Genomic DNA, 72089 nt, shown 5'->3' with positions numbered 1-72089 from the left:
GGAGGCTATTGCAGGGTCTAGCAAGCTAATAACATAGCAGGGGATAAGAAAAACTTAATTAAACATAACTTGCAATAAAGAAAGCCTAAATAGGGCTCTCTTTACAGGAAGTGTTTATGGAAGGCTGTGCAAGTAACATACAGGGAGGTGTGACTAGAGTTCATAAACAAAGGGATTTAACTCCTAAATGGCAGAGGATTGAGCAATGAGGCTGCAGGGGCATGTTCTATTCACCAAAACTGCTTCATTAAGCTAAAGTTGTTCAGGGGACTATAGTGTCCCTTTAACTATTTAAAGTTCCCCCCACCCGAATTTGATCTCATCCAATCCTTTCCCATAGGTAAGACTTGGGAAGCTGTAGCGCATGCATTGAAAAGCCCTGCACCAATCAGCAGGTCTTCATAGAGATGAATTGAATGAATGTATCTCTATGGGGAATGTTCAATGTCTCCATGCAGAGTGTAAAGAGTTAAAAAAAAAAAAAAAAAAAGTGTATATAAGTATATAAAAATAAATACCTTTTTTTTTTTTTTTTTTTTAAATGGTAGCACTCCCTGTCCTGGAATTCCTGTTTGATAAACTTAAAAGGCAGGCAATTACTCAGTGCACCTGCATTGGATAGACATTTGGGCAGGTTAGAGGAGGACTTAATTGAAAAAAAATAACCTACAAATGGTGCAGATGGAATGAACACCATAATAGACTGAAAGCTAAATTGCACTCACAAATGTAGAATGGAATAGGCAGAACATATATAAACCAGGATAGGACTTTTCTATTTTTCCAACTTCTGTGCTTGTTAGGGAAAAAAAGAGAAACGCACACCATGCACAACTGAATAACACCAAGGACAAAATGTCTTCCAATGGATTGAACAGTCTTTAGACACTATTGAGGTAATATGTGCGCTCATCTTGGCTTTAAGGTGTCAGTCTGCCCACCCTACATAATGTATCTAATGACACCTGTGGGTAATAAGAGATTACATATTCTCTTACATGTGGTGCTACAAAAGCAATCTTATAAGATGCTATGTTTGATGGGTGCATGTTGTGAATCTTTGTTCCAGAAGTTTGTTACCTTATATCTTGTTTGCTTTTTTACCTTAAAAAAAAATAATTTGTTTATTAATGAGTTATTTTCTGAAGGCATTAAAACCTGCAAAACAACTTTTTACTCACCTGGATACCCCCCTCTGATGTCACTTTTGACGTGCACAATCCAATCACAGGCTTCTCACAAGCCTGTGACTGGACCATTGCACCAACTCTGGATGTCGAGGGGTTTCTTTTTTGAAAGGGACACTAGTCACCAGAACTACTACAGCTTAATGTAGTTGTTCTGGTGAGTATAATAAAGCAAAAAGAAGAAATATACTAGTAATCCAAGTAGGAGGGAGAGTGACAAGTAGAAATCATACAAACCTCCCCAACTGGAGCTAGTACAAAAATAGCAACCCTAAGAAATGCATGTTAACAGTAATAAAATTTAACTTTTAATAGATTAAAATGTCAAAAAAATAAATCAATAAAAAGAACTAAAGGCTGAGATGTAAAAGCCCATCAAAGTTAATATAGATAGACTTAGTTGCCCTTATCTGGTGGCAACATCCGTGGGTATAGTAGAGGGTAAATAGTAGAAAAACCCTACTGCAGGTTATATCTAAAATATCATAGTAAACCCTCCAACGCCCAACTCTCTAAGCCACCTCTGAGGCAATTGAGTCTGAACTCACAGCGGTAGAGAAAACGTCGGCGGCTGAACATCTCAGCCGGCTATCTAATATAACATCTAGAGATCATCTAAGCTAGGTAGTTTTACTGGAGAGATTTAGTCTAATGAATGTCTGTCCTCTGTCAAAACTCCACTTCCCACTAGCTACTAAGTTAGCGTCCCAACGCGCGTTTCGCCGAAACTCTGCTCTTCCAAGGGACCGGATCCGAAATAGTCTGTGGTTTAAATATCCCGCCCTCTATTCTGATTGGTTGATTTTTTTTTTATCAACCGTAAGGGGGGGGGGGGGGGGGCGGGGGAAAGAGAAAAGAAAAATTTAACCCCTTTATGGCCGGGTACTAATAGGCACATATGGTTTCTTTGGTAAAATGGTACAAAACTTTAGGCAAATATTTAAAGAAGAGGAACATAGTAACGTTCAATATAATGACTCAATCATTGTAAGAAGAGTGTTTGAGCTAGTGTACTAAAACACAAAACAAAATTAATAATTACTTGTAACTGATCAGTATTTAAACTGTTGCAAAATCCATAGAGAAAGTTGAGATGTAGCATTAGGACAGAATAATGCTAGCTTAATAGTAATAAGTGGCATTGTCTATCTTTGACACAAACTTTCATGTTTATAAATACAGAAGGGGATACAGAAAAATCCCTAAACTGGCCTTTCTATTGAATGTAATGCATTAATAGACATAGGATAGTGACAAAGCTGATAAATAGTTCCTATTGTCTCTCTTAGTTCATATATGACTCTATACAAAAATCCTAGTTTACACAATGATCTCACTGTCGACCATGGCCTCAATGTTTAATGTAACAAGGGGGACTGTACAGTCACAATTTAATAGTTGAAAAATAGTTTTCATACCCCATTTTCCATAAAGTTGGGTTCGTTCACACTAGAGACATGATTCAAACTTAAATCAAACGGGTAGAGTTTCATAATTCATAGGCAACCATAACCACCGATTCTATTGTCACAATGATTTAATATCTTTTACATAAGGGAAGAAGAATCTTAGCTTAAGGTGTACGATATAAATACAAAAAGAAGTCCTGCGCTTAAGCAGCAAGGACTACAACACACATCAGCCCCAATATATAGTAAAAACCAAAGAAAAGAAAAACGTTACCTGCGCTTTCTCCTTAATCCCTATGTATATTTAGACAAATGGAGGTCATTTAGTTGCTCCAATGGCCATTGGAGGGAATGCCCGCCTGCCAACGTCAAGGCAGACCCCCCTAAGCGGGTCCTAACACTGACCCTTCAGCCTGCTTCCTTGAGCTTCTGGCAAAGATATCTCTAATGAGATAGAAAGGGGTATTTTTTTTTTTTATATACACCCCTATACTTATTAACCCTTAATAGGGAACACATGGGATGGGTAGCAGCATTGTAACCAGGCTGTGTGATACAAAGTAAATACAAATACAAAAAGAGTCCTGCGCTTAAACAGCAAAGACTACAACACAGGCTGAAGGGTCAGTGTTAGGACCCGCTTAGGGGGGTCTGCCTTGACGTTGGCAGGCGGGCATTCCCTCCAATGGCCATTGGAGCAACTAAATGACCTCCATTTGTCTAAATATACATAGGGATTAAGGAGAAAGCGCAGGTAACGTTTTTCTTTTCTTTGGTTTTTACTATATATTGGGGCTGATGTGTGTTGTAGTCCTTGCTGCTTAAGCGCAGGACTTCTCTTTTTGTATTTGTATTTACTTTGTATCACACAGCCTGGTTAGAATGCTGCTACCCATCCCATGTGTTCCCTATTAAGGGTTAATAAGTATAGGGGTGTATATAAAAAAATACCCCTTTCTGTCTCATTAGAGATATCTTTGCCAGAAGCTCAAGGAAGCAGGCTGAAGGGTCAGTGTTAGGACCCGCTTAGGGGGGTCTGCCTTGACGTTGGCAGGTGGGCATTCCCTCCAATGGCCATTGGAGCAACTAAATGACCTCCATTTGTCTAAATATACATAGGGATTAAGGAGAAAGCGCAGGTAACGTTTTTCTTTTCTTTGGTTTTTACTATATATTGGGGCTGATGTGTGTTGTAGTCCTTGCTGCTTAAGCGCAGGACTTCTCTTTTTGTATTTGTATTTACTTTGTATCACACAGCCTGGTTACAATGCTGCTACCCATCCCATGTGTTCCCTATTAAGGGTTAATAAGTATAGGGGTGTATATATAAAAAAATACCCCTTTCTGTCTCATTAGAGATATCTTTGCTAGAAGCTCAAGGAAGCAGGCTGAAGGGTCAGTGTTAGGACCCGCTTAGGGGGGGTCTGCCTTGACGTTGGCAGGCAGGCATTCCCTCCAATGGCCATTGGAGCAACTAAATGACCTCCATTTGTCTAAATATACATAGGGATTAAGGAGAAAGCGCAAGTAACATTTTTCTTTTCTAAGGTGTACGATATGGACGTATATATTGTTAGCATAGGATATATTCATCATTATTTATTCCTTGTGTCAATGGAATTAGTAGTTGAGTATAAAAGCTCCGTTCACTTATCTTCATGTAAACACTGCCTTTTCGTAGAATGGCAGTGTTTACATTGCCCCTAGGGACACCACCTCCAAGTGGCCACTCCTTAGATGGCCACTGGAGGGGCTTCCGGGCTCAGGGCCGCACAGTAAGCAACCCTGCCATTCAGTGTCCTCATACTCTGCATGGAGACGCTGAATTTTCCTCATAGAGATGCATTGATTCAATGCATCTCTATAAGGAGGTCCTGATTGGCAAAACTGCATTTGTCCCTGCCGCGTGGCGATTTTAGCCAATCCAATTGCATTGATTTGGCTAAAAATCGGCCATTTTGATGTCACAAAGGGGGCGGAGCCAGCGCTGGCAGATGCGCGCTGCGCTAGAAGTAAGGTGAGTTTTAAACTTTTATAGGGCTAAGGGGGGGGGGGGGGGACAAGCCTATATGGTGGGTTTAGCACTATAGGGTCAGGAATACATGTTTGTGTTCTTGACCCTATACTGATCCTTTAAGGAGCCAGAGGGAATGCAGTGTGTGGAAGGGGAGAGCTAACTTCCCCGTGTAGGCGCTCTGATTGCTAGGGGGAAGATTTAGTCTGTTGTCCGTGTGCTGTGCGCGCTGACAGCAGATTTATTTTTTCACAGAATTGACTTTGGCAACCAAAAACAAAGTTTTGGGCTGCCATTGTCATGTGTGCTGGGGGTGCAACTAGCCCCTGGCACACCATTGTAGCGGAGCGGCAGGGGTTAATCCACGGGCTCTCCGCTGATAATCAGGATTCAGCATACAGAAGGCAGGACACACAGCATAATTCCCATTCCCAAGGACCACACGACACAAAGCCTGGGAGTCAACTGTCAACTTTTAAATGTTCTGCAATGCAGTAATAGCAAGATATATACAAGGACATCCTGTAATTGGCTAGGTTTGCCACATGGGACAGGGGCAAGTGATTGCCAAATACAAAGGGAAACACATACTTAACAAGGGAAAACCATCACAGTACATATTGGAGACACAAAATATAAAACCAAACCTCTGAATACTCAGGGGACATGGCACTTAGTGGCGATGTCCCGCCACACACCAATACAAATATTTCAGTATGTGTAGTGTTTCAAACAGAAATAATGCACTCAATGACTACGGCATTCCATGCCGTACACATTTTAGTGGGCTTTAAAGCCGTTGTGGCGGCATAAATCGCCCCAGGGGCACCAAATTACTTTCCTCCGCCACGATCTTCATCATGAGGGCTGTCTGACAGCCCAGGTAGTCCTCCCTAGGCAAATTAGGCCCGATCACATGGTCCCAATAGCGGGCTATGGAAATGCCTGCATGGGGACTTCCTGGGCGGTCGGGCAGTCCACCTAGTGCCTGAAATGGGGAATAAGTTATTAGTAATGTCCAAAACAATGTGTGCGTGTGTATGTATATATGTATACGTGTGTGTGTGTGTGTATATATATATATATATATATATATATATATATAATATATAATTTCATACTTAGTATATTTTTGTAGTACTATCAAAATACACTTAAATTTGAATTGTGTGTGTGTATATATATATATATATATATATATATATATATATATAAATAATGCATTTAAATAATTAATACCAAAATATATATTAATATATATAATTCCATCCTAACTGTAATTAGATATTGTGTGTGTGTGTATATGTATATATAATCAGTATCAAAATAATGCAATTATACATCTCTTTAAATATATACATATAATTATATAAATATACACAAAGTTTAAATAGAAATATGTATATACATTTTTAAGTTCTACGTGTATATGTAATATTTTTTGCATAATTGTGATTTTACTAATTACAATTTGAGACCTGCCTGACAGCCCAGGCAGAAAGTCCTGAGAATTTAATTTGCAAACCCTATATTGAACCCTGTAACTTTCAAAAACACCATAAAACCTGTACATGTTGGGATATTGTTGTACTCTGTTAGACTTCACTGAAAACACATATTAGTGTTTCAAAACCGTAGAACGTATTACAACAATATCATCCGTAAAAGTGCAGTTTGTGTGTGAAAAATGTAGAATGTGATGTTTGACTAGCGTTTGTTATGTGGCTACAAAAAAAAAAAAACGACCCCATTTTTAACCCCTTAAGACCGCAGGACGTTCTATGCCGTCCTTATTTTGGTGGCTCTAAACGCCCCAGGACGGCGTAGAACGTCCTGCGATCTTATGTACTTACCCGATCGCCGGCGATCGCGGTATGGGGGACTTGCCTGGGAGCCCAGGGAGTCCCCCTCTGTCCTCTTTGACCACCCCAGGGCCATGTGATCGCGAGGTCCTTGCGAGGACCTCGCGATCACATGGACGGCATAGCCGTCCATAGCCATGCCAGCAGGGGGAGTGCCTGTAATGACTGAAAATAAAATAAAACATGTTAAATAAGTGTAAAATTAAATAATATATACTTAGATCATATATATTTATTATATATATGATCTAAGTATATATATATATACACATATACACAGAAATATACATACACTGTCTACGTGTATTTTAATATTAATATATACATAATTATATATATATAATCAAAATACACGTACAATGATATGGATTAAATATATATATCATTTTATTATATATATATTTATATATAATACAAAATAAATAAATATATAAATATGTTAAAAAATAAAATAAAAAAAATAAGAAATAGATAAAAAAATATATAAACATGCGTCATTTCATTCTAACTGTATTTTAAAATTAATATATATATTGATATCAAAATACATGTAGAACGAAATAATATATATACATAAGTATATACGTATATATCACTATATATACCTATATATAAATAAAAATAATAAAAAAAATTATATACATATATATATATATATATATATATATATATACACACACATATATATAATAATTCTACGTATATATTTATGTAATAATTTTACATAATTAGGTCATTTTATTAATTACAATTTGCAGCACCTGCCTGACAACCCAGGCCGAAAGTTCAGGGAATTACATTTTCTAGCACTATATTTAACCCTGTAACTTTCCAAGACATCATAAAACCTGTACATGGGGGGGTACTGTTTTACTCGGAAGACTTCGCTGAACACAAATATTAGTGTTTCAAAACAGTAAAATATATTACAACGACGATATCGTCAGTGACAGTGACATTTTTTGCATTTTTCACACACAAATGGCACTTACACTGACGATATAATTGTTGTGATACGTTTTATTGTTTTGAAACACTAATATTTGTGTTCAGCGAAGTCTTCTGAGTATAACCGTACCCCTCATTTACAGGTTTTATGGTGTCTTCAAAAGTTAGAGTCAAATATAAGGTTTGCGTTTCAGTTTTTTCACATTAAAATTCGCCAGGTTGCCTTTGAGACCGTATGGTAGCCCAGGAATGAAAATGATCCCCATGATGGCATACCATTTGCAACAGTAGACAACCCAGGATATTGCTAATAGGGTATGTTCAGTTTTTTAGTAGCCACTTAGTCACAAACACTGGCCAAAATTTGCGTTCAAATTAGTTTTTTGCATTTTCAAATATTAACACTAACTTTGGCCAGTGTTTGTGACCAAGTGGCTACTAAAAAAGACTGGACATACTCCATTTGCAATACCTTGGGTTGTCTACTTTTGCAAATGGTATGCCATCATGGGGGTAATTCTTATTCCTGGGCTACCATATGGTCTAAAAGGCAACATAACCAATCTAAAGAATTTCAATGTGAAAAAACTGAAATATGTAACACGCTATATTTGACCCTGTAACTTCCCAAAACACCATACAACCTGTACATAGGGGGTATTGTTTTACACGTGAGAGAGACATCGCTGAATACAAATGTGTATTGTATTGCAGTAAAAGCAAACAGTATTTTGACATTCACAGTTAAAATGTCACGTAGAACTAAAACAATTAAAAACATTCGTATTTTCTCCCATTTTTTTCATATTAAATTATGTTCCATGCCTAAATATTTGATGTTAAACGAAAGCCCTGTTTCCCCTGAATAAAATGATATATAACAAGTGTGGGTGCATTTAAAGGACCACTCTAGGCACCCAGACCACTTCAGCTTAATGAAGTGGTCTGGGTGCCAGGTCCTTCTAGGGTTAACCCATTTTTTCATAAACATAGCAGTTTCAGAGAAACTGCTATGTTTATGAATGGGTTAAGCCTTCCACCTATGTCCTCTAGTGGCTGTCTCATTGACAGCCGCTAGAGGCGCTTGCGTGCTTCTCACTGTGATTTTCACAGTGAGAGCACGCCAGCGTCCATAGGAAAGCATTATGAATGCTTTCCTATGTGACCGGCTGAATGCGCGCGCAGCTCTTGCCGCGCGTGCGCATTCAGCCGACTCGGAGGAGGAGAGCAGGAGGAGATCTCTCCGCCCAGCGCTGGAAAAAGGTAAGATTTAACCCCTTTCCAGAGCCGGGCGGGAGGGGGTCCCTGAGGGTGGGAGCACCCTCAGGGCACTCTAGTGCCAGGAAAACAAGTATGCTTTCCTGGCACTAGAGTGGTCCTTTAATATGAAAGGTGAATTACGGTTGGACAGACATATAGCGCAAATGCCAGGTTTTGTTTACGTTTTTTGGATCACAACTTGTACATTTGGCTGCGGTCTTAAGGGGTTAATATCATAAGTTATCTACTTTTTCAAATGGTATTCCATGGTGGGGGTAATTCTCATTGCAGGGCTAACATACGGTTCCAGAAGCAACATAACCAATCTGGCAAAATTCAATCTGAAAAAAGGAAAAAAAAAAAAACTAACTTTACAAAACCCCATGAAACATGGACATGGGGGGGTATTGTTGTACTTGTGACACATTACTAAACACAAATATGAGCGTTTAGGAGCAATGAAACAGAATGCTGATGATATCAGTGAAAGGGTAGTTTATTTGTGAAAAATGAAAAAAACTAAAATGAATGCCAACTGTGGTCAACGTTTGTTACTAAATGGCTACTAAAATAGACTGGGCATACTCCATTTTGAATACCCTGGGTTGTCTATTTTTTCAAATGGTTTGCCATGGTGGGTGTCATTTTCATTCCTTCTCTATCCACAGTCAGTTTGAGAAAAATTCTCAGTTTATCAATGAAGAGCAATACACAATTAGATTTTGTGCACAAAGCCTGATCTTTCTATTGTAATAATGCCAGTCTTTAACGTGCCGAGAAACCCATTTCTCTGTCAGGTCTTCATTTAGCCACTCAGCAACTCTGCCATCTTGGTAATCACTTAGTACGTGAACTTGTTCTACATAGACTTTGTGCTGGTGTGAATACCTGTTCAGTATGAATGTGTCAGTGCACACGAATCCTCCCTACAATACAGATTTGGCTGTATTTGTAGGAAGCTGGATTCCCAAAGATGCCTGCGGCAGATATTTGATTCTTATTTTTCTTCACTTTCTAACTAAAAATAATACCAGTAGATGTGGATAAACATTAAAATCCCTTTTATTTTGCAGGTATCCCTGAACAGAGGATTGTACACTAAATTGTTTTGTGTGCAAGCTATACATTCCATATTTCAAATAATTGTAAATTTATTTTCTTCTGAATAAAGAGAATTATGTAATTAAGAGCTTATTATACGGGGCATAAGTCTTGTATTGATTGACAATTGACTCATTGACTCATTTGATCTGAAGGGACAGAGGTAAATTACTTTGCTGAGAGAGTAGTAATAATTCACTATATAGCGTTAGGAATGCAAAACGTTTTTACTTTTTAGAACTCACCGTGTTCCTCTCCTTGCTGCCGATCTGTACTCGAGCATCAGCATTTGACTGAGAATGGAGTTTGACTCTGTTCTAAACAAAGAAGCACCTCTTGTAACTGTCAGAAAAACATACTAGGTGTGTGTTAACCCTGCAATGTGAATATTGCAGTTTTCACAAAGCTGCAATGTTTACATAGCAGGATTAAAAAGTAAAACGCCACTGAAATGGCCTGTAATGTCTTTAGTGGTCCTTTAATGAGAGAGATGGATAATAGAGCTAGCGGGTAGCAGTATTGTGTAGTGCAAAGTGTTGTCAGGAACTACATATTCTTTATTCTATTGCATATAGAATATACATCTTCAAATTCCTTTGTTGTGTTGATTTTGATATAAATGCAACTTCATGTGTAGCAGTGCGTGCAAGTGTAGTTATATGTCACTGTGTGTATCGGAGTCTGTTTATTTGTGAGTCAAGATGTGTGTCGCACACACACTGTTGATACACTCTGTCAAAGGGTTCCACTGGAAAAATGAATTGGCAACTCCTGGCATAGGGTATATATTTTCTTATAGCAATATCCTGTTTCCCTCTAGCACCACCTCCAGATACATGACACATGGGAGGTTAACTGTTTTATTGTTATCTGTTGATAAGATTCTGTAATTAGGCCCATGATAATTGTCAGCAACAAGCACAATGGGTTTTTAATCTGGCTCTGCTTCATAGTGTTTCAAAACTGTAGGGAGAGGGACAGTGATAAGAACATAACAATTTAGCTCAGGCTAGTCTCATTCGCTATATAGTATAGTTACATAGTAACCTAGGTGAAAAATAAAGTGTATCCATAGAGTTTAACCATTAAAATCTGTATTTGCATGTTGTTTATCCAACATAAAGCAAAAAAAAAAAAAAAAACCCCACCGTGGCAAGTTGTTCCACAAAAGGAGAAAAACAAAAAAAAACTCCTCATTGACTGCATAATGGCAATCTGGCAATCAGATGTCTCCTTGGATCAACAACTTGTCAATTTACATTCTCCTTGTATTACTAAATATTCTGTTTTAAAAAATAATTATCTAAGCATTTTTTAACCCCTTAATGACGGATGGGGAAGCACTTAAAGGATCACTATAGGGTTAGGAACGCAAACATGTATTCCTGAACCTATAGTGTTAACACCACCATCTAGTCCCCTTGGATCCCTCATGCCTCCATAAATATAACAAAATCTTACTGATTCAAACCAGAAGCTGTAGATCTGCATGATGTTTGCCTAAAAAAACAAAACAAACAAGTGGCCTGATCCAATCACAATGCTTCCCCCATAGGATTGGCTGAGACTGACAAAGAGGCAGATCGGGGCAGAGCCAGCATGATTCAAACACAGCCCTGGCCAATCAGCATCTCCTCATAGAGATGAATTGAATCAATGAATCTCTATGAGGAAAGTTTAGTGTCTGCATGCAGAGGGAGGAGATAATGAATGTTTGGATGCATTTTAGGCAGCCATGACCCAGGAAGGATCTCTAACAGCCATCTGAGGAGTGGCCAGTGAATTATCACTAGACTGTAATGTAAACACTACATTTTCTCTCAAAAGACAGTGTTTACAGCAAAAAGCCTGCAGGTAATGATTCTACTCACAAGAACAAATTAAATAAGCTGTAGTTGTTCTGGTGACTATAGTGTCCCTTTAACTCCTGATGACAGACCCGGTCTGTCATGCACTAAAATTAACCCCAGATCGCCGCGGTGCCTCTGAGTCAGTGGCACACCAGCAACCGCAAATCGCGATGTCCCAGCCCACGTGATCGCTGTCACAATGCTGCAGGGATATTAGATCCGCCTCTTTCCATCCTTTGTGGGTTTTTGAAGTGGAGAGAGCCGGATCATTGTTATTTTGTGTCCCTGAAGAGAATAAATTGTCAGATAAGGTACCAAATCCCCTTTGCACTTTTTTTTTTTTTTTTTTTTTTATAATAATAAAATACAGATCACAGTACTTTACTGTAATCTATTTTTTTTTTTTAGTAACCCTAAGGGATTACATTTTAATATTTTATTTTATTCATTTGTGATTTAGTTGGGTGGGTGGGATTTGGGGAATTTAGTGATCAGCTAGTTAGGGGTGAAAAGAAAAATAAAAAAGTAAAAAAAAATAAAGTTTAGTTATTTAGTTAAAGTTTATTACCTTAATACATAATGCTTAGGAATAATAGCGCAGAAGAGGCTTATGCCCCGTTAGCGGCTGACTCAGAGGCGACCGACACTGCCTCTGCGAGTGACGCAGGGGACAAGGACTGTGCTCCAGGTACTGCAGGACCACCAGGAGCAATCGCTGATTCCCCTAATGCAGAACATGGCACAGATGACTGGGTACCCCCTAATAGTTTTTCACCAGACATCCCAGAGTTTACTGCCAATCCTAGCTTACAGGCTGACCTGTCTGGCTATAATGGATTGTAAGCAGCTGTTCTTGGGGGATGAGCGTTTTAGGGAGATAGTCACCAAGGCTAATCTGTACGGTGAGCAGTATCTAGCATGCAATCAAAAGTCTCTTTATCGCCAGCAAAGAGAGATGGAACCCAACCAGTGTGCCAGAATTGAAACAATTCTGGGCACTGACCATGCTAATGGGGATAATTAAAAAGCCCACAATTCAATTAGAATGTATTGGTCTAAAAACCCCATTTGCAATATCCCAATTTCCCCCCCAGACAATGAGTAGGGATGGATATGAAGACATACTGTGATTTATACACTTTAGTGACAATATGAAGTGCCCCCCAAAAGGTCATCTGCAGTATGATCTTCTATATAAAATACGCCCTCTAATTACCCACTTTAACAAAATAATTGGCACTATTTATACCCCAAAAAAACATATTTCTATTGATGAATCCCTCATGAACTTTAACCCCTTAAGGACACATGACATGTGTGACATGTCATGATTCCCTTTTAGTCCAGAAGCTTGGTCCTTAAGGGGTTAAGGGGATACTGGGGTTTAAACAGTACATCCTATCCAAAAGATCCCGATATAGGATCAATTTTTATAAATTGTGTGAAAGTGGCTGTGGCTATGGCTATGGCTGTGTGTATACGAATGAAGGGATAGCCAGCCACCTTGATCCCCAGGTTGCCCAGATATAGTAGGTACAAGTGGGAAAATTGTCTGGGACCAAATCATGCCATTACTAAACAAGGGATATCACTGGTATATTGATAAATTTTAGAATAGTATCCTACTTCTAAAAAATACCGTACTGCTTTGAGACCGTGGCCTGTGGCACTATTTGGAAGAGTCGCACAGGTTTCCCAAAGGCTCTAGTGGGAAAAAAATGGGGGAAACAGCAGCTCTCTGCCAGAATGTGCTGCTGGCACTCAAGTACTGCGATAAAAAGGTTTTTATTCTAACCACTATCCATGATGAAAGGAGTCGCGGTTCGTGGCAGAGAGGAAATTAAACGGGTGCCAGTATGCATAACACATTACAATCGGCATATGGGGTTGTTGACCTGTCCGATCAACTGATGCAGCCGTATTTGATCATGCAAAAGACGGGGGCATGGTATAAAAAAAAGTGGGTATATATATATATATATATATATATATATATATATATATATATAAATATAAATAATGCAGTCAGCAATCCCCAATGCCTTTGTAATTTTTAAAAAGACAAATGCTGAGCAAATGCAAATGCACGTTTCTATCATTTCAGTTTCAGCTCATTTCTGGGTTGCTTGAGTGCCACAGAGGGAGACCATCAGTGGAGCCAGGTCACTTCTGCTTCAGGATTCCATCAACCCCCAAAAAGGAAACCCCCCTCCAGAAAAGGTGCAGGGTGTGCTACAATAGGGGGCGTAAGAGCTGAGACCAGTTATTACTGCCCTGATTGCCCCTCTCAGCCTGGCCTATGTATTGGCCACTGTTTTAAAAATTTCCACCCCCAGGCCGAATAAGTAGACCGGTTTTGGGGTGTGATTTTAGTCATCTGTCTGATTGTTTGGTTACCTAATCTTGGCTTTGTCTCCCGTGTTATAATGTCACCTCTGTTTGTCCAATCGTTGTTCCATTTCTCTTTACTCTTTTGACCTCTGCTTGTATAGCCCGGCCATTCTAAGGACCGGTGTTACAGGTTTTTCTCTCTGTGTTTTCTCACTTTGTGGTCTGTCTGTGTTTTGGTTCCAGAATCCTTGACAGCGTTGTCTGGGATGCAGATGACTGGGTACTACGCCAAATATTCCCCCTTTCACAGCAAATAGTATGCACTTGTTTATAATTTGAATTGATGAGCTGCTTATATGGAAAAATAGATGTGGCCTTTGAAAGGTAATTTGCAATCATGAGCTGCTAAAATTAGACTTGGGCCCAGCATCCACTTTTGAAAAATATGAAAGTGGTGTGTCTCAAATGTGCCCTTCAACATCCACATATCCCTGAAATAGGTACACATGGGAAAATTGTTGTACTGTAACCGCTGGCGGTTCCCTTATTTACCACTATAATGTCTTAAAGCATAGAACTTAGTAGGGCTAACCATACAGATATCTTAGCCATAATTATATATATATAATATATCGTTAGTAAGAGATCCTCTATTTACAAATATAAATAATTGAGAATACAATATAAAATAAGGATTGTCTTGGAAGCAATAGATTTTTTTTTTTTTTATTTAGTTAATTTTTTTTGCTATTCTAGGTATCTACAACCCTTAGCAATAGATTTGTCTTTTAAATATTTATTATATAAAAATATAAATATAAAATCCATTATAGCAGAGTTTATAAGATGAAATTAAATATCAAATATCAAAAAATGCAAATATCATTATTAGGTTAACATACCCTATCTGAACATGTCATCATGTCAGCCTCTCAGTCATTTTAAGATTTAGCAGCATCTGTCTCCAAGTCTCTCCTCTGTGTCTTAACATTTAAAAAGTACACCTGTTTATACCTTAGGTGTCGTCATTTTAGGGTCACCATAGTTCATATGAAAAAGTCCATAACTAAAAGCAAGTGCACACGTCATGGGAAACTCCCGGACCTGGGGAACTTCCATCAAGTTCAAGGGACAAGATGGCTTCCCAAAGTCTGAATAGCTTATCTGTTGTTTATACTAAGACGTAAGTGCACAGTCGTGGGAGATTCCCGGATTTGGGGAAGTTCCATTAACTTGGGGTTACCACAGTATATTGTGTACTGAAAGAGTCGTAGTATAGCCTTGAAGCTTGTTTATGCATTATTGTTATTGTAATTCGTCTGGGACAAAATGGCGTAAACATAATATGCACTGAGGTTATTGCTTAAAGAAACATCTATGAAAACCAATATGTTCCATTTCTAACACCTTGTCAGTTTGCAATATCTCTTAAAGACAAAGTACGCAGTTTAAGAAATACAACATTTCATTTTAAAACTTGTAATATTTGCATTTGCCCATAACACCCTCTCCATTAAACTGTGGGCATTGTAGACCATTTCTTCCTTAAATTAGTAAACCAAAGTTCTCCAACAGTCTTTAGGTTTTTTGTGCTCCCAGCGTCTTTGATCATTGTTGTAACAGTAAAATATCCGTAGTGTGATCTTTTCCTGTAAAGGTGGTTGATTAAAATGAGCAAAGCTTTTGTCTGGGAAAGAATTGAAAAGAACGCCAAGTTCCAGAGTAAGATATTCTTGGATGGATCCAGATACGAATTGTAATCCAAAGTTAAAAGTAGTAATTGTATTTGTAATCCAAAGTCTTTAAAGGCCTGTAGAAGTTTACATTCCTTAGATACATTGCTGGAGGTTGTGTTTGTAGAATACCCGGGTATTTGTTGTAGAGTCCAGCTTTCCAAATATTTGGCTAGAATTGGTTGCAGATATTGAATCAGCATCATCTGTTATCACAGTGGTGATTGTGTTGGTATTTGTCTTGGTCTTTTGTTTTTTATTTTGTTTTTTTCATGAAACATTTTTACACCGTTTATGATGTGTATAGATTGGATACTCTCCGATATTCTTTTACGGAATAAATTAATTGACAACATTTCCAAGACATTGTCTTAAGTGATATGGATCCCATTATAGTAAATGTTATGTTGATACAGCAATCGAAGTGGATTCTCAAGAACGCCTCTTTTTGCTCTATTGGAATCTTTGTAACATCTCAGTGATAGACATCTCAATGACATCAGGTGCTGTTGTGCTAAAAATGTTAACAGGTAAAATCTGTGGAAAAATCTTTACATTTGCTGTTATACTTTGTATAATAATGATAGATGAAATAGTAACATAGTTAATCTTTCTAGTGTTTTGTTTTAGAGATAAAACCATTGTATATGATTTAGAGAAATAAGGATAATTTGAAACAGTATTTACCACCTTTGTTCACAATGATATGTAAAATTATATTCTCTTTAAATGTTAAAAATACTCTTTTATTCAAAATCTCTCAATATATTTAGAATCGTTGCTAATTGGAAACATGACATTAATTTTCTCTTTTTTTTTTTTTAAATTCTTTATTTTTGTAGTGCAGAGAATAACATACGGCTTGTCATGCCCCAATAGCAATGAACAAAAGAGTGTAAGATACATAGTTTACATGCAAACAGGCATTACGTGTAAGATGCACAATTTTTTTAAAATAGGAATAACAGGAATATAAACAAGCTTATTTAGAGATCTCTCTAGATCAAGATTATGACAGCTACAGTCAATGTATAGATGGACCGCTAGGTATGGAATTGAGTAGTAGAATACAAGAGATTATCACCTAGCAATGTTTGCTTACTTTTCTGTGTTGCTTTATGTTTTGTGCTCGTAGTGGACATGCGAATCTGCGTCGCCATGTCAGCTGCCGTGAGAGGGTGAAATTTACATATTAACATAGCTATAGTATTAAGAACAGTGGATTAGTTAGGTCAAGGCTGTCTGAGCCTTTACCTGGTCGGCAGTGCCCAAGCCAGTTATCAGGATTCGGGGAGGGAGGGCCAAGATGGATGCTTGTAGGTTAGGGCCTGGAAATAAATGGGTTGTGGATGAGCATGCTAATACACATGTATGTTGAATTGGTGTTGAAACTGACATGCATTTCCCTCTCTAAACACCTGGCTAGGCATACAAAAGAGTACTTGGGATAGCTGCTAGTCAAGACAAAGCACCTGGGAACATATACAATGCAATTTTTGCGTTAAACCCAATTGTGGTGGGGAGAGTCCTTATAGCTGCAGACCCAGGTGTCACCTTTTACTGTGCTTCGGCATAGACTGTGTGGTGGATCCTTGGAATGTCTCTACATTTAGTCCTGTGGGGACACAGTCTACCACTGGGTCAGTTCTCAGTCAGCCGATACCGGCTCGGAGGATTTGGAATGCGGGTTTGAAGCGGTGGCAGAGTAGGTAGCTTGATGGGATTCCTTCTCTCGGGTAGGTTCTCCGCCATGTTCGGATCCCCGTGTGTCCCCGTGTGTCTTCTTTGCCGTCGGCGTGGGTGTCTGGATGCAGGGGTGAACTCCGTTGGCTGAGAGCCCTGCGTGCCGCCGTTTTTTTAGTGATTCGGCTACACCCCTGGGTCTCGTGCTGGCGAGCAGAAGGGTCAGCATCAGTTGCCAGCAGGTATGTCTTTGCTTTGTGCCATCTTGGTTTTTCACCTCTCTGAGGGCCTCTCTAGGGGCTCGGGGCGGGTGTCCGTTCAATTGGCGCCGGGTGGCTGGGCGAATCCATGCCGCCGTTGCCTTAACCACCTGTTTGTAGAGCCATCTCTTGGCGTGGAGCTTGTTCCACATACCGGTGCAGAGCCGGTCGTAGAACTCCATTGCACAGTCGGGTGGTTTAACCAGGAGGCGTTTAGTCGCGTGTCGTGCTTGTGGCACCTTCCTTTGTGGGCCTTGATAGCTTTGCGTTCCCGTCGGTGATAGCGGTTGGTCATGGCTTGCTTTGGGGGTATTCGTCCCCCACGAGGACCGGGATATCCCCCGCCGGTCCAAAGGGGGGGGTTGCAGGGCTCCGTGCGTTCCTTGCATGCATGCGGGTTCTGTGCCGGGAGATCGGCCGCCTCTCCCAGGCTCCAGGTTCCGCCTCAGTGTAGGCCGCATGGCCGGGTCGTGTGCTCGAGTGTCGAGGCGGTGCGTGTTTGGTACCGTTTTGGTCCTGGTGTGGTCCAGTGTCTTTCTCTTGGCACCATGGGCTGGTGGCTTAGGTAGATTCTGCAGGGTACTCATTTTTAAGCCCTCAGGTACACGAGCTCACACGAGGCACGTCCGGCCATCTTGGCTGTCAGGCCCCGCCCCCCAATTTTATTTCTTTGTCCTGTTAGGTAGAAGACAACTTATTCCCTAAGTTACAATTAGTAAATATAATAACTGCAGTTATTAGTGGCTTAAAATAGCAGAAACACCCAAAAATTGTCTTAAATTTTTTTTTTTATTTTTTTTTACCAAGATCTGACAGCCATTGTGGAAAGTTACGTTCGTGAGATTGGATGCTTAACAATGTGAGTCTTAATTGTTTAAGTATATTTTTCAGTGGCTGTTGGGTGTAACTTAAGATGATTTGGATACTTATTATTTCTAAAAGTGAGTTAAGAAAGCACTCAGATACAATATTGAAGGTATTTATATTTTAACACTACCTTTGTATAGGTGGTTTTATGTACCTTTAACCATCACAAACCAAATAACATTTTCTTGGTATTTGAAAAATCGATAAAATATTTGATTACGTGTATTTTAATATATATACATAGAGTGGTATGGATGTTGAATTTATATCTTTGACATCTTTTCACCAGTTTGCAATAGGTGACCTAAATAATAAATTTCCATAATCATCATGTATATCACCTGGACGGGTTAATCCATAATACTCTTTGACTTTCCATTGACTGGCCTTAGCTATGGCAGACTGAATATGTTTATCATTATAAATAAACTTTATGATAGTTGAAGTAAAGTTTCTGCCTGTCTTTCAGTTAAATTTTAACTGTTGAAGTACTTCACTTATATTAATTATACCACTCTGCAAACTTAAACGAATATCGAGTAGTTTCTGATTTAATAAAAACAGTTTACACTTTCTTTTAACCCCTTAAGGACACATGACATGTGTGACACGTCATGATTCCATTTTATTCCAGAAGTTTGGTCCTTAAGGGGTTAAGGTTAAAACATGATTCATTATTGCAGTTGTTATTGTAATCGTATGATCTTTAACTATCATGATTCAATTATTCATCTGGGTAATTAGCTGTTACTCAGGTACAGTCTTTAGTCTATTGCAATGGCAGGATTAAAATCCACCAATTTTAAAAGGGAAAGCTTACTTAAATAAGTGGTACTATCCCAGTGTACCTGTATTGCTAGCAGTAAGGAAATTAGAACAATGATATTGTACTACTGACTGTAATCAGATCAGACCCATGTAATCTCAGTGAATTTCATAAACTAGGTTTTCATAAAACATAAAATAAGATTAAATATCAATGTTGTTTATAAATAAATGTATATAGACCAGGCAATAAGAGCATTCAGCAGCCTGCTCTCTCTGCAAGAAACGGATTGATAAAAAAATTAAAATAAAAACTAGGTTTTAAAAAGTCAACCACACATGAAGGGTGAAATAATTGCTTCTTTAAAAGCAATATGCTGCCGCAATTATGTATATAAATACAGATTAGGGCACAGAGTAGAAATAAAAATACAGTTTCAAATCTCATATATGGGGATTCAGTTCCACCACATATTCTACAAGCCTGAAAGAGGCTAATTTTAATAATATGTTGTAAGAACATTGTGAATATATATACTGCAAAATTAATTTGATATTGCAAAGCCTGCAATATTCTAAACAGACATTAAAATGTAAGAAAAAAAGAAAAATAATAATGCATAAAGAATAATGCATAAAAAATGCAGTGTCAATTAAAGTGATAATGCTCTGATATAGTAAATCCCATTGCATATCACATATCTGCTATATGAAAAGTATAATTAAGGTGACATTACTGTCCAAAGCCCCCGCATATCTATTTTATAGAATCTATACTTTTCTGTGGTCACCTCCAAAGGGGCCTCTGAAACTGGGGGACTGAGGAGGGGTGCTCATCATAAAAGGAATCAGATTTCACACTTAATAAAATAAAAAATAAAAATTATAATAATAGAAGAGGTATTGTGGGAACATCCAGAACATGCATTTTTGTATATAATCTTAATTTGCAGATATTTTATGCCTTAAAGCCATATAAATTATATTTAATTAAATAGTCAGGTATCTTTAAAAATTAAGTAATGTTAAAATAAATAAATAAATAATAATAAATATATATATATTTTTACCACAATATAAACAGCTTTGTTAAACAGATTTAAGTACAAGTACTTATGTCAAGAAATATACAGAATACGTTTACAACAGGCAGGTTTAGCATAAATGCAAAGTTGTTGTTTTTTGGGGATTTATTATTGCCCAAGAAATCTCTGAACATATTCAGAATTTTTGAGAGCAGCAAGTAAGACAGCAGATTGCAATGGACACCAATACAATATTGCTTTGCCGATTGAGGTCAGAGCTTTAAAGAATAAATAAATAAATGTTCTATAGCTCGCTAGATCACTGGCTTTTAATGAACAGCTGGCACAACACTTATAAAATAGTTTGTAATACTGCACATTATAGCTGTGACAACATGATATACAGTGTAAAAATGCTATTTCACTGTTTAAATAGACTTACCCAGTATTTAACCCCTTAACGCCGTTACGGCGTGCTATGCCGTCACGGGTTAAGTGGGCTTTAACGCCGTTATGACGGCATAGCACGCCGTAACGGCTTGCAGCCCCAGGAGGTAAGTTATACTTACCTCCGCCGCGATCCGCTTCGGGAGGACTGCCTCACAGCCCAGGCAGCCCTCCCACGGCAAATGAGGCCCCCGGGGGCCATGTGATCGCTCTCAAAGAGCGATCACATGGCCCCCTATAGCTGGATATGCCAGCCCCCTATAGCTGGATATGCCAGCTGGATATGCCAGCAGGGGGACTGTTTGAAATATCAGACAGTCCCCCTGCTGGTGGGAAGAATTAAAACAAATAATTAGACATGTGTAAAAATAAAATAAATGCATTTTTATATATATATAATATGTATATATATTATATATATAATATATATACATATTATATATATGTAACGTCATACAAAGTGTATTTTAATATTAATATAAGTATATATATTAATATTAAAATACACTTAGAATGACATTACATATATATAATATGTATATATATTATATATATAATAGATGTACATATATATATTATATATAAATACGTATAATTAAAATAATAAATAAATTAAATAATAAAATAAATAAATAAAATATTGAAACAAAATGTAATATAAATTATATATGCATATGTAATTTCATTCTAACTGTATTTTGTTATTAATATATATATATCGGTAACAAAATACACTTAGAATGACATTCTATATATATCTATCTATATATAAAATGCAAATAACCGCAAATATATATATATAGATAAATACATATAATTACATAAAAGATTACATCAGTATACACGTAGAATTTAAATACCTATAAATGCATATATATTAAAATTCTACATGTATATTTAAATAATCTTTTAACGTAATTATGTGATTTGATTAATTAAAATTTGATTGACATGCATGACAACACAGGGAGAAAGTGTAGAGAATTTAATTTGCAAGCACTATATTTGACCCTGTAACTCTCCAAGACACCATAAAACCTGTACATAGGGGGTACTGTTTTACCCGGGAGACTTCGCTGAACTCAAATATTCGTGTTTCAAACTGGTAAATTGTATTACAACGATGATATTTTAAGTAAAAGTGACGTTTTTTGCATTTTTTACAAGCGAACTGCACTTTTATGGTCTATATTATTGTTGTAATATGTTTTACTGTTTTAAAACACTAATATTTGTGTTTAGTGAAGTCTCCCGAGAATAACAGTACCCCCCATGTACAGGTTTTATGGTGTTTTGGAACGTTAGAGAGTCACATATAAGGCTTGCATTTCATTTTTTTCACATTGAAATTTGCCAGATTGGTTATGTTGCCTTTGAGAGCGTATGGTAGCCCAGGAATGAGAATTACCCCCATGATGGCATACCATTTGCAAAAGTAGACAACCCGAGGTATTGCAAGTGGGGTATGTCCAGTCTTTCTTAGTAGCCACTTAGTCACAAACACTGGCCAAATATTCGTTTTTTGCTTTTTTCACACAAAAACAAATATGAACGCTAACTTTGGCCAGTGTTTGTGACTAAGTGGCTACTAAAAAAGACTAAACATACCCCACTTTCAATACCTTGGCTTGTCTACTTTTTCAAATGGTATGCCATTATGGGGGTAATTCTCATTCCTGGGCTACCACACCGTCTCAAAGGTAACATTACCAATCTGGCAAATTTCAATTTGAAAATGTAATGTTCTATATTTGACCCTGTAACTTTCCAAAACAACATAAAACCTGTTAATGGGGGGTACTGTTGTACTCGTGAGACATCGCTGATTACAAATATGTGCATTTTTTTTGCAGTAAAACCTAACAGTATTATGACATTCACAGTTAAAATGTCAGACGGAAATGCAAATTTAAAAAAAAATCTTATTTTCTCACATTTTTTTTACTTTTACTCATAATAAATGATGTTCCATATATGAATAGTTAATGATAGATTAAAGCCCTGTTTCTCCTGAACAAAATGATATATAATAAGTGTGGGTGCATATAATTTGAAAGAGGGGAACTACGGGTGAACAGACACATAGCGCAAATTCCAGTTTTTGTTTACGTTTTGTTTTGATCAGAACGTGCACTATTGACTCCGTCCTGAAGGGGTTAAGGACGACATGTTTCTTGCAAAGTCATCGGGACTTTGAGGGAGGTTCTAACTAATTAATTAATTTACTAAAGAAAAGAAAAAAGTTGTTTTTCTTTTCCCCTGCAAGTGAAATTTCAGCGCAAGGTCATTTTGTGTTCACAGACTATTCGGATTTAAAAAAAAAGCTGTTCTTTATCTCACACTACGAACGGCCTTGTAATTCCTATGCACACTAAAAATTGGCTTTTAAATGTTATTGTTTTAACTTTAATATTTCATAGTTAATACAGAGGATAAAGTAATTTAAAGAAAGTATATTGAAAGTATATTAATTGATAGGATTTCATTTATCTATTTTGGTCCACTGTAAACTGATCTCGAGTCTCAGTCTGGTGTTCAAATAGTTTTTCTTACGATACGTTGTGTGTTTATATCCACAACTGCATGTTGCTTTGTGGAAACAAATTGAAAGCCTGGCATTGTAATACGTGTATGGACATGCTTATGACAAAGCATGGTCCCTCTCCTCATGTAGTTGGTCATTAACAGGCACTTTGATGCAATGTGTCTACCAACGCTTTTCTGTGGTCACTGGATCACAAAAGCATACCCTATCTCTCAGTCATGATGCAGAGTTTATGCTTGCAAGGATATCCAGACCTTATCCACCTGGTATCCACATAAATACTCCTATCGTTTAGAGGGGTTAATTACATAATAACCATTGAAGGTAATATGTTGGTTGTTCTTCCTATAGAGGAAAGATAGACTTCCCCAAAAGCTTTTTCATGGCTAGGACAAGCTCCTATAGAGAGAGGTAATCTACTACTAACTCCTGAAAAGGAATATTGGTGGTCCAATATGGGAAATACTGTAATTCATGTGTTTAGTAATCATAAGCATTTGCTTATTGCCACATTACTGATGTACTGTTTATTGAAATATTAATATCTAACGTACTTTTTGAATTACTATATATTGGAAGTTTGCCAACATCTCATGGTTATAAATATGTTTTTGTATGTGTTGATGCATATACCAGGTTTACTTGGATATATCCTGTGCGAAGTGCAACCTCTGATGCCACGTTTTCTAGTCTCACTTCCTTAGTATGCATTTGATAATCCCAGGACCATCCATTTGGTCCTGCAGTTACTGCAAAGGAAACCTAAAACTGGGCAACCACATTTGGGTTACTTTGGGATTTCAGTGCCTCAGCCACCCCCAAAGTAGTGGGGTTGTGGTCTGGGAAAATGCTGAGGTTAAATGATTATTAACCAAGTTACTAGTTGCTTGCCCCACACAGTGGTATCTATTTATTCCTATGGTACAGATGAGCATTCACAACATACCTGATGATACAAATGGTGAGACACCATATGAAATGTTACATGTTTTTTCACTGACAATCATATTTCTGCACCAGGGAGAGCTTAGAACCATTGGTTCTATTAGAGAAATTTAGGGATTTTTTTTCCAGCCCACCTCACCATGCACCACCACCTATTTCCTACTGTTGGCCAGCTTGTCCTGGAGAGGGTGACTGCGAGAACTTTTACTACAGAGAACAATCAGAGCCAACAGAGAACAGTAAGTTTTGATATTTTACAACCTGCTAAATACTTCCAGGACGTTCACAGAACCACTGACTGATGCAATGGATGCTGTTAAAGATGACAAGATAAAACAAACAGAGGACGACAGAAAAGCCACCAGAATCATAGCCACGTAACAGACTGAATCATGATCTGACATCTGAACCTGCAAATGTGAAGGAGAAGGATGAACAGACAGACGTGATACATTCACAGTGAACATGGAATGTATGAAAAATGAATCATCAACATCATTATAAGAAAGACTCTGGAGAAAACAGACTGAACCTGAATTATCTTATACAGTAAGAAAGAAATGCAAAGATACAAGCAAAAGGATGCTAGAAAATTGGTTATGGTGTCTCCTTCTTACAATCTGTAGCATTATCATAACATCAACCCTAGCTGTCGTTTTAAAACTGCATTGGGATTATGTTAACAAGCAGGAAGCACCTGAACTGAATCGGACTGCACACTATACAAGTTCTGTGATCGTGAGGACTACCTCCAAGAACCATCTCAAAAGGAGAGACACAGCTCACAGTGAAATGATTGCTAATGTGACCTACACTGGTATTTCACAAGGAACCTATTGAGATCATTCCAAAAACCGATCATACATGAGAAAGATGTGATTGGACTATTACAAATCCTAATAATGGACTCAACGATGATGGCAAAGCATGCTGAAATCAGAAAAAGACGAGACAGATGCTTGTGAAAGACTTTGGCTGCACCTATGAAGGTGATGCAAGAAAAGACTTTGCCATATTGTTTATCATTGAATGACTACCGCAAACAGCCTTCTCATGCTGAAAAGAAGTGCTATGCTAATTCTGGACATTGCTATTATGCTTCCAGACAGAAGATGACCGGAAAAAGAAATACAGGCTGATAACTGTCAACACCCAGCTGTTTCTCAAGATGGAACACGGTACTGAGAAAACCTGATTGACTATCAAAGCACCTCACAGTACAAGACAAAGATTGTTAACTACAACTCAGAAAAAGTGGTTAATAGGAAGGAGCAGAAGAGGAATATAGATTTCCTACTGGAGTGAAAAACCATCCTGGAACAATATTCTGTAACAATGAACTTTACAATGACATTTGGTGGCATATGAATTTGAATTCGGCAGAAACATTTCAATTAACGAAAGAAACCTCGATGCAATTAATAAATAATAACAACACAGGCCTACTAAGAGCAGATGCACTGCCAAGAGAATGGAATATAAAAGGCCAGCAAAATCTTTCAGAAACCTGACATCACGGGACATTTGCAGCTTTTCTTAACCCCTTCAGGACGGAGTCAATAGTGCACGTTCTGATCAAAACAAAACGTAAACAAAAACTGGTATTTGCGCTATATGTCTGTTCACCCGTAGTTCCCATCTTTCATATTAAATGCACCCACATGTATTATATATCATTTTGTTCAGGAGAAACAGGGCTTTCATTCCATATCAAATATTTATATATGAAACCTAATTTATTATGAATAAAATTAAAAAAACTGTGAGAAATGTTAATTTTTAAAAAAAAATTGTAGTTTCGCCTCACATTTTAGCTGTAAATGTCATAGTACTGTTTTACTGCAAAAAAATGCACATATTTGTAATCAGCGATGTCTCACGAGTACAACAGTACCCCCCATTAACAGGTTTTATGGTGTTTTGGAAAGTTACAGGGTCAAATATAGAACGTTCCATTTTTAAATTGAAATTTGCCAGATTAGTAATGTTACCTTTGAGACGGTGTGGTAGCCCAGGAATGAGAATTACCCCCATAATGGCATACCATGTTAAAAAGTAGACAACCCAAGGTATTGAACGTGGGGTATCTTTAGTCTTTGTTAGTAGCCACTTAGTCACAAACACTGGCCAAAGTTAGCGTTCATATTTGTTTTTGTGTGAAAAAAGCAAAAAACTAATATTTGGCCAGTGTTTGTGACTAAGTGGCTACTAAAAATGACTGGACATACCCCATTTGCAATACCTTGGGTTGTCTACTTTTGCAAATGGTATGCCATCATGGGGGTAATTCTTATTCCTGGGCTACCATACGGTCTCAAAGGCAACATAACTAATCTGGCAAATTTCAATGTGAAAAAAATGAAATGCAAGCCTTATATGTGACTCTCTAACTTTCCAAAACACCATAAAACCTGTACATGGGGGGCACTGTTATTCTCGGGAGACTTCACTAAACACAAATATTAGTGTTTTAAAACAGTAAAACATATTACAACAATAATATAGTCCATAAAAGTGCCGTTTGTTTGTAAAAAATGCAAAAAACTTCACTTTTACTTAAAATATCATCGTTGTAATATAATTTACCAGTTTTAAACAGTAATATTTGAGTTCAGCGAAGTCTCCTGAGTAAAACAGTACCCCCTATGTACAGGTTTTATGATGTCTTGGAGAGTTACAGGGTCAAATATAGTGCTTGCGAAATAAATTCTCTGCACTTTCTCCCTGTGTTGTCAGGCATGTCAATCAAATTTTAATTAATCAAATGACATAATTATGTTAAAAGATTACTTAAATATACACGTAGAATTTTAATATATATGCATTTATAGGTATTTAAATTCTACGTGTATACTAATGTAATCTATTATGTAATTATATGTATTTATCTCTCTCTATATATTTGCGGTTATTTGTATTTTATATATAGATAGATATATATAGAATGTCATTCTAAGTGTATTTTGTTACCAATATATATTTTTTAATGACAAAATACAGTTAGAATAAAATTACATATGAATATATAATTTATTTTAAATTTTGTTTCAATATTTTATTTATTTATTTAATAATTTTATTTATTTATTATTGTAATTATATGTATATATATAGAATATATGTGTATATATCTATTATATATATAATATATATACATATTATATATATGTAACGTCACTCTAAGTGTATTTTAATACTAATATATATACTAATATTACTATTAAAATACATTACGCATGACGTTACATATATATAATATGTATATATATTATATATATATAATATATATACATATATTATATATATAAAAATGCAATTATTTTAATTTTACACATGTCTAATTATTTTTTTTAATTCTTCCCACCAGCAGGGGGACTGTCTGATATTTCAGACAGCCCCCCTGCTGGCAGATCCACAGCCAGCTATAGGGGGCCATGTGATCGCTCTTTGAGAGCGATCACATGGCCCCCGGGGGCCTGATTTGCTGTGGGGGGGCTGCCTGGGCTCTGAGGCAGCCCCCCAGAAGAGGATCGCGGCGGAGGTGAGTACCGCCGGACCTCCTGGGCTGCAGGCCGTTACGGCGTTCTATGCCGCCGCAACGGCTTTAAAGCCCTTTAAAGCCGCGACGGCATAGAACGCCGTAACGGCGTTAAGGGGTTAAGCTCTACATATTATTTACTTGCAAAGCAAAGAACTCCTGTAAACATAAACACAGAGACATTGATACAACAAGGAATCTGTAATGGTTCTGTTGCAGATGTGATCTACCGATGTACTCCTTGCTCTTTTGGTATAACTATACCAATCAAAACTTTAAATGGCTCCATAGAATCAAACGACAAAGGATTTTTGCTATATTCTGGACTTCCAGGAATGTGGTGCATGGACAGAAAAATTATAATTACTAAAGCAATCATGCTATTTTTTTCCCTGTATCAGAAATCTGTCAGTGACAATGTGTAATCTAATACAGATACTATAATTAATGGTAAAAAAATAAACACATAATGTGTTAATTACAAAGGTGGATAGACTTTGTGAATATCTGAAACGCAATAGAAGATTATTGCTAAAATGCCATATGAAGCTGCAGTCTGGCATACAAACAAATATATTAGACATAAAGTATAAGAGCATATAAGATTACATGGGTCTGATCTGATTACAGTCAGTAGTACAATATCATTGTTCTAATTTCCTTACTGCTAGCAATACATGTACACTGGGATAGTACCACTTATTTAAGTAAGCTTTCCCTTTTAAAATTGGTGGATTTTAATCCTGCCATTGCAATAGACTAAAGACTGTACCTGAGTAAGCAAAGTCATTATGTGCAGGAATTGTGCACTTTAAATAGTATAAATACTTATGCAATTCTAGTGAATTGAGCTGGCTGCTTAACACATCATTTAGAATATTTTGGTCACATTTAAAGCTGTAAATGTATTTAACATTTTATTTTAAATAAGCCTTTAATAATTTCAGTTTAAAAGTTATCAGAGATCCTGTATAGTTACAATTTTATTTTGCCCTGATTTATTTTACATATATATATTATTTTTAATCATTTTATAAATATTTATTTTTGCAGAGCATTTAGAGAAGCAAAGGGTGTATAACCACGTTGCCCTTTTTTTCTAGGAGGGTAGTATAATTTCAACTCTGTTAAGGAAAAAATATGAGCTAGTTATCATATATTATATAAAATATATGCTGCAGTGTACTGCATCATACTGCACTAAATGTATTTAAAAGCCATGTCTTATCTTTATGGCTGTATGTAATAATGTTGTTCATAATTTGGAATATAAACCAACGACTTCTCAATTCCTTGGAATGTTTACATGTCTCCTATCTCCGCAACCTTGGCTGGAAACTCCAGACTCCAAAAATAATTATGCTGTTATAATTCCTGATTTTCAATCAACAGCTAGCATAACTGACAGTATGGAAATTATCACTGTTTTATAAAACTTTTCATATATAGTGGACATTGGAATCCAGAACGCAGTAATGCAATAATTAAAAGTCATGTCTGTCTGTTGCATGAATGTTTTCATTAAGCTACAATGCAATTTAATTTGCATTCTTGGAATTAGACTTGGAATTTCTTGGAATTTCATCACTCTGTCTTATCACTTTTCTTTTGACAACATTTTGCATTAATCTTTTTCCTGCGCATGCATACTACGCAGCTACAAAGAGAACATATCCCTCTGCCTGCAATCCACTGTCCTGTAACTAATGGGCCATGCTGTGCTGGTGTATTAGGCATATCAGGGAGTTTACCAAATATGTATATTTGTTCTTTTATGATATTAAGATCCACAATATTTCAGCATTGTATGCTAATTACGATGTACCTGGCACCTGAACTCAAAGTGCCTTGTACAAGTTCTCATTAAAATAATCTCTAATGATGAAGATCTCTCTCTGAGTCTGGGCTACAAATAGCTCATTAGATTCTTGATATTTCAAGACTTGTGCCATGACAAAGTATTGTGTCTTCTCTTACGTATAAGAGGTTACCTAGGTATTTGTTATTTTATAGTTAAAGCTTCCAAGTACAAGTCCCTTCGTGGTCGCCAATTGTAACCGCTGGCGGTTCCCTTATTTACCACTATAATGTCTTAAAGCATAGAACTTAGTAGGGCTAACCATACAGATATCTTAGCCATAATTTTATATATATATATATATATATTTTTTATATTTTTATACAACATTTCATTTTAAAACTTGTAATATTTGCATTTGCCCATAACAGTACTAAGACTAGCTGAGCAACATATTAGGTGGTATACTGCCGTAGCACACTTACTATTATACTATTAACTCTATCTGCTATCACATACAAATCCCTCTGCTACCTCTTGTCTCCTCTCCCCAGTTTAACCTTAAGATTGTAAGCTCACGGGCAGGGTCCTCTACCTGTTGTATCGGTTTGTTCTTATTGTGTTTGTCTTTTCCCAATTGTACAGAGCTGTGGAATTTGTTGGTGTTTTATAAATGCCAGAAATAAATAAATAAAATAAATAAGGATTGCAGAATATACAATAACATCTACAAGTGTGTGTCAAAAAGGCAGAAAAAATGCTAATTGTAACTAGATTTGGTACAAACTAACAAAAAAAATATCCTACACTAAGGTTTAAAATATACCTTTTAAAATACCCTGGGATGTCTACTTTAAGAAATGATAGGCCTTTGTGGGGTAGTTTGAATTTAAAACCTGCTAAGATGCTTGTAAATTGCACATAGGCCCAGCGTCAAAGGTTCGGTAAAAACTGATATGGCTTGGTCTCCAATGTGCCCCTTCAACATCCACATATCCCTGAAAAAGGTACACATGGGGTATTGTTGCACTAAGGGGACATAGCTGACCAACATATTAGGTGTTATACTGCCGTAGCACATAAAATAATTGCAAAATATACAGTAGCATGTCAAAGTGTGTGTCAAAAGGCAGAAAAAAATGCTAATTGCAACTAGACTTGGTACAAACTAACAAAAAAATTACCCTATGCTAAGGTTTAAAATATGCCTTTTGAAATACCCTGGGGTGTCTACTTCTACAAATGGTAGGCCTTTGTGGGTGCTTTTTTTTTTAACAGTCAAACTGCTATAATGCCCCAAATTGAAACATGGGCCCATCAAATCCATCTCTCAATATTCTACTGTAAATACTGAAATGGACAGGTCTCCTATATGGCACTGTAGCTTCACAAAATGGTGCCAAAGACATTCATTGGGGGTATAATTTTACTCAGAAGACTTAGCTGAGCATAATTTTGGGGCTTTGATCTTAGTGGCACATATCAAATATGCAAACTGCCCAGCAAAAATGTAATCCGTATGTAAAAAAAATGCCAAAAATAATTTTTTACCACATACTTTGACATATATTGGCGGAAAAATGGGGGCATGTTAGCACCATATGAGATACCTTGGAGTGTCTACTTTTACAAATGGTAGGCCTTTGCGGATTTTTTTTTTTTAACAGTCCAACTGCTATAATACCCCAAATTGAAATATAGGCACATCAAATCCATCTCTCAAAATTCTACTGTAAATACTGAAATGGACAGATCTGCTATATGGCACTGTAGCTCACGAAATAGTGCCAAAGACATTCATTTGGGGTATCGGTTTACTCAGAAGACGTAGCTGAGCATAATTTTGAGGCTTTGATCATAGTGGCACATATCAAATATACAAAATGTATAGCAATGTAATACGTATGTAAAAATGCCTAAAATTATTTTTTTACCACAAACTTTGACATATATTGGTGAAAAAAATGGGGGCATGTTAAGGCACCATATGAGATACCCTGGAGGATGTTATTTTACAAATGGTAGGCCTTTGTGGGTTTTTTTTTTTTTTGGGACAGTCAAACTGCTATAATACCCCAAATTGAAGCATAGGCCCATCAAATCCATCTCTCAAAATTCTACTGTAAATACTGGAATCGTCAGGTCTCCTATATGGCACTGTAGCTTCACAAAATTGTGCCAAAGACATACAATGGGGGTATCGTTGTACTCAGCAGATGTAGCTGAACACAAAATAAAGTTTTGTACAGGAATAGCACACACCAACTTTACAAAATACACATGAGAAGTTCTTTGTTAGAAGTTTGTGTGTCAAAAAACAAAAACATTTTACTCCAATATTTAGCAGAGATATAATGGCTATATAAAAAGTGTCAAAATAACCTTTGGTAAATAGCCTGTGATGTCTACTTTATATAAATATATACTTTTGTGGGGCAATTTTGTTTTCTTTTATGGCTATTAAGCTTACAAGACAAACATACCAAATTCTAAAATCGCTCCACATTAAACATTTATTTTACTCCTTGTGTTTTGTGACCTGTACCTACCAAAAAAAACTTAAAATCCTAGACACATTATATATATATATATATATATATATATATACACTTTTTTTTTTTTTTTAACATCACTGCTAGGTATGAGTATCTCCATCTTTCAATATTAGATTTTACTTTCATACCATGTTAAGCATTTGTTAATATCAATCTATATTTTGTGCTACCTTTACTTTATTATTTCAATTTTCTATTTCTGCCTCAAACACAAATTATCACTCACTCATACACACCCAAAAAAAATAAAATAACTCCCTAACTATATTTCATTGCTTGTTCTATTTCCTATTTCTTGCTCCATACGGTGAGGAATAAAAGCTACAGTTACTCTTTTTCTCTTTGTCATTTCCATTTTTTATGCCATCTTACTTTCTCCTTTCTCTATCCCTTTATCCCCCTTTCTCTTTCCTTTCTTATTTTTCCACTTGCTCTTCATTGCCCTCTTAAATGTGTTAATACTTATTTAGCCAAGGACTCCATAAGACGTTGTATCTATCCAATGTATGATAATTCATATAAAATCCCCTTTCCAAATCTCCTTGAGATTTTACCTGATTTCTAGCCATATTCCAACATATTTTGTCTTTTGATTTCCAGTTTCGCGCTTTAGAATTTTTCATAGCTAAAAAGATTTGTATAATCATATATCTATCCTTAGATTCGAATTCTCCCAAATACATATAAGGCAATGCCCTCTTTGTGGTTGGAGCTATCTTTATTTTCAATATCTCAGAGATAACAACAAAAATCATTTTTCAGACATCAATTATCTGACTACATTCCCATGATATATGCAAATAACTACCATTTTGATCCCCACATCTCCAGCATAATATATTCTAATATTATATTATTATATATGTGCTTTTGAATTTTGCTAATATGGTAGGTACTAAATTCCATCTATAATTCAGTTTTAGATGTGTGTCTTGTAATGTTAAATGCGTGGCTTTCCTAAAAGACATGAGACTGTTTACCCATTCTTTGCTATCGATGGTCACTTGCAGTGCACTTTGCCATGCTAATAACGCTCTTGATATTTCCCCTTGTTTTAGGGTGAACATTATTCTATGGATCATCTTAATTATACCTGGTTAAGATTTATTATTAAAAAAATTGTTTGGATGCTCATGTACTCCATTATCATCCTCTCTGTATAATAATTATAATTATTAATTCTTATCCAAGAAAAATACTGAGGATTTGAAAGATCCAATTCTTTACATAATGTGCTAATAGTCTTGAGTTTGACCCCTATTAATAAATCTCTGATTTTAATTTTATATTTATCATGCAGAGTTTTTACCACTATATTTTTAATATTGGTTTCTAGACTTACAAGAGAGGTATTTCTAATAACGTTTTTTTTAAGTTTTTTCTTAAACCTCATCTTAAACCTCATCATACAAACTGTTGTAATTCCTACACCATTCACCTGATTTGGATGTAAATACCCTCAAATTAAAGCTGAAAGTCTGCAGTTAAAGCACATATTGTTTGTTTCATTTCAAATCCATTGTGGTGGTGTATAGAGCCAAAAAGATTAGAATTGTGTCGATGGCCCAATATTTATGGACCTGACTGTATATGCGGAGATGGCCAGTGAAGGACAGGAGAGGGAAGGGATGGATAGCAGTTGTGAATCAATATCAGCTGACAGCTGCTGGAGATCAAGAGAATTAAGGTCCCTCCTGAGTTGAGGGGGGTTAGGCGGAGGTTGTTGGGTGAGCGGGTGCACGAGAGCAAACGATAAGAGGTGGTGAACGGAGAGAGGAAATGGAGTGTTGCAGATATTAGATACTGTACATGCATAAGAGAAGATTAGGTCAAGGGTATTGCCAGCTACATGGGTGGAAGAATTAGCCCACTGTGATAGCCCGAGGGAGGAAGTAATTGAAAGTAGTTTAGAGGCTGTAGAGGTCAAAGGTGGGTTAATGGGAATATTGACGTCCCCAAGAATTAGGGATTGAATATTAGAAGAGAGGAAATAGGGTAGCCAAGCAGCAAAGTGGTCAAGGAAGAGAAGAGGGGAACCAGGGGGTGATAAATAACAGCAATGTTAGCATAGAAGGGTTTGAAAGGTGAATTGAATGTATTTCAAATGATATAAAAGAGGGGGAATAGAGGTTTAAAGGAGCAGTGAGGGGAGAGGAGAAACCCTACACCACCACCTTTACATTCAGAGTTTCTTGGGTTGTGGGTAAGTTGAAGACCGTCGAAGGTGCAGGGGTAGCAGTGTCAGAGGGGGAGAGCCATGTTTCTGTTAAGGCTAGTAAATCAATTGAACGAGAGATGAAGTCATGGACAGCAGTGGATTTTGTAATATTGCAAACAGAGCGTGGATTCCAGAGGGCAGTACTGAAGGAGAATTTAGAGGAACATGAGATGTGTATGAGATTAGTGCGGATCTTTGGGTAAGTATGTGGTGAGTTTCCTGAGATGGGACCGGGGCTTAGAGAGACATCACCAGCTGCTAGGAGCAGATGGATAGAAAGGAGGTGAAGGTGGGAGTAGGATTTGAACGTTTTGTAGGAGGGTATATAGAGGAGTTGGAGAGGGGGGGAGAGAGAAGATTGGAGGGAGGGGGGGGAGAGAGAAGATTGGAGGGAGGGGGGAGAGAGAAGATTGGAGGGAGGGGGGAGAGAGAAGATTGGAGGGAGGGGGGAGAGAGAAGATTGGAGGGAGGGGGGAGAGAGAAGATTGGAAGGAGGGGGGGAGAGAGAAGATTGGAGGGAGGGGGGGAGAGAGAAGATTGGAGGGGGGGGAGAGAGAAGATTGGAGGGAGAGGGGGAGAGAAGATTGGAGGGAGGGGGGGAAGATTACAGTGAGGGGGGGTGGGGGCGGCAAATCTTTATTTTGCCTAGGGCGGCAAAAATCCTTGCACCGGCCCTGATGTATACACACATATATCAATGAGTGTTTAAACCATTGTTAAAGGAACACTATAGTCACCTAAATTACTTTAGCTAAATAAAGCAGTTTTAGTGTATAGATCATTCCCCTGCAATTTCTCTGTAAAAAAAAAAAACTGGTTTCACTTTCAAACAGATCTAATTTACCTTAAATAGTAAATTTGGCTGAAAGACCAGTTTAGGTCTTTCAGCCTTTTAGTAGATAGCTGCCTGATACCGTGGGAATTAGGGAGTTATCTACTAAGCGGCTGCAAGATGCAGCCACAGCAATGAATAGGATCGGAGTTTCATTCATTCGAATGAAATTGCGATCCGAACAAAGTGCCGAATTGCGCTCTAAAACAAACTAACATACTGTTCTCATTCAGTTAGAACGCAATTCGGCAGTTTCGTCTAAAATGACAGGAAGCATCGCGGGAACACAGAGGAAAGGTAAGGATTATGGGAAAATTGCTCTGACCAGCGGAAATGAAGCACACTTTGCTCCTCCGCTGGTCAGAGCTGATCAAGCGGAGGAATCCTCCATAAGGCAAAGAGTCCCTACTTTGTCTTATAATTTTAAAGAAAACTAAATAAGACAGGAAGAAAAGAATAACAGATCCCGAGAGAGGGGGAGAAGAGGAAGAGATTGAGGAAAGGTAAGTTCGGCCTGACAGTGCCGCTTTAATGTTGTCTGGGTGCGTATGGTGTCCCTTGAATAGTTTAGTGTTTTGTTTTGGCGACCGAGGTGCAAAACTTGGTCTATGCAGAGAAAGCAGAAAAATGCCCTCCCCTCACCCAGTTTACACACACTACACAAACACACACACTGCATTCACACAAACACACACTGCATTAAATACACACACACTGCATTATATACACACACTGCATTATATACACACAAACACACTGCATTCATTATATACACACACTGTAAATAAATATTCAATTAATGTAAATTTTATTGGGATCTAATTTTATTTAGAAATTTACCAGTAGCTGCTGCATTTCCAACCCTAGGCTTATACTCGAGTCAAAAAGTTTTCCCATTTTTTTGTGGTAAAATTAGGGGCCTCGGCTTAGAATTCGGGTCGACTTATACTCGAGTATATACAGGTATGTACAATTATGCATACTGGGACTATAGTGGAACTGTAGAATTTTATTTAAATCCACTACTTTATCCTTAACATTGTAGCTTGCTTTTCAATTTTCTACACCAAATGCTTTAGTTTAGTGAATAAAGTACAAAGGTTTAATAATTAAACTGTGAAATGTAGTAAATTAAAATATTTGAGGGGCGGGGCCTGGCAGCAAACATGGCCGGTCGCACGCTTTAGGAGCTCCAGCTAAGACAGGCACAAGAAAGCCACGATCGAGTGACCCAAAAGTACCAACGGCAAACGGTGACCAGAAACGTACACAGCACGACGAGAGCAACTGAATGGTACCGAACCGGCACCGGTGCACCGCAGACAAACCCGATCCAGCTATGCGGCCTAAACCTGAGCGAAGTCTGGGACCCGGGGGAGATGGCCGACCTCCTGCCACTGGACGGGCTCCCAGGAATGGGCACATTGCAGCCCTGCTGCCCCCCCCCCCTCTGGACCGGCGGGGGATATCCCGGTCCTCGCAGGGGTCGAATAGCCCCATGAAGCAAACAACCCAAGCGACACAAGCCCTGTCCACGAGGGACCACCAGGGCCAAGCTAAAATGGCGGCGCAGAAGCAGCGCAGAACGAGGCACGAGTTGCACAAGCCACCCGAACACATAACAGTGTTCTTTGAAAAGCTTCGCACGTACCTTTGGGAGAAGTGTAGGGCCAAGAGACAGCCCTTCCAACAAGCGGTGAAAGCGGCGGCGAAGTGGATCCGCCCGGCGGTTCAACGCTGCCTGAGGGGAAATCCCCCACGCGGCCCCCAAGCGGAGGAATCCTCCATAAGGCAAAGAGTCCCTACTTTGTCTTATAATTTTAAAGAAAACTAAATAAGACAGGAAGAAAAGAATAACAGATCCCGAGAGAGGGGGAGAAGAGGAAGAGATTGAGGAAAGGTAAGTTCGGCCTGACAGTGCCGCTTTAATGTTGTCTGGGTGCGTATGGTGTCCCTTGAATAGTTTAGTGTTTTGTTTTGGCGACCGAGGTGCAAAACTTGGTCTATGCAGAGAAAGCAGAAAAATGCCCTCCCCTCACCCAGTTTACACACACTACACAAACACACACACTGCATTCACACAAACACACACTGCATTAAATACACACACACTGCATTATATACACACACTGCATTATATACACACAAACACACTGCATTCATTATATACACACACTGTAAATAAATATTCAATTAATGTAAATTTTATTGGGATCTAATTTTATTTAGAAATTTACCAGTAGCTGCTGAATTTCCAACCCTAGGCTTATACTCGAGTCAAAAAGTTTTCCCATTTTTTTGTGGTAAAATTAGGGGCCTCGGCTTAGAATTCGGGTCGACTTATACTCGAGTATATACAGGTATGTACAATTATGCATACTGTGACTATAGTGGAACTGTAGAATTTTATTTAAATCCACTACTTTATCCTTAACATTGTAGCTTGCTTTTCAATTTTCTACACCAAATGCTTTAGTTTAGTGAATAAAGTACAAAGGTTTAATAATTAAACTGTGAAATGTAGTAAATTAAAATATTTGAGGGGCGGGGCCTGGCAGCAAACATGGCCGGTCGCACGCTTTAGGAGCTCCAGCTAAGACAGGCACAAGAAAGCCACGATCGAGTGACCCAAAAGTACCAACGGCAAACGGTGACCAGAAACGTACACAGCACGACGAGAGCAACTGAATGGTACCGAACCGGCACCGGTGCACCGCAGACAAACCCGATCCAGCTATGCGGCCTAAACCTGAGCGAAGTCTGGGACCCGGGGGAGATGGCCGACCTCCTGCCACTGGACGGGCTCCCAGGAATGGGCACATTGCAGCCCTGCTGCCCCCCCCCCCTCTGGACCGGCGGGGGATATCCCGGTCCTCGCAGGGGTCGAATAGCCCCATGAAGCAAACAACCCAAGCGACACAAGCCCTGTCCACGAGGGACCACCAGGGCCAAGCTAAAATGGCGGCGCAGAAGCAGCGCAGAACGAGGCACGAGTTGCACAAGCCACCCGAACACATAACAGTGTTCTTTGAAAAGCTTCGCACGTACCTTTGGGAGAAGTGTAGGGCCAAGAGACAGCCCTTCCAACAAGCGGTGAAAGCGGCGGCGAAGTGGATCCGCCCGGCGGTTCAACGCTGCCTGAGGGGAAATCCCCCACGCGGCCCCAGTACAGCCTCCCGAGGCGACACAGGTACCTGCAGGCGACCACACACAAGCGAGCCCTCCATGAAAGCGACGTCTACTAAGGCATCACCAAGCCTCCTTCCCAGCACCCGGCACAGCACGACCTGGATCCCTGCGGACACATCCACAAAGAAAGTATCAGAGCGGCTGCATACACTTCTGAGCAGGAAAAACGGCGGGTCTTTCCCTCCATGGGAGCCGGCTGAACGGCCTAAGACATTCTACCTTATGTTCCTTATGTTCGCTTACTATTTTTTCCGTTCACATTATTATTTTCTTTTCCTTACATATGATGCTCCCAGCAGCCCTGATAGCCGATGTACCAATATTCGGCACTCGATTACTAATGCCTTTCATTATCACTCCAAACGGGCCTCCTAGGGGGTTAATGCTGACAGGCCAACAATAAGTTCGGTGTTTAACTGTTACCCTCATACAATGTTTTAATGCTCCGGCACCGCTGGCCTCCCTGCTCGGCCTTTTCTTAAATGTTTAGTTAATACCCATGCCTAGAATGCGTAGGACGGCTATTTTGACTAACAAGCTGGACATAGTAATGTTTTACAGGGCAGGCACCTAGGGAGAAAAGCGATGTTTAGGCATGCTATATATTATAGGCAAGTTATAGATTGTATTTATATTTTGATTCTACTGAGAACTTCTGTCAGGCTATGCGCTACCCTGCTTTAAGCTTTTCACGTCATGGCCTACATATGTATACTGTAACCGTACTATGTTACTAGCTATCCCTGTCTAAACCTAAGCCCAGCTAGCAATGTTTTATACTCGTATGGCCTGGCATGATATACTCTAAAAATCGAATCAAGCATATCCTAACGCAAACAATAAGCTCTGTTCAGCTTGTTAATATTGACAGTGTTGATGTCAAAATTGTGCATACATCCTTCCTAACATACCTGTTCCTGCACCTCAAGCACTGCACACCCAGCTGGTTAAATTAGCACCATTAACCCACGTTTGTAACTCGCTTAAAAAGTCAAGCTACCTGTATATTTTTCTGCCTCATAGGTGAGACAGCGTACGTCCACATATTTTGTAGGGGCACATATGTCTACCGAAGCGAGCCTGTAACCCTATCATGTCTTACTGCCTTAGACATAATAATTCAGAGTGTTTCACAATTCAAATCGCATGTTTACCACGCTTTGTATTTCTATGCAACTGCCTACATCTTGTTATTTTCATGTTCTAAAACATAAAAAATTGTGCTGTTTAACAAGCCACATGTTGAAATGATGACAAACCGCTTGCAGCAGCTGTTGTGGCGCTGTACGCTTTACTGTTACTCCATGCACGAATAAAAATAAAGAATTTAAAAAAAAAAGAAATTTTTTTTTTGAAAATTATAGACAAAAATAATTGATCTGATAAAATTCTCCAATTCAGCCTAGCTAGGCTATTTTAACCTACATTTTGTAATTCGGATTGTAATTCATTACGACTTGGTGTTTAGTGAATTAATCCTGTGTATTTGTGCATGTATATATTGTATATGATGCAGACAGGGATGTGAAACACAACCTGCTGCTTGTTCCATTGATTTAGCACTGAGGTTTAATCTCCCCAAACTGCTGAGCAATCCCTCTATACGGCAGAATCAAACTGTAAGTAATGTTTTTGTAAATTTACAGAATATTTTCTTATGTCACGCCTTGTGATTTTCTTCATGTGATGTTGCGCATACATAATTAATTATACAAATTAGCAGGCTGGTAGTTTTTCCAAGAAAGGTGGCAACCCTAGCTGGGCCTGGCAATAAGAGGGTGGCCCTGTCTGAAAAAGGAGCATGTCAGCCTGGCATGAGTGTACACTGAACTGAACGGCCATCACATTGGCCTGCCCTGATTAGGGCATCACATGCTCAGAGCGCTGATGAAGTGCACTGTCCATGGGGATGAATGCCCTCTCTGCAGTTTGTGTAGCATAAGCACATCTCATGATTTGCTCACACTATTTTATGACCACTTCTTAGTTAATTGCATGCAACATATAATAAATATTAAATGTATACTTATCAGAAGAGGTTAGCACTGATTAGTGGTCGAGCACCAATTTTGAAACACAGGACCATAAGAGATAAATGTGCATCTCCCGAAGCTGAAAATTGTACATCTATCTGTGCCATACCAGCTGTTGAAAAACCAAGTTGACCACCCCATTGCATCATTAGCAAATTCTTGTTGTTTGAATATACCTAAATTATACCAATTTATAAATGTGAAGGTAAAACATACTGGATTATTCACTTAAGAGAAGCATGCGTGCGCACATCTGGAGCCATTCTGAGTGCAAAATCTGTACAATGTTTACGCTATTTATCAATGTACAAATTTTGCATAGAAGAAGTCAGCCTGAATTAGGTCTTGATTTCAGCAGAACTAAATGCTGCCGGCCAGCTGGAATTTGGACCTTACATGGCAGCTGGCTAGCACTTAGCTCTGCACAGCTGCCAAATTAAAAAAAAGTTCAAACCAAAGCAAGTTTTGTCAGAAATTCAGTGAATTTAAAATTAAAGGTCACAGTAGCTTCTAGTTTGGCTTGTGTGGCCTTAAATGTAAAACTTTCTTTGAATTCCTGACAACTAACCCTGTTTGTGTATATACTATCTAAAATATATTTATAGATTTCAATATTTCCAGCTTCTTTTTTTATTTTTTATTTTTATTGTATTTTTCATGTTTCATAACTTCACATAACAGTGAAAGGCTTAGGTATAAGTGGGACACACAGGTCCTCTGTAAGGCAATGTAAGCTGAGGTGCACAGGCCTCTATCGTTTCTGAATAAGCATTGTGTTATACTCGTAGGTCTCTGGTATGAGATCTTTGTTGTGTCCCAGTGGGGCCCGCAGGTCCCAGCTAGTCAATCAAAAAGGCAAACTTATAAACAAAGAACAAATAAGCAGATATTCCAGCCTTACTAGGCATGGATGTCTGATGCAGTGTTAAGGTTTACGTGAATCTTTGGTTTTATTTCTTCGTGTGGCGGTTATTGATGGGTGAGGTCGGATATGTGATCTCTTTGGGGGTAGTGGGGAAGAAGTCGGTAAGGAATAGGGGTGGGTCCCTGTCACACATCCTCCTATATGCAGGGGAGGAGAGGCTTTTGTATCCTAGTTATCTGTCATCTGTTTAGTCTGTGTATATGATGAGCTTGAAGAGTCCACTGTTTTGGTGATTAGGTCTGGTGTTATCCAGCTTCTTTTTAAGCTTTAGAACCTACTCCTAGTATGCAGGGCCGGATTAACATAGGGGCTGATGGAGCTGCAGCTCCAGGCCCAGGCCCAGGCCCATGGAATAGGCCCATTTAAAAAAAAAAATATATATATATATTTTTTTTACACACTACTCTTAGGTTTGCCACCTGACTGGTATTTTACTGGCACAGCCGGTATTTGAGGCTGCCTGGCTGTGCCAGTATTGCAGTAATACCGGCAATACAAATGCAGGTATTTTTCTCAGTATAAACAGAGATTATTCTGCAATACCAGCACCGGCCAGTATTGGTCACTGTGTGTGGAGAGAGGCAGTTATAGGAAGTTACAGCATATCCCTCCCTGCCTCTCTCTATTACTCACTAATCTGTGGGGGAGCAGCTACACAGCACAGAGAATCCAGACAGCAGATCTACAGCTCAGGTAAGTGAGGGATGGGGGGAATGGCAGCAGGGAGACATGGGGACACTGAGGCACTAGGGGACACATGAGGACACTGGATGACACATGGGGACACAGATACCACGAGACCTGGGGACACAGACACTTGGGGACACTGGAAAACATGGGGACACTGAGACACTGTGAGACATAGGGACACAGATACCACGAGACATGGGGACACACTGAGACATGGGGACACTGGGAGAAATGAGAACACTGAGACACTGGGAGACTGGGGGACTGGGCGACGTAGGGACACTGACGCTGTGATACAATAGGGACACTGAGAGACTGTGTGACTTGCGAGACTGGGAGACAGGGAGACACTGGGAGCAATCCATCTATACAGCAGAATCAAACTGTAAGTCTTTTGTTGGTGATTTTACAGAATTTTCTCTTGTGTCACTCCTTGTGATTTACATCATGTGATGTCACACATAACTAATTAATTATACAAATGATTAAGGCTGGTATTTTTTTCCAAGAAAGGTGGCAACCCTAACTACTCTTCACATACTCTTGCTTAAAGGAACACTATAGGGTCAGGAACACAATTATGTATTATGTTTAAACCAACCTCTAGCCCCCCTGGCCCTCTTTTGCCTCCCTAAATATAGTAAAATCTTACTTGTATTCAAGTCTGCAGCTGCAGGCTCTGCCTCTGAACTGACACTGTCTTCTGACATCATCAGAAGTGGTGGTCTGAGCAAATGACAATGCTTGACTGTCAACTAGGCAACATCTCCTCATAAAGAAAAAATGATTCAATGCATCTTTATGAGGAAAGTTCAGTGTCTGCATGCAGAGGGTGGAGACACTGAATGGCAGTGCTGCACACTAGGCAGTACTTTTCCAGGAAGCACCTTCAGCAGCCATCTAAGGAGTGGCCATTGGAGTTATGTTCTCTGAAAAGACAGTGTTTACTGCAAAAAGCCTGAAGGGAATGATTCTACTTACCAGAACAAATACAAAACGCTGTAGTTGTTCTGGTGACTATAGTGTCCCTTTAAGTTTGGAAGCTTAAGATAGATGCATGGGAACAAGACTTGTGTGGACAGGATGACAATAAAATTAGTTTAGATAATGCAGACTTTGTCTCTCTAACATTGTGGCATGTCCCCTTTCTTCTACACTCACTGCATACACCTTTTCTCTGTCCCAGACTATATACCAGGAGCTTCTGCCTGCTAGTAAGACGGTAAGGAGACAAGTGGACATGTGAGTGCTAGGGGACAGTCCTTAGAAAGCGTAGAGCGAACACATCATTAGACGCATTTATGTAAAGCTCAGGGTGCTGCCTGCATAGTATGCCCTTAGTTGGACAGCCTGCATGATTGGTGGGCAGCCGGACATGCATTCATGCCAGGCTGGCCTTCCAATTCTTTGGACAGACATGTCCCCTTTTTGAGCATCTTCGCCCCTTTTGGCAGTTCTGGCCATGTGATTCGCATGCCAGTGGCACACCCTTTTACCCCGCCCATTGACTTCCTGCTTCACTGGACACTGCTGTTAGGGGGTATGGATTTACTTGAAAGATGAAAGCATAAATTAGAGAGAGATTAGCAAAGAATGTGTTTTCGTATAGCTGCATCCTTTGAGTTTCCCTCCAATACCATCTCTATCAGATATATGATGCTTGGGAGGCATGATTGTTTTAGTGTTTTTGGTTGATAAGATTCTGTAAATAGGCCCATAATAATTGTCAGCACCAGGCCCACTGGGCTCTTAATCTGGCCCTGCTAGTATGATTTGAAATGACCTGGGTGTGTGAGTTAAATGGACCTTATAGTCACCAAAACAACTTTAGCTCAATGAATCAGTTTTGGTGTATGGATCTTGTCCCTGCAGTCTCACTGCTCAATTCTCTGCCAGTTAGGAGTTAAATCACTTTTATACAGCCCTTGTCACACCACCCTGCATTTCTTAAACACCCTTCCTAAACACTTCTGTAAAGAGACATCTAATGTTTAAACTTCTTTTATTGCAAATTCTGTTTGTTAGAATTTCTCATGTCCTGCTTTGTTAATAGCTTGCTAGCAGTGCCGCCATCAGGGCATCACAACCATGACTGCTCTGGGAGTCCAGGGCCTCACATTCACTATGTGCACATATAGATAAGGATTATCGCCATCTATATGTGAACCACAGGCCCCCAGCTACTTGTACACGGAAGAGGGGGGCCAGCACATGCTCTCTTAAATCTTCCAGGTGATCCTCCCTCTAACTCTCGTGAGTTCTGCGGCTGTCAGAACATTGCCATGGGTTACCATGGCAACACTCCGCACGGCACACAGGCAAGACCCACAAGAGTCAGAGGAGCTGCTGGAGGGTTAAGATGGCGTGTGCTGGGCCCTATCTGTTATGTGCTTCGGTGGCTCCCTCCACCATGCCACCAGACCACCAGGGAATAAAATAAAAAAAATATTCATATAAATGTAAAAAAACAAAACAAAAACACACATTCTGTGACCCTGCAGTCACTACACACACTCTGCAGTCACTATACACACTACGTTTCTACCCCCCACGCCACCCCCCCCACACACACACACACACTTCATTCCCCCCACCTACTCTGGAGTCACTAGTTACCTACACACTCTGCATTCACTACACACACACACACACACATGCTACATTCAATACGCACACTATGCAATCACCACACACACACACACATTCTACACAAATACACTCTGCAGACACTATACACACACTGAATTCACTTCACACACTACATTTACTATACCCACTCTGCAGTCACTATACACACTACATTTACTGTACACACACTACATCCACTACACAAATACACAATCTGCATCTAATACACACAAACACTACATACATTACACAAACATACAATCTGCATTGATTATACACACTGCATCCACTACACACATTCTACTTCCACTATACACACACAGCACATTCAGTACACACACACACTCCATCCTTAGAGGTGAGCACTGTTGGCGGACTTTGAGGTGGGTCCTGTAGGTGGACTCGGGTGCGGGCCCCATAGGCCCAGACCTTGAGCTGCTGTCAGGGGCCCCGCAATTTCTGCTGGCAGCCCTGCTTTCTAGACCCTGACTATTCTGCTTTCACGCATGCTTTGTCAGTCACAGCCAGGGGAGGTGTGGCTAGGGCTGCATAAACAGAAACCAAAGTGATTTAATTCCTAGCAGTGAAGCTTTAGAGACATGATCTATATACACAAAAACTGCTTATATCGCTTCAGACCTTTTCACATAGTGCCTGGCTTGCCTTCATGCCTTCTACATCCTAATTTTTAGTCAATGCAAAAACTCAAAGGGGATTGCTTGGAAAATTTATTTTGGTTTCTTATCCTTTTCCCTTTCTATTCTCCTATGCTATCAATGCACCATTTTGCAGAGGACACCACCATCTAAATAAAAGTAAGCTTCAGACCCTTTTATATTGTAACAAATCTTCTTAAAATGGTTTGTTCTCAATGGTGTTTGCAACAAAAAAAAATGCTATATGAACTAACCCCTGGTAAAACATCAAAGCAATGCCAAATTACAACATGAGTCACGTATATCATAAGTGGCTGAACCCTGATCTCTCATGTAAATTCTGGATTAAATTCTCAACCAAACCGTCTCCTGAAAATGTTATTCTATTCAACAAGAAGTTCTATTTAAATATATAGTAAATAGAATCTAGTTAAGCAAATGCATATCCAAGTCATATCACAGGGAAGTAATTCTGTGTTGTCATTCCATCTCAACACTCTTTCTTCTGCCATGTGAATACAGTATACATCATTGTGAAACTTAAGAACAACTAAGCTTATTAAAAAAAACACTCTAATAAGCTTCCCTTTATAATTGTAAAAGAATGGGCCCTGTGTGTAAAAATAGTAATACATAAAAGCTTGTTTGTCCAGTTAGTTGCATCTCATAACATTGAAGACACACAGATGGAGCAAGGCAATCCAATGCACAGACAAACATTGGTTATGCACAGCGTCCAGTGATATCATACTTTGCATGCTGATGCAGAACATTACATTATTGAATCTACTTCAGTCTGGAGCCTTTAGTGGCTAGTTGACTGGGTGCAGCCAGTTATAGGCTTAGAAACTTCAAGCTTGTGTCAACTAGTAAACAGTGCAGCTTCTCAGCTTCTATGCCCCAACTCACTTTAATAACATTTAATTATTTTGGTACTTATACTGTCCCTTGAATACAAAGTCTTTGCCATGATACACAATACCTGGTTAAAATCAGATTCCAATATTCTATACAATTTTTGGTCCAATTCTTGCACTTTACCTTTACTTTGTGGAATAACTTTACGTAAAATAGTACATGCACTGAACAAAATTATAAACGCAACAATTTTGTTTTTGCCCCCATTTTTCATGAGCTGAACTCAAAGATCTAAGACTTGTTCTATGTACACAAAAGGTTTATTTCTCTCAAATATAGAAACATAGAATGTGACGGCAGATAAGAACCATTCGACCCACCTAGTCTGCCCAATTTTCTAAATACTTTCATTAGTCCCTGGCCTTATCTTATAGTTAGGATAGCGTTATGCCTATCCCATGCATGCTTAAACTCCTTTACTGTGTTAACCTCTACTACTTCAGCTGGAAGGCTATTCCATGCATCCACTACCCTCTCAGTAAAGTAATACTTCCTGATATTATTTTTAAACCTTTGTCCCTCTAATTTAAGACTATGTCCTCTTGTTGTGGTAGTTTTTCTTCTTTTAAATATAGTCTCCTCCTTTACTGTGTTGATTCCCTTTATGTATTTAAATGTTTCTATCATATCGCCCATGTCTCGTCTTTCATCCAAGCTATACATGTTAAGATCCTTTAACCTTTCCTGGTAAGTTTTATCCTGCAATCCATGAACCAGTTTAGTAGCCCTTCTCTGAACTCTCTCTAAGGTATCAATATCCTTCTGAAGATACGGTCTCCAGTACTGCGTACAATACTCCAAGTGAGGTCTCACCAGTGTTCTGTACAGTGGCATGAGCACTTCCCTCTTTCTACTGCTAATGCCTCTCCCTATACAACCAAGCATTCTGCTAGCATTTCCTGCTGCTCTATTACATTGTCTGCCTACCTTTAAGTCATCAGAAATAATCACCCCTAAATCCCTTTCCTCAGATGTTGAGGTTAGGACTCTATCAAATATTCTGTACTCTGCCCTTGGGTTTTTACGTCCAAGATGCATTATCTTGCACTTATCCACATTAAATGTCAGTTGCCACAACTCTGACCATTTTTCTAGTTTACCTAAATCATTAGCCATTTGGCTTATCCATCCTGGAACATCAACCCTGTTACATATCTTAGTATCATCAGCAAAAAGACATACCTTACCATCAAGACCTTCTGCTATATCACTAATAAAAATATTAAAGAGAATGGGTCCAAGTACAGATCCCTGAGGTACCCCACTGGTGAATATTGTTCACAAATCTGTCTAAATCTGTGTTAGTGAGCACTTGTGCTTTGCTGAGATAATCCACCCACGTCACAGGTGTGGCATATCAAGATGCTGATTAGACAGCATGATTATTGCAAAGGCTCATTCAATAAAGCATTGAAAATCATCTATAACTTGTTATCCAATATTTTCACAAAATGCTCAGGTTTCTTTTAAATGTATACAAGAGATAAACTAAATTACATCCTAAACCAGTTCAGACAAGCAAGGGCAAATATTGTACATAGAACATTGTTTAATTTCTCTTATTCATTCTATGCATTCTTTATGCTGACTGCCAGGTGCAGAGGTCAGAGTTTATAACAGTTTAATTTCTGTATTGATTACCTGTTTGCATTTTGTTGAAAATATTCTGAATCTGAAAAAATTATTGGTTTTGCTTTTCATAAATTTTTTTTCCAATCTGTGAAGTTTCCTGCAGCATGGAAAAACGTGCTAAAAATGACAAAAAAGAATCTGAATAAGACTAATAGAATTAAAAGTAATCCAATTTTATTTAAAAAAAGAAAAGAAATATACTTACCTGCAAATTTGCATTTTTTGCACATTTTATGCACATCAGTTGAATAGAAATGAATACTGTTAATTAGTTTTGAATTCATCATTAGATTGCTATAAAACTCCAGCCTTGATAAAATTATAGCTGTACTGGCAGATATTAATTATTAGCATTCTCAGCTAGATTTGTCTAATCCAAATTAATTAGAAGCATTGACTAGATTACAAACTTATTGGATTGATGCAAGGAGAACAAAATATAATTATGAATTTCTACAGTTTTTAATCCTAGTTCTACATGTCCTCATCTTTCTATTTGGAGCAGAACACTATCATGAACCAATGGGCCTGGCAAAGATTTGTGAAAATCTAGTTCTGGATGAGACATAGTCAAGCTAATGGTAAACTGTATGTTCAAAACATGTCCTGATTGTCTGGCATAAGACTCAGCAGACAGTAGGCATTTTGAAATTCTTCTTTTGGGTTTTTGATGGCTAGCTCACCAGGGATACGTTACTGGCATCCAACATGCAATAACATATGCATAGCCATACTTGTTTTTAAGGTGCAAGCTGCATTTGCTGGGGCTGTTATTTTAGAGCTTACACAGAAATGTTGTTTTCTAAGCACTCAAAGACCATCCTTTGTTCTCAGTACGGACTAATCCTCGCCCTTGCCAAGCCATCTGCTCTCACTGCTGCCAACCCATCTGTTTCCCCTCCTGCCAGGCTCCTTCTATCAGATGCTGCTTCTGGTCTTTATTCTGTCCTTGTGTCCCATGCAGTGTGCTGTTTCATTCCTTTCCTTGGGAACTATCACATGCTCAACTTCCATCATAAGTCAACATCCATTCAGTTTCTGTTGTTTGGCCCATTACACCATACAGTTAGTTGGCCAACAATCCTGCAAACCTTCTATCTAGTTTATGGTATCAGCAATTAACTCCTTACATGCACTCTACTCAAATGTTTTCTGTGAACGCATATCTATAACTATATAGAAAAGGAAATAATGCACATATATAGAAGGTTATTCACCAAAGTGTAAATTCAAAGTGAATTTCAAATTTAAGGTTAGAGTAGCTGAACTGGAAGTATGGTTTACTTGGAAAGCCAAAATAGCTGAACTTGAAAAATTCTCCATTTAAATTCACTATCAATTTCTAACAGGTTTCACTTTAGTGAATAACCCTGTGTATGATTAATTGCTTCAAATCAAATTTATAAAATAAGTATTTAATGTGAAGAAAAAAAATACTTTCTGCATTCTTCTTAATCTTCATGTTTTTAGTAATTGTTCATATATTGTGTTTACTTGTAACTATTGTCATTTTACATGTTATTCCTAATCTTCCACAAAAGAAAAACTGTAAAATTGCAATTCTATGAGCATTAATTATAATTGAATGATACTTGCTTTGTGAACCTTCGTAATTACTCATGATGGCATATTCAGATTCCACCAGGAACAACCAAATCAATGTGATGCACTATTAAATGTAGAAAGACACCTCCCTGGACTGACAAGGAAGGGGGGACATGACTGCGGCTAGGCTAAGGAGTCTTGAAGGAGTAGGAGAAGGGAGGGGTATAGATGGATACATGGAGGACGGCCCCTGCGCCTCCCCTCATTTGGTGAGTTGGCATGCGCTGGCGCCTGGGGTTCTGCAGGGGGATTAGGACAGGATAGCAAGGTGTTGTGCCTGCTGAGGCTTTTAGTGGAGGGTCAAGCCAGGGGCAGTGGTCTAGGGGTTCAGGGTCAAGTTAGTTTGCAGGGTCAAGGGGTAGGGGTTGGTTCCTTTCTCCCGGGGTGTGAACTGGCCCCGCTAGGTTTACATGTGCCATCTGAGGTGCAGGAGAAGATTATTCGTGGTGAGTATGTGGATCTCCTTTCCCTCGTTCCGCCAGACAAGGAGTCTGTGGACAGACCGCGACGTGGTGAACAATTGGATGGCGAGAAGGGTAAGGCTATCCCGCGTACGTTCGGTAATTGGCTGCAAGGATTTAATATCTTTGCTAGCGTGCTAGTGCGTCGCTTCCCAGGGAGGGCCCCCTCGCTATTTGGCTATTTGGACTTAATTTGGGGCGCTTACAAGGTTTATGGGGGGCAATGCTGGTTCAAATACGACCAGCAATTCCGTCAGAAGATGGCGGCGTGTCCGGGTATGGGTTTTGGGGTGCAGGACGGCAGCCTGTGGCTGCTACTGATGACCCCGTGTTGACCCTCTCCCTTTCAGGGGGCTGCCGGCGTCCCTTCGAGTACGTCGGCAGGTCAGAGGAAGGGGGAGTCTGTTGGCTCTTCAACGAGAGCCACTGTAAGTGGTTTAGTTCCTGCAGATTCCGTCACGAGTGTGCCCACTGCGGGGGAGCCCACCCGGCTCTCCGTTGTTTCAAGAAGGTTAGACCGTCTGCCGCCAAGGGCTCTGGTAGGGACGACGTTCCTCGCAGCGAGGACTCCGGTGAGCATGGAAAAGATGCGTCCGTGGCTAGGCAAGTATCCTAAGCGGGACTTTGCGAGCCTTTTGTTCGACGGTTTCACAACGGGTTTCTGGATTCCTTTTGTGCTGTCGGACGAGGGCCAGTTTGCCTGTAATCTTCGGTCCACGCGGGGAAAAGAGGGTTTATTACAAGAAAAGTTGGAGACGGAGATTCACCGGGGCCGCATGGCCGGCCCCTTTGATTCCCCCCCATTCCACAACCTGCGAGTGTCTCCGTTGGGTCTGGTACCCAAAAAGGATCCGGGAGAGTTTCGGTTAATTCACCATCTCTCGTACCCTTCTGGGGCGTCGGTCAACGATGACATCGACAGGGATGTGTGCAGGGTGCGTTATGCGTCCTTCTACTCGGCATTGCTCCTCCTTTGGCGGGCCGGTCATGGGGCGTTATTAGCTAAATCGGACATTGAGTCAGCCTTTCGTTTGTTGCCAGTTCATCCGGATTGTTTTCACTTGTTAGGGTGTTTTGCGAACGGTTACTTCTATTATGATATGTGCATGCCCATGGGCTGCGCTATCTCTTGTTCTTATTTCAAACTGTTTTCTTCCTTTTAGGAGTGGGTCACGTCCAGAGTTTCGGGTTTGGGTTCCTTGACCCATTACCTGGACTATTTTTTGTTTGTCGGTCCGTCGGGTTCCCAGGATTGTATTGCTTTGCTACAGGCCTTCCGGCGGGTGGCATTGGAGTTCGGAGTTCCTGTTTCCGAACAAAAAACAGTCGGCCCGTTGTTGGTCCTTTCATTCCTGGGTATTGAAATTGATACCGAGAGCATGGTTTTCCGGCTCCCTGAGGAGAAGTTGGAGGGGTTGCTTCGGCTGGTGGACTTGGTCAAGGGTTCCAAGAAGGTTCAGTTGCGTCAAATGCCTTTTGGGGCACTTGGTTTTCGCATGTCGGGTTTTACCGATGGGTCAGGCATTTTGTCGCAGATTGTCCTTGTCCACGGTGGGGGTGAGGGAACCCTTCCATTACATTCAGATCACGAGGCGCCTCCGGGCGGATCTGGCAGTGTGGAGCTCCTTCCTGCGACGTTACAATGGGCACTCTTGCTGGTTGAGGGAGGCCACCTCCAATGCTGCGTTGGATCTCTTTACCAATGCCTCGGGGTCCGTTGGTTTTGGACTCTCGCGGTTTGGAGAAGAGCAGGCGCAAGCTTAATATTGCAGTAGGGAAATTTGTACGGCGGCTGGGCGGGGTGGTCGTCTGACACGTGGAGCTGGAAGGTGAGAACCAGAACTTGATGAGGAAGGATGGGGTCCACTTAAATGCCATAGGGTTGGACATCCTTAACACAGGTTTGCAGAGTGGGATTGAGGCTGTGCTGTCGGCGGGGGGTGCGATGACGGCAGGAGGCGTGAAGGGAAGTCGTCATCGCGGTGGCGGGAGTCCTGGCCAGCGCAGGCAGAAGTGATGAAGTTGCCGAGGAGGCTTGGGGAGTCGCAGCCTGTTGGGAGCTGATGGCGGAGGCAGGCTGCTCTGGACTCATGGTTTGTGGGGATACACCTGTCTGTTGGGCAATCACCCCAACAGCTGACAGTATGATTATGTTGCTGGCATGGAAAGAATAAATAAAGCTGTGGCCGTTGCCCTTACCCAACTTAATACGGTCTCTTGTGTCTCATTGGGATAGGGGGGCAGCGGGTGGGTTGTACAGTTCATCTAGACAGCAGTCAAGACACCTCCCTGGACTGACAAGGAAGGGGGGACATGACTGCAGCTAGGCTAAGGAGTCTTGAAGGAGTAGGAGAAGGGAGGGGTATAGATGGATACATAGTTGCAAGATGGAAGGACAGTTATAAGGACACTTAGCGGAGGGGACTTACCAGTCAGCTCTTGGAAGTGCAGGGATCATGACTTTCCCGCCCTCCCGCCCCTAGGACATTTGGGTATTGAAGGAATGTGGATTTGTTTTCTGGTGCTTGTTGGTTTGTCTTTTCTTGTTTTGTCACAGCACGCGGGAGTCCTGGCTAGCGCAGGCAGAAGTGATGAAGTTGCCGAGGAGGCTTGGGGAGTCGCAGCCTGTTGGGAGCTGATGGCGGAGGCAGGCTGCTCTGGACTCATGGTTTGTGGGGATAGACCTGTCTGTTGGGCAATCACCCCAACAGCTGACAGTATGATTATGTTGCTGGCATGGAAAGAATAAATAAAGCTGTGGCCGTTGCCCTTACCCAACTTAATACGGTCTCTTGTGTCTCATTGGGATAGGGAGGCAGTGGGTGGGTTGTACAGTTCATCTAGACGGCAGTCAAGACCAGTTCTGAAGGTACTTGATAGTTCCAGGATTTAAGCACTTTACAATTAGTGTTCTATTTGAAGCATTGACAAAAGCTGGAATGTTGGCAGTTGCCTTGGGAACTACTACTTTGAGAACCTTAATAACTGTATCATTAAAACGAAATGTTATTGTGCATAGGGTACCCTGTGCTCAGACTTAACAGGGAGGAGGAGACTGAAGCTTGTCAAAGTTGTTTGTGTGTTGTGTGCCCACAACATGCACAAGCTGGACAGATTTTGGTTGGTAATGGAGACAAGTATAAATCCTCTATCCACATTAATGATTTACACATTAACATCAGTTTGACCTACTCTTATCAGCCACAACATTAACCAAATTAAAAACATTGATTATATTGTACAATTGATTAAATAGTACACCTGTCAATTGATTAAATAGTACATCTGTCAATGGGTGGAATATATAGGCAGCAAGTGAACAGTTAGCTCTTGAATTGCATGTGTTGGAAGCAGGAAAAATGGGCAAGCGGAGAAATCTGTGATTCTGACAAGAGCCAAATAGTGATGGTGAGATGACTGGGTCAAAGCTTCTTCAAGACTGCAAGTCTTGTGGGGTGATCCCATAATGCAGTGGTTAGTACCTACCAAAAGTTGTGCAATTAAGGACAACCGGTGAACAAACATCAGGGTCATGGGTGCCCAAGGCTCATTTATGTGTGTTGAGAGCATAGGCTATTGTAGCTCAAATTGCTGACCATGATAGAAAGGTTTCATAATACACAGTGACTGTGCATCACAGTTTGCTGCATATGGTACTGCTTAGCCGCAGACTGGTCAGAGTGCCCTTGATGAACCTTGTTCACCACTAAAAGCGTCTTCAGAGGGACATGAGCATCAGAACTGGACCATGGATCAATGGTAGAAGGTAGCCTGGTCTGATGAATCATGTTTTCTTTTACATCTGATGGATGGCTTTGTGTGTGTCATTTATCTGATGAAGAGATGGCAGCAGGATGCACTATAAGAAAAAGCCAGGCTGACGGAAGTAGTGTTATGTTCTCTGCATAATGTATGCAATATGTTTTTTGGTAAAGAATGATATCTGACAATTGCATCCTATTACATTGTTTATTATAAAGCAGATTAATTTACAGAAATAATTTGAAGGAAGAGAATCATTAAGGCTGGAGAAAATATGGCATAAACCCAGTTGGTATAATATATAAGATGGCATAAACCCAGTTAGTAGAATATATAAGATGGCATAAACCCAGTTAGTAGAATATAAAACATTTTAATAGATCCAAAGGAATCCAGCCTAATTATATTTAAAATATAACCTTTATTAACTATTCTATAAAATTACATACAAAAAATCCAAGTTGAAATTCAAACTTAATATGTGTCATTTTGTAGCCTCAGGAACAGTTCGTCAAGCAAAATCAAGCTTGACTCTAATATTGAAATCACTTAATGGTGTCCCTACCTGTTTGAAACTGTAGAGGGAAAATATCTATAAATCATAAAGCAGAATATAGTATATGGGGACATGAAGAACTGGCAAAAAGTAGTAGTTTGCCTGTGATTTGTCATTGACCATGTCAATGTCTTGTTTCAACCCACTTGTGTCATTACAAAGGGCACTTATGTTTACATATCAGACTGATCCCACCTATAAATGCAATCCAGTATCACAATGCTGACAAGTTCCCATCTGTACAAAAAAGTTATTCCCGGTGATTTAACTACGAAGAAGAGCACTGGATAGAAATAAGGACCTAGTGAGTGTGGTAGATGTTTCAACAAATAGATGCCTGAAATATGACTTACAAGGACCTCTGCTAGATCAATTACATATTCCTTTTTCCAATCAAAGTAACCAGCAGACATCACCTATCATCTGCATATCAGGAGAGTGATCCTATCCCTAACTTACAGTAAGTAATTTCCACTCACTGCAAAGGGGAAGGGTTCTGTGCAGGAGACATGCATTCAGTTTGCATTTTATCTGAATTTTGGACTGGTTGATCTGTAACTTCGAAGCGCTATATGGACATATCATGAAACAACTGAAATGGACAATGGATAAACAATTTGTTTGTTTTGTGATTGGAGTTCTGCCTGTGTAGCTAAAACAATTGATGATTGATGGAAAAAAATGATGATTGATGGTTAGGGGACAGCCTCTAAATGTTGATTTTAAAAAAAACAACAAAACATTTTTTATTCACAGATCAAGTTAGAAATGACCAATAGAGGGGGAAAAAAAAGAAAGAGCAGTAAAAATAAATCTATATTTATATATTTAATAAGTTGATAACATAAAGTTTTGTTGTGATTTTTAATGATCTTCCTCTAATTCCCTCTAGTGGTTACTTCTCATTTAAAGGACCACTATAGGCACTCAGACCACTTCAGCTTAATGAAGTGGTCTGGGTGCCAGGTCCATCTAGGATTAACCCTGCCTGCTGTAAACATAGCAGTTTCAGAGAAACTGCTATGTTTACATTAGGGTTAATCCAGCCTCTAGTGGCTGTCTAATTGACAGCTGCTAGAGGCGCTTCCGCGCTTCTCACTGTTATTTTCACACAGTGGCGTACACATGACCCATGGGGCCCCAGTGCGAAAATTGATCCGTGCCCCCCCCCCCCCTCGCGCTTACTCTGCGCGGGCCGGGGCAGCAACACATGGCGGCGGGCACCTGGTCGCAGGGGTTGCAGGGCTGCGACCGCGGTATGTACGCCAGTGCATGCAGATGCACACACACTTAAAGGACCACTACAGACACCCAGATCACATCAGCTCAATGAAGTGGTCTGGGTGTCAGGTCCCTCTAGTTTTAACCCTGCAGCTGAAAGCATAGCAGTTTCAGAGAAACTGTTATGTTTCACTGAGGGTTAATCCAGCCTCTAGTGGCTGTCTCACTGACAGGCGCTAAAGGCGCTTCCGCCATTTTAAGACACTGAACGTCCATAGGAAAGCATTGAGTAATGCTTTCCTATGGGCGGTTTGAATGCGTGCGCGGCTCTTGCCGTGCATGCGCATTCGGAGCTGAGAGGCGGAGGGATCCCCAGCGCCATGGGAGTCCGGCGCTGGAGAAAGGTAAGTGCTGAAGACACACACACACTCTCACGAACAAATGCATACACACTAGCTAACAGACACACACATTTACTGACAAAGACACACTCAGCGGCAGACATACATACACACTCACTTACAAAACATACACTCTCACTGACAAACACACACTCACTAACAGACATCAAACAGACTCACTAACACACACACACACACACACACAAACACACTCAGTAACAGACACACACAGTAACACACTCACTGACACTCACTAGCAGACACACACTCTAACACAAACACCAACACTCACACTAACACACACACACACTAACGCACACACACACTAACACACACACACTAACACTCACACACACTCACACACACTAACACACACACACACACACTAACACACACACACACTAACACTCACACACACACACACACACACTAACACTCACACACACGCACACACACACTTACACTTACACGTTTTTTTTTATTTAATCCCCCCAGCCTCCTTACCTTTTGGAGTGCTGAGGGGATTCCCTGGGGTCCAGTGGTGCTGCTGGGCTCCTGGGGGGGCCGGTCACCCGGCGGGCTGGCTGGTCCTGCGGGCGCGCGAGGGAGCACTCTCCCCTGAGTGCTTCCTCTTCAGCTCCCTCGCGCGCCGCGTACTGATTCCGGCGCCGGAAGATGACATCATCTTCCGGCTCCGGTATCAGTGCGGTGCGCGAGGGAGCTGAAGAGGAAGCACTCAGGGGAGAGTGCTCCCTCGCGCACCAGCCGGCCGCCGGGTGTAAGGAGGGCCAGCCTCGGGGGGCCCGGAGGTGGCCGGCTCCTGGGCCCCCCAGGAGAAGAGGCTGGCCCAGAGCGTACATACCGGGTCGCAGGGGCGGCCGGGCCCCCTGGTGGGCCGGGCCCGGTCGCAGCCGCGACCCTGGTATGTACGCCACTGTTTTCACAGTTAGAAGACGCCAGCGTCCATAGGAAAGCATTGAGAATGCTTTCCTATGGACTGGCTGAATGCACGCGCGGCTCTTGCCGAGGGAGCCCGGCGCTGGAGAAAGGTAAGATTTTTCTCTCCATTCAGCCTGGCGGAAGTGGGACCCTGAGGGTGGGGGCACCCTCAGGGCACTATAGTGCCAGGAAAACGAGTTTGTTTTCCTGGCACTATAGTGGTCCTTTAATATGTGAACCAAATGGCAGGACAATGTACCTATTAGTGTACTGCAAAATATATGCATAATATTTATATGTGGATACAATCTAAATATTGTGATGCTAAATCAGCACTAATGTATAGATGAACATAAAGCATTCCCTGAAGACCACTTCCTTCACAAATAGCATGGTAGGTACCCTGCTGCCTGAGTCTTTTCAGTCGTGACAAGTGCATCATATCAGACTAAACACAAAGCCGAACAAAATGATTACCAGCAACCATTTACAGTGAAAATACTGTCTATATATCTAGCTATTTATTCTTTCTGTGTTTAATTTGCTTCCTATAAAAGCAGCCAGAAGGGCAATTGCCACATTATAAGGCCACCCTTGCTACAAGAATGTTGTAAAATAATCTTTGCCTTTTCAAACAATAAATTCTTCTCTGGAAATGTATATAATTCTCTAGCAGCAGAGATTACTATAAACTAATCATGTTATATCTTCTTAGATAAACAATTTCCTAAACTGCCATTGGAATTACCAAATAGTGATGTCGTGAACATGAAATTTTCCGTTCGCGAACGCGAACTTCCGCAAATGTTCGCGAACGGGCGAACCCAGCGAACCGCCATAGACTTCAATAGGCAGGTGAATTTTAAAACCCACAGGGACTCTTTCTGGCCACAATAGTGATCAGGGATGGACTGACAGCCTTCTGGGCCCCCGGACAAAATTAGATCCAGGGCCCTTTGAAGACAAAATATTAAAGGAGCACTATAGTGCCAGGAAAACAAACTCGTTTTTCTGCCACTATAGGGTCATTATGTCCTCCCCCCCACCCTCAGGGCCCCCCTGCCTTCAGCCATTTACCTTTCTCCTGCGCCGGGCTCCCTCGGCTCTGGGGAATTCTCCTTCCTCTGCCGACGTCAGATTCGAATGTGCATTCGCGGCAAGAGCCGCGCACGCATTCAAACCGCCCATAGGAAAGCATTACTAAATGCTTTCCTATGGACGTCCAGCTTGTCTTCTCGCTGTGAGAATCGCGGAAGCGCCTCTAGCGGCTGTCAGTGAGACCGCCACTAGAAGCTGGATTAACCCTTAGTGAAACATAGCAGGGTTAAAACTAGAGGGACCTGGCACCCAGACCACTTCATTGAGCTGAAGTGGTCTGGGTGCCTATAGTGGTCCTTTATGGACTAAGTAAATGTTAAAAATAATTTTAAAGTAAGTAGTCAAACCGTTTGAGAACAGTTTGACAACTTACCTGGGGTCTGCTGGGACATGAGGCTGTAGTAGGGCATAGGAGCAGTGGTGTGTGTGAGTGGTGCAGTGTGTGTGAAAGGTTCAGTGTGTGTGTGTGTGGGGGGGGTGTAGTGAGTGAATGTGTAGGGTGTGTGGGGCAATGTATGTGTGTGTGGGTTGGCAGTGTATGTGTGTGGGGCAGTGTATGGGGGCAATGTATGTATGTGTATGGTGTGTGTGGGGGCAGTGTGTGTGTGTGGGGGCAGTATGTGTGTATATATGGGTGGGCAGTGTATGCAGTGTGTGTGTATATATGGGTGGGCAGTGTGTGAATATATGGGTGGGCAGTGTATGCAGTGTGTGTGTATATATGGGTGGGCAGTGTATGTGTATATATGGGTGTGCAGTGTGTGTGTATTTGGGTTGGCAGTGTGTGTGTGTATATATATATATATATGGGTGGGCAGTGTATGCAGTGTGTGTGTGTGTATATATGAGTGGGCAGTGTGTGTGTGTATATATGGGTGGGCAGTGTGTGCATCGTGTGCAGTGTGTGCAGTGTGTGTGTGCGCATATATGGGTGGGCAGTGTATGCAGTGTGTGTGTGTGTGTATCTATGGGTGGGCAGTGTATGCAGCGTGTGTGTATATATATATGGGTGGGCAGTGTGTATATTTATATATATATATATATATATATATATATATGGGTGGGCAGTGTGTGCATCGTGTGTGTATATATAGGTGGGCAGTGTGTGCATGCATATATGGGTGGGCAGTGTATGCAGTCTGTGTGTGCATGCATATATGTGTGGGCAGTGTATGCAATGTGTGTGTATCTATGGGTGGGCAGTGTATGCAATGTGTGTGTGTGTGTGCGTGTGTGCATCTATGGGTGGGCAGTGTATGCAGTGTGTGCGTGTATGTATCTATGGGTGGGCAGTGTATGCAGTGTCTGCGTGTGTATCTATGGGTGGGCAGTGTATGCAGTGTGTGTGTTATCTATGGGTGGGCAGTGTATGCAGTGTGTATATATGGGTGGGCAGTGTGTGTGTGTGTGTGTGTGTGTGTATCTATGGGTGGGCAGTGTCTGCGTGTGTGTGTGTATATTTATGGGTTGAGCAGTGTATGCTGTGTGTGTGTGTGTGTGTGTGTGTGTACATGGGTGGGCAGTGTGTGTGTGTGTGTGTGTGTGTGTGTACATGGGTGGGCAGTGTGTGTGTGTGTGTGTGTGTGTATATATATATATATATATGGGTGGGCAGTGTATGCAGTGTGTGTGTGTATATATATATATATATATATATATATATGGGTGGGCAGTGTATGCAGTGTGTGTGTGTATATATATATATATATATATGTGTATATATGGGTGGGCAGTGTGTGTGTGTGTATTGTTGGGCAGTGTATGCAGTGTGTGTATATATAGGTGGGCAGTGTGTGCATATATGGGTGGGTAGTGTATGCAGTGTATATGTGTGGGCAGTGTATGCATCGATGGGTGGGCAGTGTATGCAGTTTGTGTGTATCTATCGGTGGGCAGTGTATGCAGTCTGTGTGTATCTATCGGTGGGCAGTGTATGTAGTGTGTGTGTATATATATTGGTGGGCAGTGTATGTAGTGTGTGTGTGTATATATATTGGTGGGCAGTGTATATCTATGGGTGGGCAGTGTCTGTGTGTGTGTGTGTGTGTATATATTTATGGGTTGAGCAGTGTATGCGTATATATATGGGTGGGCAGTGTATGCGTTTATATGGGTGGGGGCAGTGTGTGCAGTGTGTGTGTGTGTGTGTGTGTATATATATAGGTGGGCAGTGTGTGTATATATATATATATATATATATATATATATATATATATATATGTGTGTGGGCATTGTATGCATATAAGTGGGCAGTGTATATATAGGTGGGCAGTGTGTGTATATATATATATGTATATGGGTGGGCAGTGTATGTATATGGGTGGGCAGTGTGTATATATGGGTGGGCAGTGTGTATATATGGATGGGCAGTGTGTATATATGGGTGGGCAGTTTGTATATGGGTGGGCAGTGTATATATAGGTGGGCAGTGTATATATAGGTGGGCAGTGTATATATAGGTTGGCAGTGTGTGTGTGTATATATATATATATATATATATATGTATGTATATGGGTGGGCAGTGTATGTATATGGGTGGGCAGTGTATGTATATGGGTGGGCAGTTTGTGTATGGGGGGGCAGTGTATGTGTATGGGGGGGCAGTGTGTGTATGGGGGGCAGTGTGTGTATGGGGGGGGCAGTGTGTGTATGGGGGGGGGGCAGTGTGTGTATGGGGGGGCAGTGTGTGTATGGGGGGCAGTGTGTGTATGGGAGAGGAGGGCAGTGTGTGTATGGGAGAGGAGGGCAGTGTGTATGGGGGGGCAGTTTGTGTATGGGGGGGCAGCGTGTGTATGGGGGGCAGTGTGTATATGGGGGGCAGTGTTTTTATGGGGGAGGAGGGCAGTGTGTATGGGGGAGGAGGGCAGTGTGTGTATGGGGGGGCAGTGTGTGTATGGGGGGCAGTGTGTGTATGGGGGGGCAGTGTGTGTATGGGGGGCAGTGTGTATATATGGGGGGGCAGTGTGTGTATGGGGGGGGCAGTGTGTGTAGGGGGGGCAGTGTGTATATATGGGGGGGGGTGGGGCAGTGTGAGTAAGTGCCTGCTTACCTGTAAAATCTGATGGTTTTCTCCCTCCATCTTCCTCCAGCAGCACTTGTCAGGCCAGGCTCCTCTTCTCACCCTCCATCCATGCTGTCAGTGTGCTCCGTGTGAGAGGGAAGCAGGGGGGTGTGATGTCACTTCCTGCCACCTCCCATCCTCACACTGAACACGGAGCACGGAGCAGGGAGAGAGAGACCTGGCAGTGAGAGCTGGTATAATGCTGCCAGGTCTCTCACTGAGTGGAGTGGGGGGATTGATGGGTTGCAGGGGCCCTTCGACTCATTATGGGCCCCTGCAACCTTCTTACAGCACTTTCTTTAACTTCCTTCTGCTGTGGAGATCTTTGATCTCCACAGCAGAAGCATGGCTGCTGCCGGGCCCCTGACTGACTCGGGCCCTCGGTCAGTGACCGATCTGCCCGACCTGTCAGTCCGCCCCTGATAGTGATGGAAAAGTTGTTTCAAGGGGATTAAAGGGAATCTCCAGTGCCAGGAAAGCAATCAGTTTTCCTGGCACTGCAGGATTCCTCTCCCTCCCACCCCCCAATCCACAGTTGCTGAAGGGGTGAAAACCCCTTCAGTGACTTACCTGAGGCAGCGACATGTCCCACGTCGCTGCCTGCTCCTCCCCCGCCGCTCCACCTTCTACCTACGTCGGCCGGTGGGCGAGACTGATCCCGCCCAACGGCCGAGGAGACCTAATGCGCATGCGCGGCAATGCCGTGCATGCGCATTAGCGCACCCCATAGGAAAGCATTGAAAGCGATTTTCAATGCTTTCCTATGGGGGAATTGAGCGACGCTGGAGGTCCTCACACAGCGTGAGGACGTCCAGCGACGCTCTAGCACAGAAAACCTGTGCTATAGAGCAGGAAGTTCCCTCTAGTGGCTGTCTAATAGACAGCCACTAGGGGAGGACTTAACCCTGCAAGGTAATTATTGCAGTTTATAAAAAAATGCAATAATTACACTTGCAGGGTTAAGGGTAGTGGGAGTTGGTCTGGGTGCCTACAGTGTCCTTTTAACACCTGGACTGTGGCATGCCGGAGGGGGATCCATGGCAAAACTCCCATGGAAAATTACATAGTGGATGCAGAGTCTGGTTTTAATCCATAAAGGGCATAAATCACCTAACATTCCTAAATTGTTTGGAATAACGTGCTTTAAAACATCAGGTATGATGTTGTATCGATCAGGTAGTGTAAGCGTTACGCCCGCTTCACAGTGACAGACCAAACTCCCCGTTTAACGCACCGCAAACAGTCCATTTGCACAACCGCAAACTCTGCATTTGCACAAGGTTGGATACCAAGCTAGCCATGTCCCGTTCCTTGTCCTCCTGTTCCTTGTCCTCACCCAGCCACGTACAACACCAAGGGTCCCCGAAAGGTGACAACAAGCCCCCTGTATTTTTTTTTAAATGTACACTACTGTTACACCAGATATGAGTTGCACTGGTGTGGCACTGTGCCCTTGCAGGCCCTGAAACGCACACGTGTGAAGGAAACTGACTGCTATTATTTCACAGTCAAATTTCTAGTTTTTTTTTTAATGTACACTACTGTTACACCAGATATGAGTTGCACTGGTGTGGCACTGTGCCCTTGCAGGCCCTGAAACGCACACATGTGAAGGAAACTGACTGCTATTATTTCACAGTCAAATTTCTAGGTTTTTTTTTAATGTACACTACTGTTACACCAGATATGAGTTGCACTGGTGTGGCACTGTGCCCTTGCAGGCCCTGAAACGCACACATGTGAAGGAAACTGACTGCTATTATTTCACAGTCAAATTTCTAGTTTTTTTTTTTTAATGTACACTACTGTTACACCAGATATGAGTTGCACTGGTGTGGCACTGTGCCCTTGCAGGCCCTGAAACGCACACGTGTGAAGGAAACTGACTGCTATTATTTCACAGTCAAATTTCTAGGTTTTTTTTTTAATGTACACTACTGTTACACCAGATATGAGTTGCACTGGTGTGACACTGTGCTATTATATTACAGTCAAAAAAAAATATTTTTTATTTTTTTTTAAATGCAAGCTATTGTGACACCAGATGTGAGTGGTGGCACTGGGACCACCTTAAAAATATTGTATATCGCTAAAAATCATGATCACTATATACTTTCTCTATAAACCTCTAAAACGAACCAAACTACTCATCCATCCGCTATACCAATTTATCCCACCTAGAACTAGTGCCCAGTTAAAATACTTGACTCTTACTTACCCACACTCAGTCATGCCACACACATTTCACCACTACTCTCACTGAATCCCTCTGACTACGGCTAAATTCATCTTCTACATCAGAACACTACTCCTAAGATTGGGTTGTATCCATGTCTCGGGTCTTTCCTTTAGAATAGGGGCAGCTTGGGGGGCGTGGCTAACTGCCGACACGAGCGGTCGCATGGAGTGAGAGCTCCGTGCTTTGGATGACTTCCAAGCTACCTAATCCCATCACGCACAGCCCTCCAGTGACTACTAACCTGCAAACTTAGCCCCCACGATGGCCCCCGCCAAACAAACGAAGTTAACGTATCCGATCCGACCCGCGAGAAAAGACCGCGTGCGGCCCGCACAAGATGGCGACAACGGGCAGGCCTGCTCGCAGCGTGCTGAGAGCTCACCAAATCCCGAAGGGGACTCCAGCCCATACACAGAAGCTCCGGTAACGGAGAAGCGGCTGTACCTCATGCTGCAGGATTTTCGTGTCACACTGCAATCAGACCTCAAGAGGGCGACTAACGAGATCAAGAGGGAGATCTCTGACCTGGGTGAACGCACCAACCAGCTAGAAGCCCGCACAGAGGACTTGTGCACTGAGCAGAACGCAATGGCAAACACAGTGCAGCACTTACTGGAAGAACAAACTCAGCTTAAACGTAAGTTAGCTGACTTGGAAGACCGGTCCCGCAGGAATAATGTTAGGTTCCGCGGGATACCGGAAAGCGTGGGCACAGAAGAACTCCCCGCATATATTAAAAGACTGTGCGCAACTCTGCAACCTGACATAGCAGAAGGAGCATGGCTCCTGGATCGAGCCCATCGGCTCCCAAGACCACCGAGGTTAGCACAGGATACTCCTCGTGATGTGGTTGCTAGATTTCACTATTTCACCTCTAAGAACGCTCTACTACAAGCATCACGCAAAATAGACAAGCTACCAGATCCATACACTACCCTCAATATATATGCAGACCTGTCGGCCTCAACGATGGCCCGAAGAAGAGAATTCATTACAGTGACGAAGACGCTGCGGAACCACGACATTCCGTACAGATGGGGATACCCGACGAAAGTACTCATATGGAAAAATGGAAAAAAACATATGGTAAATGAACCGGAGGTGGGCATGCGCCTCATAAGAGAATGGGGACTGTTTCCAACACAATCGACGGTAGCGGCCGCTACTGCATCGTCACCACGACAGCAAGGAGAATGGCGGATGGCGGGATCGCCGACCAAAGCATAAAAGTCTGCGCTCCTGGGACTCTCTCCTCTGCCGAAAAGATGTTTGGGGGATGCGGTGCCACCCAACCCACGTAACTATGTGATATGCGATCCACTACTCATACATGGGGAAAATGTACATGGTCAAATTAATATTGGGCCGCTTTTTGAAAACTGTCTACGTATGACGATGGCGGGGGGAGGGGTCCTGGGAGTGTTGCTCTACTGCTTAATACCTAAACTGTTTATTACTACAACAATGTAATGTATATGTGAAAATAGCGATGAATAACATGAGAGGGCTGTGTCACCATCACTACCATGTAAGTCATCCACACCCCGCTCCCACCACCGAGCGCACCCCACGGATGAGCGTTGGCGTTAGCACGAGGTGCTGGCCTGCGTCTCACCCGGAGAAGGCGCCGATCGTAATGAGGGCGCTATGTACATACTTTAGTTTTGTTAAGAAATTGTTGTTTATGTTCCCCCCAGTATTCACCCTTATTCTCCCTACCATGTCCCCCCCGAGCCGAGCTATGCCACCATCAAGCCAAACACCCTTCTTAAGGTCTAGCATTCCACTAGCCACACCAAATGGATAACACACTAAAAATTCTCTCCATGAACGTTAAGGGTCTCAACAGCCCTCACAAATGCCGGCTGGCTGCCCAAGAAATGGCCAAATCCAAGGCGGCTATAGTATGTCTACAAGAGACTCACTTTAGCATACGCAAACCACCAAGCTTTAGAGTCAAACAATACCCTCAGGCCTACCATGCCATGGCCAACACAAAATCCAAAGGGGTCTCGCTTTACTTCCATAGGGATTGGGCTTTTACGCCCTCCAAACAATACATCAGTAAAGACGGCAGGCTGCTCATATTGGTGGGCTCCCTCAATGGCCTCCAAATGACGATTGCCTCCCTGTACGCCCCGAACGACACACAGAAGGACTTCTTAACTAAGGCGTTTCGTAAACTAGATCAATACCAGTCAGGGCACACCATTGTCTGTGGAGACTTTAATTGCACACCTGACCCGCACGTTGACACACAGAGGGCCCATAATCGACCTCCGAAACAACCATCACTATCTATTGGCCGACACTTAGTGAATCTCTTGCACTCTTCAGAACGTTATGATGTATGGCGCAACCTCTATCCGAGTGCAAGGGACTATTCATATTACTCCCCTGTCCACATGACCTATTCTAGAATAGATCTATGCCTTTTTGACAGAAGCACACTCCCGCATGCCGTTGACATGCACATTGGCCCCATCACATGGTCCGACCATGCCCCCCTGATAATAACGATGAAAATTCCACACCCAGCGAGAGGTCGGGGAGCTTGGCGCCTCAACGAGGCCCTCCTGGAAACCCCTCGCCATTTCGAACATCTACGCGAGACCCTAGATGCATACTTTACAATTCACGAACGCTGCGAAACCACACTCGCTACACAATGGATAGCCCACAAGGTGGTTATGAGAGGGGAATTCATAAAGCTAGGTGCAAACACGAAGAGAGCAGCACACTCGATACAAACTAAAATCACTCAGGACATAGCAGACATTGAGGCTGACCATAAATCGAACCCATCCAAGCAAACACACAAGCGACTACAAACGCTCAGGACCAAACTCAGAGATTTGCAATTACAAACCACAGAAAAACATATGCGATATCTGAAACAAACTCACTACTCGCTAGGGAACAAAGCTGGTAAGCTTTTAGCTGGCCGCTTGAAACAAAAGTACCTACAAGCCAAGATCCCTTATCTTGTCTCTAGGCACGGAGACAAGCTTTATAACCCCCAGGACATAGTGAACTCATTAGCGGAATACTACGCCTCACTTTATCAACTCCACACAGACCCAGGGACTCACCAACCTTCTGAGGCCGGAATAGACTCCTTTTTGGAAAGGGTCACCCTCCCCTGTATATCCCAGGCCCTTAGTGCAAAATTAAACAGTCCCTTCACTGAAGAAGAGCTCAGGACAGCCATAAAATCTCTCCCTAAACGCAAATCCCCGGGCCCAGATGGCCTCTCAAATTATTATTACATTAAATTCACGGATCAATTAGCCCAACACCTCTTACGACTGTTCAATTCTATCAAAGAATCTGGTGAAATGCCCCAAGAAATGCTAGAAGCTTTTATTGTTACTTTGCCAAAGCCTAACAAACCCCCCACACACTGTGCCAATTTGAGACCAATCTCGCTCCTCAATTCGGATACTAAATTATATGCCAAAATGTTGGCAACAAGGGTCAAAGCACTTTTTCCCACGCTCATCTCTGCTGAACAAGCAGGGCTTGTGCCAGGCAGACAGGTGGGGGATAACACCCGCCACTTCCTAAATCTTATTGACTGGGCAAGCCACTCCTCTTAGCAAGGCCTGGTGCTGGCGTTGGATGCCGAAAAGGCGTTCGACCGCCTGCACTGGGGATATATGACACGAACTCTGACTAAGATGGGCCTCCCACAGGACTTTATTAATAGTGTAACGGACCGTTTCACTTACAAGAGGATAAAACCCAGTTTAAGCGATAATCCCCTTTTCCCAAAAAGGCACAGCTACTGTAAAAGCACCAAAACTCACGAACTGGATATAGGTGAATAAGGTAGCACTCCAGCTGGAACCTCACAAATAGCTGCTAGCAGATGAATAGGAAAAGCAGACATCAGCTTACACTCCTAGCAGTCAAATCTCCAACAGCATACAGTGAATCCCCCCAAGAACGAGACAAGGCTCCGTGTTGAGGGTCAAGCAGTGGTCTGAGGTGCTGGGGCACCCAGCCTGGTTTTTATTACATGAGTACACATACAGGCCCCACCCAGGGGGAGGCATAAAATAACCAATCACATACATGGTTCAGCCCACACATCCCCTCCCCTCAGATAACATTAAACCCAATTATCCGGTACACTTTTCCAGCCAAGTTCTGGATGTACCCCAAAAACAGGGGGTACGCCTTTAATAGCCCTTATTCAGGGGGGAAACATATCCAAAATTCAAGTCATTCGGATGAACAGTTCGGCAGATATGGGTTTCCAAAGATTTGACCGACCGCATGGGTAAAGTATCCGAAAACAGTTCCATGCATTTTGGCCCTGCGGTCGGTCACAAACAAGGGAATGAAAACAGACGAATTGCCTGTGTTATAGAGCCTGGAGAGGGTTTGAATGAATTCCCTTGTTTGTGGGGTTCTTTCTACCGAACGGCGGGTCATTCGGTAGTTTCCATACGAATTTCTGGAAGTATGGAGGTCTCAGCGGTGTTTGCCTAGTCAAGTGTCCGATTTTAGTTCCAGACACTCGACGGCAAAACACCGCTGTTCGGTAGTTTAAGATGGCCGCCGCCACGTGTTTGTTTCCCGAATGGCGGCCACCCAGAGGACAAAGAATACATTACACTGATTGCCAATTACCCGTTTGCAACATTGTTGCAAACTGTAATTGGAGGCACACTTATTCCTGGGTGGTCTGGTTCGGTAGTTTCACTCAATATAATGAATGGAGTGATTCTACCGAACAATCAGCGAATGCTGCATACATATCACCCAGGTTAAACTTAACACATGAATACATATACAATATTACAGGCAGTACACTAGAATATGCTTCACAGTCTTAAAGGGACAGTAGTCCCAAAAGTCCCAATCTGTTCATAGATGATTTTAAAGGGCCAGTAGCAGCCATATACATTATTACATGCCCAAATATAGTTTTTATAGAGCAATACGTCCAGGGGCCGTAGTCCAAAGGCAGCAGGCGGGCAACCAGGCTCCTCCAATATAATGTGGCGAGATTGGTTTCGTCACAAATAGTATCCTGGCTCTATATCAGTGCCCGTCGGCAAGGGTCTTTAGCACCGGATTCCTGTCAGCACCCTTCACCATACGAAATGGCACCCGCCAGGGCTGCCCACTATCGCCACTAATCTTTATTTTATGCCTCGAACCCTTAACACGAATCATAAAAGATAGTACACTGATCCAAGGCCTGTCAACCCCGGGCGGCATACAGAAGTTGGCTTTATTTGCCGACGACATACTCATGTTCATAACGCACCCCGTCAGCTCCATCCCAGCCCTCCTAGACCTTCTCAGAGAGTACGGAGAAGTTTCGCTCTATAAGAACAACACCGCTAAGACACAAGCGTTACCAATCAACCTGCCACATCCAACACTGACGCACCTCACCTCCAAATACACCTTCGATTGGCGCAAATCGTCCCTCACGTATCTAGGGATTAAACTGACAAAAAACCACCAAGCCATACCAAAAGAGAACCACTTCCCTGTCATACACAAACTAAGAGCGACCCTGGAAAAATGGGAGAATCTAGAGATCTCCTGGTTGGGCCGAGTAAATACAATTAAAATGATGGCTCTGCCCCATATCTTGTACCTCTTCCGCACGCTTCCAATATCACTCCCTACCAAATTGATCAAATTAATGCAATCGGTCATCAATGCACATGTCTGGAAACGAAAACCCCCGAGAGTAGCCCAGCGCAACCTTGGCTTCCCCTTCACCAAGGGGGGCCTGGGTCTGCCGGATATCAAAACCTACTATAGGGCCACGTCCTTAGCACAGGGTGTACATATCTTGAGACTCAAGGATAGCTCCCAAAAGCCACTGTGGCTAACATTGGAAGATGCCTGCCTACATCCACACAATACGTCCCGCATACTGTGGACCAGGGCCCCCGTTCAACATGATCTGGCGTATTTATCACATTGCTCCCGCTTCCTGATGAGCTCGTGGCGGGCGTGGAGCCACCTTATCGTGGACCCACACCTGCTCTTCAGGGAAGCGCCACTTGAGGTCATGTCCATATTTTCCCCTGACCTACCCATAGCGAGCTGGACAGCAAAGGGCATACATAAAGTTAAGGACCTACTAGAAGGAGGCGAGATCCAACCGTTCCCCGATCTCCAGCGCACATTTTCCCTCCCACAAAGGGACATGTATCTCTATCTTAGGACAAAAAGCATTTCACTGCCCCAGACGAGCAGAACAAACGAATTGCCAAAAGACCTACCTCTGTTACCTGCTCAGGTCCTGTCTACTAAACTAGGGAAACCCCTGTCCATGTGCTACAATGCCCTACTAGAAGGTCAATCAGGTGAAACAAGATCATATATGACACAATGGGAGGGAGAGCTGGGCGTCCAGCTGACATTAGCACAATGGTATGAGGCGATGACAATCACAAAGAAGGCCTCCAAAAGCCTCTCGTTATGGGAGGCATATTGCAAAATAGCTATGAGATGGTACCTGGTACCGCACAAGTTGGCGCGTATTTACAAGGGTTCCTCCGGGCTATGCTGGCGGTGTGAGGGGGGTGCAGGTACCATGCTACATATGTTTTGGAAATGCCAGGCACTGGGTGCATTCTGGAAACAAATACAGAATCTTGTTGCGAACACGACCGGTCTTCTAATCCAACTGAGACCAGAACATTACCTGTTGCACATGGTGCCTGGGCTCCCACTGCATCCCCACAAGAAAGTGCTAGTAAACATACTCACCGTAGCAAAAATTCTTCTGGCCCAAAACTGGAAGAGCAAAGCGATACCCACCATGGTGGCAATCATAGAGAGAATGGATGTCATCAGCTCTTATGAACGTATGGCCAGCAGAGTTCAGGGTCAGGGGACTAAGTATGACAAAGAATGGGCAAGTTGGAACCTTACGCCATAGGCCCAGCAACCAATACAATGCCCCATGCATCAGGACACACTGGCCACTAACCGGATATGTCAAACTGATATTCTAGTACCCGAAGACAAGCAAACAAAAAAAAAAAAAAAAAAAATTGTTAATGTGGGCTACCTAGCATGTGCAAGCATTGAGTAGTAAGGCTAGGGACTCCAAGTCTCCATTCCAAGTTAATCCCTCTCCCCCCTCCCCCTTCTTCTGTTTCTGTTCCCCCCCCAAAAAAATGGCCAACGCATCACCAATTGCACAAAGTCCGAGCCTCGGCAAGAAGCCGAACCAGCTCAAGAGCAGATAGCTGTCAAATTTTTGTTGGACTGCGTGTGCAGTAACCGTTTCCTGTTATATAACCTGTACCAAACGTATGACCGTAATGTCCGCATTGCCATATCTTGTAAAACCAGTGTAACCAAAACTGATTGTACTGTATGCTTATTCCTGATGTTGGCATAATAAAGATTATATATGAAAAAAAAGAATAGGGGCAGCTTCAGTCTCCTTCAACACTGACACTCCAGTGCATATTATTAAAAGATTGGGCAGATGGAAATCCTCAGTCTACAACCAATATATTCCTCATCCCGAGAAAGAAATGAGGAAAGCTTTTAAAAGTTTGGCTTTGTAACTTTGATGCAATAAGTGTGTTTTTCTTTAATACCTTTTCACCCTCTTTACATGAACCCGATTTACATATATTACTAATATGTTTCTGAACATATATATTATATTATTCACTCACTCTCTGGGCCGGCCTAAGACATCATGCTGCCTAGGTCCAACGATAAATGAGTATGGGGGATAATGTATAATAAACACAGGTTACTGGCTATGGGGGGGGGGATAATGTATAATAAACACAGGTTGCTGGCTATGGGGGGGATAATGTATAATAAACACAGGTTACTGGCTATGGGAGGGATAATGTATAATAAACACAGGTTACTGGCTATGGGAGGGATAATGTATAATAAACACAGGTTACTGGCTATGGGGGGGATAATGTATAATAAGCACAGGTTACTGGCTATGGGGGGATAATGTATAATAAACACAGGTTACTGGTTGTGGGGGGATAATGTATAATAAACACAGGTTACTGGCTATTGGGGAGATAATGTATAATAAGCACAGGTTACTGGCTATGGGGGGATAATGTTTAATAAACACAAGTTACTGGCTATGGGGGGATAATGTATACTAAACACAGGTTACTGGTTGTGGGGGATAATGTATAATAAACACAGGTTACTGGTTGTGGGGGGATAATGTATAATAAACACAGGTTACTGGCTATGGGGGATATAATGTATAATAAGCACAGATTACTGGCTATGGGGGGATAATGTATAATAAACACAGTTTACTGGCTATGGGAGGATAATGTATAATAAACACAGGTTACTGGCTATGGGGGATAATGTATAATAAACACAGGTTACTGGCTATGGGGGGATAATGTATAATAAGCACAGGTTACTGGCTATAGGGGATAATGTATAATAAACACAGGTTACTGGCTATGGAGGATAATGTATAATAAACACAAAAAAAAATGAATGCAGCTTCAGAATTAATCTAAATTGTATGCTGTCTAGGAGGTGGGAGGGTCTGGGAGGGATGGTCTGCTGCTGATTGGCTGGAATGTGTCTGCTGACTGTGAGGTACAGGGTCAAAGTTTACTCAATGATGACGAATAGGGGGTGGACCGAACATCGCATATGTTCGCCGTCCGAGGCGAACACGAACATGCTATGTTCGCCAGGAACTAAGCGAACTGTAAGCGAACTGTTCGGGACATCACTATTACCAAATTAATGAATATATAATTGACCTGTTTAGTGTCTGATTGTTCTAATGTGCTATAATGCAACCATTTTGTATAATTGTATAATTAAAGCTCACAGTTTTATAGATTTATAACAGGACCATATATTTATGTATCGGTCAGTGCTATTATTTCAAAATACT

Source organism: Pelobates fuscus, chromosome 1 (assembly GCF_036172605.1).
Source record: "Pelobates fuscus isolate aPelFus1 chromosome 1, aPelFus1.pri, whole genome shotgun sequence".
In the NCBI taxonomy this organism is placed as follows: domain Eukaryota; kingdom Metazoa; phylum Chordata; class Amphibia; order Anura; family Pelobatidae; genus Pelobates; species Pelobates fuscus.
The sequence above is the reverse complement of the archived record's forward strand: the minus strand, read 5'-3'. Positions refer to the sequence as shown.